General features: G+C 40.1%; 3 protein-coding genes across 15 annotated transcripts; 1 reads left to right on the top strand and 2 right to left on the bottom strand.

The window, feature by feature from the left end:
• Positions 1 to 28168: 28168 nt before the first annotated feature.
• Positions 28169 to 33408, bottom strand: LOC146517453 (uncharacterized). Of its 4 annotated transcripts, XM_085163559.1 has the most exons (7): positions 33295 to 33408; positions 32764 to 32985; positions 31920 to 32082; positions 30899 to 31076; positions 30575 to 30783; positions 29815 to 30025; positions 28169 to 28591 (listed from the first exon to the last, which is right to left on the bottom strand). In XM_085163559.1, exons 4-7 carry the CDS (start codon positions 31026 to 31028, stop codon positions 28473 to 28475), a joined length of 669 nt encoding a protein of 222 aa, XP_085019685.1. In that variant the 5' UTR covers positions 31029 to 31076; positions 31920 to 32082; positions 32764 to 32985; positions 33295 to 33408; the 3' UTR covers positions 28169 to 28472. The 4 variants fall into 4 exon arrangements, with proteins under 4 accessions (XP_085019685.1, XP_085019686.1, XP_085019687.1 ...); XM_085163560.1 differs by having other exon boundaries at positions 31920 to 32985; XM_085163561.1 differs by lacking the exon at positions 32764 to 32985 and having other exon boundaries at positions 33295 to 33391.
• A 228-nt stretch (positions 33409 to 33636) lies between these two features.
• Positions 33637 to 37614, top strand: LOC146517452 (uncharacterized). The gene is made up of 6 exons (XM_085163557.1): positions 33637 to 33752; positions 33839 to 33890; positions 34448 to 34498; positions 34776 to 34835; positions 35096 to 35158; positions 35316 to 37614. Exons 1-6 carry the CDS (start codon positions 33658 to 33660, stop codon positions 37539 to 37541), a joined length of 2547 nt encoding a protein of 848 aa, XP_085019683.1. The 5' UTR covers positions 33637 to 33657; the 3' UTR covers positions 37542 to 37614.
• An 11861-nt stretch (positions 37615 to 49475) lies between these two features.
• LOC146517451 (uncharacterized) lies at positions 49476 to 71259 on the bottom strand. Of its 10 annotated transcripts, XM_085162102.1 has the most exons (4): positions 68406 to 68663; positions 68121 to 68165; positions 67748 to 67880; positions 55987 to 59364 (listed from the first exon to the last, which is right to left on the bottom strand). In XM_085162102.1, the coding sequence occupies exon 4, from the start codon at positions 59151 to 59153 to the stop codon at positions 56475 to 56477; it is 2679 nt and encodes an 892-aa protein (XP_085018228.1). In that variant the 5' UTR covers positions 59154 to 59364; positions 67748 to 67880; positions 68121 to 68165; positions 68406 to 68663; the 3' UTR covers positions 55987 to 56474. The 10 variants fall into 10 exon arrangements, 8 of the variants coding, with proteins under 8 accessions (XP_085018228.1, XP_085018225.1, XP_085018226.1 ...); XR_014874456.1 differs by adding an exon at positions 49476 to 51890 and having other exon boundaries at positions 53247 to 59364; positions 67748 to 68663; XR_014874458.1 differs by lacking the exon at positions 55987 to 59364 and adding exons at positions 49476 to 51890; positions 53247 to 53346 and having other exon boundaries at positions 67748 to 68663.
• Positions 71260 to 72089: the final 830 nt, after the last annotated feature.

The raw sequence follows: 72089 nt of genomic DNA, 5'->3' as shown, positions 1-72089 counted from the left end.
TAGTAAACTGATCTATACAGGATGCAGGTGTACGATAAATGCAGCTAACTAATATGTTTTTCGATCTTTCAACCTGAATTTCAATGGTTAAACATTCCATCAAGTTATCAATCACAGCAGTCATATTGTTAACAACTTTACATTTAAGATATGAAAAAACAAACATAGCAACACCTCCTCCTCTTCTATTCTTCCTATTTTGCCAAAACATTTCATAGCCCTCTAGTCCATCTTGCAATTCTTTGTCGTCATTCAACCATGTTTCTGAAATTGCTACCACTGCAAACTTATTTTGGAATTGATCAAGATACGCTTTGATTTTAGAAAAATTACTGTAAAGACTCCGACTGTTAAAGTGGATTAATGAAAAACCTTTTAACTTGGGATCCAACTCTTCCCCATTATAATATTCACATGTCATATCAACATTCTGATAGAGGTGGATATCTGGATCAATACTATTGTCCAACTCATAAAATTTATAATCATAAGATCCAAAATATTCCATTTTTTGCCTTTTTTTTTTTTGTTCACACATTCACATGCATAGTTATTTTTCTCACACTTATCAAATATTGTTCATATCACAGTCAGCAGCACAATTCTTTTCTACACTGAACTCTATTTCTTTTGTTTAAATCTCTCAAGATCTGCAATGTCTCTGACAACAATTACTTTAGCTTGTTCTGGTGTCCCATTAAGTCTTATGAATACCTTACAGTTCCTGGTCCAGGTATCTTGGATGTGCCTTTCCTTCTTCAATAGTCTTGCCTGTCGTGCAATTTCAGCATTTCTCTTGGTGAGATGCTCATTCACATATACGCCGGTTCCCTTTAACTTCTTTCCCATCTTTAACAGTTCAACTTTATATTTCCTGTTCACAAATCGTAGTATGATAGTTGGCATCTTGGTATGTTTTTGTGGAATAGTATGACATGCAGCTATGTTTTTGCTATCCAAAAGAATGTCTTTGTCTTTGAAAAACTGAATAACTTGCTGCTCAAGCAAATCCTTTTCAGCTCTTGGTGCATCTTCCCCCTCCTTGTCACCTGCTGTACTCCGTGCATAGGTGTAGTGATTTGTCTTTAGTCCAGAAATAATCACATCTTCCATTCTTGTATACTGCTCCAAATCTTCAACTCTTTTTTCCAGCTCTTCAATCTTCTTGTCTTTTTCCTTAATCACAATCTTCAGTTGTCTTACTTCTTCAATTAAGTCCAGTAGTCCTGCTTGCTGTTTCACCACCTTACTCAATTCCTCTGACATGAAGTTAAGAGACTTCTTAACTTCTTCAATATCTTCTATTAGCCTCTTAGTTGTCATGTTTCTTGATCACCAATTTAAATTCTTAGAAGACAAAAATGAATTCCAGGCTCCAGGTAATCCAATAAGCCAGGTGTTACTTGTGGAGCACATGTGATGAAAAAAGGGACCCTAAACCTCAAAATTTGTGGAAATACTCACACAAAATGAAGCAGAACTTCTTTGTGAAGATACAAGTCTTAACCAATCTTTTAGATGGTTAAGACTTGTATCTTCAAGGTTCAAGGCAGATTTACAATATCTGTTAAAATATAAAACACACTCTTTCACATGACTTGATGTGGATGTGCTGTGATGTTTGTGAACACACAAAGAGCTTCATGTTTCAGTAGTAACCTTTTTTCAATGTAACAGCAAAATGTAAACTTCCCCTGATTGAAATTCCTCTTTTACATCCATATATTTTCTGCAGAATGTAAACTGAGAAATCCTGATACTTGGGTAGGGTCCAGTGGTTTTTTAAAAGCAACCAGCTGCTGTTTTTCAAACCTTCCCATGCAGCAGACTCAGTATAGAGCTGTCCACTATGAATAAAATGGATGTAACACTGCTGTGCTTCAATTCAGGGGTGGTTGAGGTCGCAGAGCAGTTTGTTTACCAATCAGAAGGTTAGGGTTCAGTCCTCTACTCCTCCTGTCCATGTGTCAAAGTATCATTGAGTAAGATACTCAACCCCCTGATGCATCCATCACAGTGTGTGTGAGAATTGTATAAAAAAAACACTATGTGAGAGTGCGTTATCTGGCGGCTGAGTGCTCAAATTGAGTAGAAAGGTGCAATCGAAGCACCAAACACTTCAGTTTAAAATTTGATGCCATGATAATTATTAGAGCAGGTTCGTTTATATAATTGTTACCAGAGTCATTATTAGAAGCCTTTTATTCCCAGATTAGAGACAAAGCTCAAGAAACCTCGAACCTTGACCAACTCAGGGGGTGTGGAGCCTTTTTAACCATCATAGTGTGAGAGGTGGGGCACACCCAGGATAGGTTGTTCATCTGTCGAAGGACAAATGCAGAGTTTGACACACCACAGACTCACACAGCGTGCGATTATATTGCAACAGTTTTATTTACACAGTGTGTTAAATGCTAGATGCTTTCCTCCAGGCAGCTCAGCCACAGAGTTTCCTGGTTGGCACCTTAATGACTTTGGACAGCTTTCCAGCTGTCCCTGCACACACTGGCCGTCTGGTTCACTATAAAAGAGGAGCATTCATTAATGAAATCCCTTCCACCTGGCCCTCAGCCCCCCTGGCACTGCCCCTCGAGCCCACTGCACCACCTCTCCACTTCAGCAGAGTCAGAGACCACACCTCTGCCACACAGCGCAACAGACAACCATTAATGCAGCCAAATTACAGTCACACATTAACTACACAAGCGTGTCCTTGAACTCTGCAAGCAAGCTGGAGTACACAGGGAGAACATTAATACTCCACACAAACCTAGCCAGTGGATTCAAACACAGGATCATGCTGCGAGGTGGTGGTAACTACTGTTCTATGGTTAGACTGATCATGATTTAAGTTAGTTACAGAAATAAAGTGTCAGTAATTGAAAAGTTGAGGACCTGAACGTAGACTCAGGCTTGCTCGTCTAGAACAGAAAGGCACCCATATTTGTACAGGAATAGGTTTATACCTGGAGAAATGTCCAAAACACAAAGTCCCTCGGGTGAATGTAATAAACAAAATGTCTCTTGAAGATCACAAGGATTTAAAAAACAAATAAAAACAAACCAAAAAACTCCAATGTGACAAGGAACAACGTAAACACCGAATTATAAATACCCTCATAAACACTGAGGGCCAATAAGAGGAATAGGACACAGGAGGACGACAAAACACAGGTGAGCAGAATCCAGGAAAATAACAGACAGGAAGCAAAACTAGAAACAAGAGACACAGGAGAAAATACAAAATAAAACAGGAAATGGTTAACTAAGTCACTGAATATGGGGAGCTTGGGATGAGCATGGACCCCAAGAACTAATAACTAAATGGAAGAAAACTGCAACTAAAACCTAATAGAAACTGCAAGGACGGAATACCAGTGACTAAAATAAATAAGTAAAACACCTGGAATTAAGAAATCGTACAGTATATCAATAAACAGACCCTGCACAGCAGACAAAGAAGCACTAAGATTTGGAAACCTGAATACCTAAGAGTAGGAAATGTAAACTTCAACACTCCAAAGCCCACAGAGAGGCACAACAAAACCCACGGACCACAACACAAAGTCTGTAACTTTTCAAATGTTTTTGAAATGAGTTTCATATTAATGTCCAGACTTAAGCTAGGCTTTTGTAATTTGTTACAACATAGAACAGAAGAACATGAACAACCAACCAGATAAAACACAAACTTCATATTTTGTGATATGCAACTGCCATGAATAAAACATCCTGACTAACTAAATTAAAGAAAGTTTTGAGCTGATTTCCAGTTCCACAGAAAAAGAGCATGAAAACTGCAGGTTTTACCTCACATTGTGGAAACAAACAAAGTAAGCCTGCAGTCTGAGAGCTGAAGTGCCTGTAGGCACAATACGACACTGTGAGGTCTTTAAGATGCAAATGGGCCTGATCATTTAGGACTTTAAGGAATATAAGAATATGAGATATGTGTGAAAATTTTCCCTTTAACTGCAGCAGGATTTCTTATTTTCAACATCTGACTTTAAAAAATCGAATAATTTACACCCAACCTTTGCATTTTGTGTTAATGGCGCTTCAGTTAGCACAGCCCATTATGTGCGGTGATAAAAAGTTATGCCCATGTGTGAAGTTCCAGCTGTTGCTGGGTCCCAGGTAAATGCAGAGAGCTGTTTACTTAAACTGAACCCACATCTGTTCCATCCTCCTTAAATGCTTCTCTTCCAAACGCCCACCCTGTTGTCCACATCGGTAGGAAGTTGGGTTGTCTGCATGGTTTAAACAATCTCTCATTTTACTTTTTTATTGTTTACCTATTGAGCATCTTCTGATCTTCTTCCTTCAAACTGCAGCATTCCTCAGATTCACTGACAGGAACATGTTGTACATGTAATCGGCTCAATTATTATTCGCTCACACGCTGCACTCTGCTTGTTCTGTGTTATTTGTCCCTCTCTGAGTTTCGGCTCTTCCTTTGCTGCATCTTTTCTCCTCTTCCCCTTCCCCTCAGGACCACGTGGCTGTGCTCTGTTCATGTTTGTCAGTTCTATTGCGAAGAACGAGCTGCAGAGGATATAGGGGTGGATGGGGAGTGGGGTGGGACCACTGCAGCGTTTGACCCGGTTTGCCCCCCCTGTCACCGGGTAGCCTTGGCGGAGCCCTCTGGGAGGTTCTGGATGTCTGACTGGGTCTTCGTGGCATAAGCTTGGCTAGACAGTAATTGCTTGGCTCTGAGCTCCAAGATGGAGCTCTCTCCTGACAGCTGGTGGGTGGATGCTGCACACCAATTAGAAAAACAGAGTGAAGGTGAGAGACAGAGAAAGAGACGGGCTGGGGCTACACCAGGTTTCTGTGATTATACGAGAAAATGAGAGCTGTTGAAACACTGAGGAGAAAAGAGATCACAGTTTGTACTTTTACCCTCCAGAATCCTTGTTGCCCTGATTGCCATGAGAAAGGAAGCGTCAACAAAATGCACACCCACACACACACACACACACACACACACACACACACACACACACACACACACACACACACACACACACACACACACACACACACACAGTACACGTTCCTCATTCTCTCCAGGGCTGTAACTGCAGCATTTCTTCTTACTAAGGACCTCGTCTTCAAAGCACACAAGCAGCTGAATTTTCTGCTGCTCACACAGTGAAAGTTAAAATGCTTTTTCTAGACAAGCAAGAATGCACAAATGCACAGCTTGTGCACAATAAAAAGAAACAGCTTGGACAAAGAAAGCACACATTCCCATAAGTTACACTAATTTGATTTAGATTGTGAAAATCAGTCATGAAAATCTGTGTGAATCTTTCTGCAAGAAATACTGCATTTTAAATCATTCCTAAGCAAATCAACTGTGTTAATGTTTATCAGTTATAATCATAAGGTTTTCAGGATTTATGTGTCGGGTCATGACCAGGAGCTATATAATTTTCAGAAGTATTCCTAAAGGTTAAAGGGACTGGTACTCTAGTGCCTACTACAAGCTACATAAACACAGCACTTTATTATATGCATTTCAGCATTTCCTAACTGTAATAAAAAATAAAAAAAACGATGGATCACCATTAAAAATATATAAATTAAAGCATAATGCAGTGATTTACAGATCTCTTGAACTCAGATTATATTAACAAAAGAACAAAGAAAACACATCAAATTTGTAAACTCAGGAAGTAGACCATTTTAAGAAAATTATTAGCTCACTTTGAATTTGATGGCAGCAACACGTCTCAAAAATGGCTCAGACAGGACTACGTCGCTGTGTAGCATCCCTCTTTCTTTTAACAAGTGTGTGTAAACTTCTGTGAACTGAGGAGACCAGCCGCTGGACTTTGAGGAGAGGAACGTTGTCTAATTCTTATCTGATTTAGGATTTTAATTGCTTAATGATCCTGTATCATCTTCATCATGCATTTCATTTCTGCCAAGGGTTTTTAATTAGTGAAAGGTCTGGACTGTAGACAGGACAGTTCAACACCTGGATTCTTCTACTGCAAAAACATGCTGTTGTAATAGTAAGCTGCCTAGCATTGTCCTGCTTAAATATGCAAGATTCACCCCAAAAAAACATTGTTTAGAGCATATGTTACTCTAAAATCTGTGTATACAGTGGTCCATCATTTATCACTGGAGTTACGTTCTAAAAATAACCCACGATAGGTGAAATCTGCGAAGTAGCTAGCTTTATGTTTTTACAATTATTATAGATGTTTTAAGGCTGTAAAACCCCTCACTACACACTTTATACAGTTTCCTCAGACAGGCATGAACATTTTAACACTTTTCTCTCTCTTGTTCAAACACTCTCAAAGTTCAAACCTTCGTAGAACAATAAGTCCAGTATTATAGAATGAAACCAAAGATCAAACCCTGTGTTCAGGTCCAGAACATGGGAATAGAGCAGCTGTGAGAGAATTCAACATTAATGAATCAATGGTACAAAAGTGGAGGAAGCAAGAAGAATGAGTTGAGCAAAGGTTTTACTTATCTGAATGTTTTATTTCGCTTAATGCGCCTCCGGTGTGCCTTATGGTCCGAAAAATACGGTAACTTCCACTTTCCTTTAACATGTCCAGAAGTCCAACTTTTTTCATGATGGTTAGCATCTTCCTCTGCCTTTTGGGTGCTTCTGCAGGTGCCTGTGATGGTGCAAAATGTTTCGTGGACATTGTTGTGTTTGTTGGGGAGAAAACTTACATACAGTACAGCACTTCAAGTCACACAGCTAGAGATCGAAGATTTATGTAAATGTGACAAGCTAAACGCATTCTGTACTGTACAGGAGACACGGCACGGAGGAGATTGATTGAATGGTCTACAGCCAATCAGGATGCAGTACACAATGTGCTGTACAAAAAAAAAAGTGTGCAAAATTGCACAAAAAAACCTGCGAAACAGCGAGGCCGCGAAATATAGCGAGGGACGACTGTATCTTTTGAATTACTGATGCCTTTCCAGATGTTCAAGCCACCAATTCTGTAGTCACTAATGCACCTCCATACCATCCACGTTTCAGGCTTTTGAACTGAGGACTGATAACAAGGCAGACAGAACATCTGTATTCTCCAAAAACCTTTTTAGTAAACATGATTTGTTCTGTTTCTCACTGAAAAAAGAGGCGTAGACACCGATGCTGTGGCTGCTCTCCTTCTCCGATAGCCTATCACCTGGTATTTCTACCCCACCCTTGAGACTCAGACACAGCAAATCCCCCTGCAACTTCATCATCTACCTTTATTATTTAACTGGACTACTTGCGCAACCCTCAACTGACTGCTTGTACCTTCTTATGGACACTACCAATATTCAAATTTAAAGAAATGAGTCACACTAGATTATTTGAGAGCAGTCGTCTTTGGGCACGTTTCCTTGAGGTAAAGTACTTCAGTGTTTCACCATGAAGGGAACACTATAAAAATATAAGCACAAGAAATTATAATTTAATGGACGGAGCAGCCTTGAAAATTAAATATATATATATTTATAAGTATTGACAGACTCCAGACACGCCTTTCCAGCTTTTTGTCTGGGACACAGAGACATTCCAGCAGAGAGACATAATCTCTTCCGCATGTCCTGGATTTACTCCCTCCCAGCTGGACCTGACTGAACCACCTCGACTGCTTTTCTCGGTCTAGGGCACATGGTGGGGATGGGAATGTTGCTGGAGCAGCAAATCAACAGCTTCACTTTCACAGTAAACTCACAACAGATCAGTACAGCATCTGTTGACACTGTGCCAATCAGTCTGTCAATCTCAAGTTCCTTCTGTCCCTCTAAGGGTCTTGTTCAGTGAACAAGATACCTAAACTCCTGCACTGGGATCAGCATCTCATTCCCAATCCGGATTAACTACTGTGTGCTTTTTTTTTTTTAATTCAGTCTGCATGCTGTAATAATTTTAAAGTCTTCTAGCGCTTGCACTTTTGAGCCTTAAGGCTGTTTTTGAAGCTGAGTTCAGAGATGACAGTTGTTGAAAAATCTTGATACAAACTGAACCACGGTGTCTACCTCTACACCTCTACAAGTCTGAAACATTAAATTTACTTCTATTAATAACTCTCTGAGGAGCTGAGCTGAATAACCTCTCGGTTTTAAACCAGAGAAAAGGAACGTGAGTGGCCAGTTTCATGCCCTGCTATGAGTAACTATCCTCTGAAAACTGATTCGATGGAATTCAATCCAGCACGTAGGTATGTCAAGAGTGATATGCAATAAGGAATGTATATCAAAGTCTAAGAAGAAATCCCATCAAACACATTTATATATTATCATTTTTATATGTGGGAGAATCAGGATGAATGAATGCGTGTATGGTCAAATGGTCAACAATCTGAGTTTATTCCCCAGATAACATGATAATTTGTCATGACCACAGTATGTGGTACTGGTGTTGTATGACTGAAACTTTGATATGAGTCTGGATGGTTAACTAAATGTAAAAAAAAAAAAAAGATAATCTTTTTAAAGACACATTCTTCAGAGTGACGGGTTAATAATAATAATGGATTGGATTTATATAGTGCTTTTCAAGGCACCCAAAGCGCTATACAATGCCACTATTCATTCACACACTGGTGGAGGCAAGCTACGGTTGTAGCCACAGCTGCCCTGGGGCAGGCTGACAGAAGCGAGGCTGCCATATCATGCCATCGGCCCCTCTGGTCAACACCAGTAGGCGGTAGGGTGAAGTGTCTTGCCCAAGGACACAACGACCAGGACAGAGAGCCCAGGGATCGAACTGGCGACCTTCCGGTTACAGATACGCTTCCCAACCCCCTGAGCCATGGTCACCCCTGTTAGTGTACTGTTAGTGACTATTTGTTGATTGAAAACTATTGTGCGATTGTATCAATAAACTATGATATGAGGAGTTGCTTAGTTGTTAAAATAGCAAAAGAGTTGTCACGGAAGAGTCCATCAATGTCCATTTTATAAACTCACATGACTGATTTATTTTTTGTAGAAACTGTTTCCTGGTTATTCCTGCCAAAGTCCGTTTCCTTCAGTTCATTTATAAGATATATCATCTTATGAAATCTAATTAAGATTATTCATCTCTGGCTCTCCTCCACAGTGTGTCTTTGGTCCTCTATCTCTCCCCTCACCCCAAGCTGTCACAGCAGATGCTCCTCCCTGAGCCTGGTTCTGATGGAGATTTCTTTCTATCAAAACTGAGTTTTTCCCTCCTACTGTCGCTAAGAGCTTGCTCATAGGGGGTCATCTGATTAACGGGGTTTCTCTGTATTATTGTAGGGTCTTTACTTTATATTATGAAGTGCCTTAAAGGTGACTGCTTGAAGGCTTTTAAGGATTTGGGGCTATTTAAATTGAACTAATTAAATTGAACTAATCTCCACTAACACTTATTTTAAAACTTCAGATTCATGGAAAAGAAGGTCTGAGCAAAAGATTAACACTTCTCAGGCCGAGATTATATTCAGTTACAAAATATTATCAGTGAAATATAATACATTATAACATACACGGAAAGCTGGAGAACTGACGGACAAGTAGTAATTCCTGTTATACATCCCTGAAGTCTGCTTGGACGAGTCTGCTTGGACGAGTCTGCTTGGACGAGTCTGCTTGGACGAGTCTGCTTGGACGAGTCTGCAGACTGCCGCACCCACTGTCTGATGATCAGGTTTGCGTCACAGGGTCCCAACAGACCCGAGCGTGGATGTAAAAGTATAAATTAACGTTTGCAACTGTGTGATGAATCATCTGGATTAAAAACTTAAAACACACTAACTGAACGTGACTATTTTATGTTTCTTTTAAGAAGTACAATCTTGATAGGCATATTTCATTTCTGACATAAAATCACACACACGCACACTCGTTTTCATATCTTAGTGAGGACCTTTCATTGACATAATGCTTTACCTAGCTCCTTACCCTAGCCCTAGCCATCAAAAAGTAATGCCTAATCCTAACCCTTAGACTAAACCTAACCAAAACCCAATTGTAGCCCTAACACTAAAACCACATTTTGAGTATCAAAAATCCCTTCAAACTCTTAGGGACGGGCATTTTGTCCCTATAAGTGACTGCTAGTCACCACAAGTATAGTAACATGCCAATTTTTCTGTCCACTAAGATGTCTAAACATGTACACACCCACACACACACACACCCACACACACACAGGTAAGGTCCTTTAGAACAGAGGTGTCACTGGTCACACTTTAAAGTGGAACAACACTTTTCCTGGTACAGAAACTCTCACGTTCTTCCCTGCAGACTCACAGTTTCCTGTCACAGAGGACCTGAACTGTATTCCAAAGCAGAGAAACACTTTACTTTTGTGTGCACTAGATTCACAGTTCAGATCACACACTATCATGCAGCAGCTATAACTGATTACGCAGTCCCTCTGCTCACTTATTTGTCCTCTCTAATGTGTACAAAGTGCAGGAGCAGAAGCTCCTCCCAAATCAATACGCTATTGATCCTATCGCTTAGGAGAGCGTCTGCCCACAACTTGTGGCCATATGAGCTGTGGACAGCTCGTATGGGTAAAGGTAGAAACATCTGCATAAACCGACCTACTGCAGATCTCTCCTTCTTTCATTACTCATGAACAACATTTTGAGATACTTAAGTTTCTTCTCTTGAGACACCGCCCAGATTTGGCACTCCACTCTTTTTTGGCTGAGGACCATGGCCTCCGACAGGTGCAGGTGTTATCACTGCCACCACATATCTGTCTGCACACTGCTCCAGTGCAAGCTGCAGGTCATTGCTAAGTGATGCCAGCAGACAGCATTACTTAAGTGCATGATTCTGAAACCACTGAACATAACAACCCCCATCTGCTGACAAATATGCATGGATCAATGGATCGTGTCAGTGGTGAACTGTTTCTCTGCAAGGTTTATTTTTCCACCGTAGAGAGGTTTGCAAGTGTACAACTACTAAATTTGGTCTATATTTAACTGATTATATTAATATATTAATAAAGAAAATTAGAAAATATAGTCCATGTCCAAATTTATGTTCAGACTTGTTTGGAAGTGTTGGAATCATTGGTGATTGACAAGATCCATAATTAAACTTTCACACAAGCAGGAGAGCAGGTGTCACAATCTTAAGATTTTTGGAGTACAAAAATCTGGCAGAGGAATAACTGACATGTACTTTTGGCAGGGACACCATATTATAAATAAACAAGGGAAGCATTTATATTTTTCAAATATGTCTTCCTTAGTGAATTTAAAGTAAGTGTTCATTTTAAAAGTATTTCTTTTGGGGAGATTTCAGATTGAGTCACAATAAACTCATTGAATCCTATTAGTGACTGAAGGCAGGACTTTAACTTTAACTTAAAAATGTGACTTTGAATTATTTCTTATGATTCCTACATCTAACTCTTTGTACTCTTCAGCACTTTAACCTCTACAAATGTGCAAAGGTTACTGACAAAGTAAATGTTAGACAAATGCTCAACATGAATGAACAAATAAATAACAAATAAACAGTTATTTTTTTAATGTGATAAAAAAAAGAAAGCTGGATAAATTTGTGACAGCAGCAAGCAAGTTTAAAAAAACGACCCCAAAAAGCACCAACTTACTCTGGGTTAAAATCATGCATGAAGCACTCAAGGTGATAATGACGGCATAAAAGGAATTTTCATATCCAGCCCGATAAAAAGGTCAGAGGGAAAAGCATTCAAACATGGTTGTCTGTTTTCAGACCTCTATGTAGTTTGAGTTAAATCAAAACCAGTTGCCTCATTTTCTTGCTTTTTACATGGGTGAAATTTTGCATTTAATTACTTTTTAATCTTTTCTGACACATGTCATAAACGTATCATTGGAAATGTTTGTATGCTGCTCTGATGTATGTGTGAAAGACACGGAAACCATTTAGCACATCTTTATGTCCTCACATATGGGTTCCAGTAACAGCCTTCACCTCAATCCTTGGCTTAACCCCAGTAGTCAGCTCCACAATGGATAGGTAACACATGAGGTAACACGTGAGGTAACACAGCTGTTGAATGTGTCATGATATTTAACAGTTAAGACATTGCTCTATAAGGATTATTCATATTTTCTGGAATTACCTTGACTTGAGCATTTTTCCCTCACATAAAGATATATTACATCTCAAGGTACTGCAATGCCACAATGCTTGCACTATTGTAAAACCAAAATGCTTTTTTGACCGCTGCCACATGCTGAATTTTGTCATTTTATGTTTGTCCATGTTTTTAAATCCAGGTCTACTGTACTTCAGTCTGGACTGGGGTGATCGTGGCTCAAGAGTTGGGAGTTCGCCTTGTAATTGGAAGGTTGCCGGTTCGAGCCCCGGCTTGGACAGTCTTGGTCGTTGTGTCCTTGGGCAAGACACTTCATCTGTTGCCTACTGGTGGTGGTCAGAGGGCCCGGTGGCGCCAGTGTCCGGCAGCCTCGCCTCTGTCAGTGCGCCCCAGGGTGGCTGTGGTTACATTGTAGCTTACCATCACCAGTGTGTGAATGTGTGCGTGGATGACTGGATATGTAAAGCGCTTTGGGGTCCTTAGGGACTAGTAAAGCGCTATATAAATACAGGCCATTTACCATTTACTTACGCAATAATCACTACACTGTGAATCTAAAGAAACAAAAAGTCATGCACAGATTTTTTTTCATGCATGACATTTCACGGATGTAATCAAACTGATGTGCACGCTCATGAATTTGCTCCATTTCCATATGTTAGTATCTCATTAAATCCTCGCTAACAAATTCTTAACACGTCAGGATTTATTTTTTACTACTCGTGCCTGAGTCAAGTACCAGCCATTGACTTAAATCAAGTTGACAGAGCATATTTCTGTAGTCACGAGTCATCATGACTCGATGACTTTGAACTTAGAAGCAGAAGAAGAGGAGAGTGCAGAGGTGGTTGACAACAGCACTCACACACTGTTAAGCTGCTTGAGATGAAAATGCAAGCAGTAAGGACAGCTCCTCCAGTAGTTTAATTGCAGAGCTTCTTTAAACCTCAGTGAGAAGCTCAAAGTAAACAGTTATTTATACAGTGTAAACTGTAAAAGCAGGTTTAACTAAAACCGAGGAGGCGAAATAAAATTGAGTGATGCGTAACAGTTAATTTCCTGCTATCAACAAGTTGTAGATGCACGTGAGCTTTATCTGAAACCCATACTGGCCTTAACAATATGCCATAAAAGCTGTTTTCAGTATACAGACAACATCATTTGTCTACTGTGTCTCTTCCCCCAGGGATTAATGGTATTCCATTGTTATATCAAATTATGGATCAGCAGGAACACTGGGGCCAACTCTTCAACGTGGCTTTACATTACATGAGCTCCAGGTTTGCTTTCTTCTACACTTGTTCTTCCCCCCCTCGTCTTTTTTTTCGCTCTGGCTTTACTAACCAATCACTCTCCCAAATTGCATTCTATGGTCCTATTATAAACGATGACAAGCCACCAAGAAGACCTGGCCCCAAGAACAGCTTCAATCATTGCTAATGCACAGAAGAATGCAGTACAACTCCTGACTTTTCATATAGGCTCTGAGCTGAAATTACGTTAGCCACCAATTAAAGTCCCAGTTCAGCACAGCATGCTGGCATGCAGCCAGGAAATATACTTGTAGGTCACTGTGACTGTGGCCATGCGGGTTTATGCTCTGGAGCTTTGTCGATTCATTTGTCTGCCACGCTATCCCTATCAGGCTGTAGTTTTCTTCTTTAATTTGACTGTTCGTCTAACCACAGCACAGTTTTCTTTGCTGTATAACACATGTCATCTAAGCTTTTTACCTTATAAGAGATATGCGCATTAATCTCATATGAATTAATCTCTGCACCTCATCCACTGGGGGCTGCATGGACGATAAGAGCAGGAGTGTTAGAGGTGCGGCTGAGCAGAACACTTCTGCTCCATCTACCCCCTGATGGAGATAGGAATGCTGTTCCATGTCGCTCTGACCCTCCCCATATCCAAGAGACATACCACATACTGGTAAGGTGACAATGGGGAATGCGCCAGGCTATGGTGGACTTGGACTGCACGCAGACCCTGGTCCACCAAACCCTGGTTCGCCCTGTGGTTCTGCTGGAGGCTGAGTGGGAGGAGGTTGGGTGTGCGTGGAGACATCCAGCTCCACTTCTGGTAGTACAGCTAAAACTGTAAGGGCTTTTAATAAAGCATGTTTACAAAAAATGGGACTCAGACCAAGCCCCACTCTGTATAAATGTGGAGTCAGTAGAGCGGTGGAGGTCCTTTAAATTCTTTTGACCTCCTATCAGAGGACCTCTCCTGGTTAGCCAACACTACTGCCACAGTGAAGAGGGCTCCACTCCACTTTCTGATGAGTGAAGACATCTTCAGGTACCGCTCTCACCCCGGTCACAATTTGTTTGAACTGTTACCCTCTGGAGGACAACAATGGCTAAATTACCTGCTCAACATGTCTTGAAGTTCTCCAGAGGCTGGTAATGAAGTAATTATTTGATTCAGGTGTGGTGACCCAGGGTGAGATCTAAAACCTGCAGGACACCGGCTCTCGAGGACTAACGTTCCCTACCCCTGCAATAAAGCTATTCAGTTTAGTTTATATATTTCACTGGTGTTCTGTACCTTCTGTTCATATATGTGCTGGTTGTGGTGTCTGTTTGTAGTTATGAAATTTATTTGCTCTGTCTGTGTGATTCTTCACCTCAATGTTTCCCTTTTTCAGTTATTTTTATTCACTTCCTGTTTTGTTTTCTCCTGTGCCTTGCAGTTTAGCGATTTTGTATTTTTCTCATCTCTGTTTCTTCATGTGACTCTTATTTTAAATGAAAGATTAGGTTTTTGTCTAAGCTGGCTGTGGAGTCCACTGTGATTAAAAATGTTAGATGACAGGAAAAAAATAACCTTTCCGTTTTTGTGTGGCTTTCATTTCTTACTAAATCCTTAGACTAAGACTTCAATTCAATTCCATTTGTTGTTATATTATATTATTGCAAAATAATTGCTAAAATAATACAGAAAAAATCCAACAACAATCAGATGACCACCTATGACCAAGAAGTTGACAACAGTGGGAAGGAAAAAAAACTCCCTTTTAACCTCTGGCAGAAACAGGCTCAGGAAGGGACGGTCATCTGGATGGGGATGAAGGTTAAAATAAAAAAACACACTTGTGCCAAAAGATTAAATATTAGACATTAAAAATAAATAATTAAAAATAAAATTGTGGATATACGCTGAGAGAGATTCACTCCATAAATGTTAGTTGGATAGTAAAAGTGAAATAAATTTTTTAAAAAGTGCATACCAAACAAATGATCAAGTATTAAAGAAAACAGTGCCAAACTACACCTTAATAACTGTTTTCTTAGTAGATTTCATAATTACCTAAACTACCTTTCATTTTAATTTTCAGCATCAGGAAAAAAAAACTGCATCTGTATAGCTCCAAAACAAGCTCATCTCCAATCAGCATGGGGAGAAATATTGATGCCAGAATGTAATATAATATTTTTGTGCCCAAGAAATGAGGCACCCCATAAGGCTGCCAATATGCTGCAGATCCAGCACACATGGTGATTACTCGTGGATTACATGAGCTCTGATTTTTTAACTTTTCATGTCTGATGCCACCTAGAAATTCATCCATATCAGGAAATGTGGCCTGATCTAAATTCCATCCTTCCATCCAGGAGCAACAGCAGACGGAAAAAAGCTCATCTGTGCTGATTCTGAGGTTTACTGGTGTTTGTGAATTCTGTCTTTTCCTATAACATATATAAGCAGATGTTGCATCAGCCCCTGGACAGTATAAATCTAGTACAAACAATAGTGTTAATAAAAACCATCATCAGATGCATTCAAACTGAATCCCATCACTTAGCAGCTGTACTAACATGCTTGATACTTACTTGGGCCTCTTTTCTGAAGCATTATCCAAATTAACTCATATTTTCATCATCAGTGCCACAGAAAAACTGCATGTACAGAAAATATAGTCAAATCTAAAAATCAGTAACAAGTTAATGAAATGTTATGTTCAGTGATGTCATCAGGACCTTCTTTCTGTTGACTGGAAATAGTTGCAAAGTGTTTTTTTTTTTTTAGTTTATATTTTGCAAAATAAAGTTTCCTATGTCACTTCTTAATGGTGTTTTCATTAGCAACACAATAATGTGCCGAGTTTGGCTAAATAACAAAAATGTGAGCACCACACTAAGTTAAGTTAACTCTCTTTCTCTGACAGAAGTACATCAGGTTTGTTACCCAAACCTGCTTCCCAAAGTAGGGCCACAGCTCTCATTTTTCCCTTAGGAAACAATCCTACAATACTGCTGGATACCACTGATTAAGATGAGCTCATCAGCATGAAGCGATATTAAAAATAATAACCTACAAAAAAAAGAAAGAAAATAAAGAAATGATGCCTTTAATGATGCATCAGGACATTCTAAAGTTTTAATAAAAGAGCTGCTCTATTCCAGTCCCCAGTTTCTGTCAAATAGCAATAGATGCATATTAAAGTGTTTTCTAATCTGTGTTATAAATAAAAGTAATTGAACCACTGCACCGAAGAAATATTTCAAATGTAAAACAATTCCCACCTGACCTTCTCAGAAACCGTCGATTATTTAGAAAAAGCTTTCAGAATCAAAAAAAAACGGGGAGAAGAGTGGCACTAAATTAAGGCAAACACTTAAGATTTGATTTTGTGATTGCATTTAAACATCAAGTGCACTTTTTATTATATTGTGTGCATGTACAGGCAGTAACTTTAACAATCTGCTGTATTCATTGTCTTTTATTCTTCCCAATTTCCTCTTTTTTCCTTCTTCCTTGTCTGTAAATACTATGTTTAAATTCATAAAATACTTGCTCATGTGAAAGATCACATTGGGAATCAGTGAGGTAGATAAAATAAAATAAAACAAAATAAAACATTGAACTTTAAATCTTAAAAAAAAAAAGGCTGAAGGCATGTTTTGCTTTTTTACTGCAAAAAGCACATACTATTAGAAGAGTAAGCTGCATTCAAGTGCTAGTGGAAACTTGGACATCTGTTCTTTCTAATAAAACAGATCTTTTTGTTCTTTTCTTATAAAAGGACAGTCATTCAGTGAGGGAATCTAATCAGCATTATCGCCTTAAATGTACATTAATGTCTCCTGCTAATCTTGCAACAGTACCTAGATGTGTAGTCCAACACGATGCATTGCTGTAAATGTTATGCCAGTACTCCAAACTAACCTGTAGCCTGCAAGTCATCAGTTGCCCACAGAAAACCCTCATGGGCCCCAATAGGACAAAACTGCTGCATGACCTGTACGGGCAAACCCACTCCCGGCCTAAGTGTGGGTTTGCCCGCTCCATACAGCTCCACAGTTCACGCACACAAACCTACTATGAGCCCACACATGTATGTATGCTGGGTACCTGCAAACATGAACCATCTGAAACACCGGAAACAGCCACAAAAATGTTTGCAACTAAATACTGTCTTTATCGTATCTCACGCTGTGATTGGCTCCAGAATGCACAAAACTGTTTAAAACAGGTACATCATTTCATAACAACAAGAGGAGATGTGTTTTCTTCTGTTACATAAATTTCATTTAATGCAAATTTGGTGCAGTCTTATCTGCTGATGTACGCGGCGAAGTCCAGGGGAACTATTTTCAGGTTATAGATAAAAATCTGTTTCCTTTAGTAAGATAGCAGAGAGGAAAAAAGGAAGTTTCATGCATTAGTGTAGAAGAGTTTGGTGCCAAAAGATTATATAAATCATGTATATTCAAAAACACAGAGAGCTCGAGCTCGCCCAATTACTTTGTTAGTAAGATGGATCCTGATTTAAAATTGATAGAAACTTCACGTTATCAGATCACTCCGCTAGCAAGGTGGCTTTTGTTTATCTCCTTTGGTTTGCTGTGGATTTTCAAATTAAATACATAGGTTTTTTTTCTTCATCTGTCACAAACACCGCCTTGATGGATGCTGATTAGGGACCAGCTTTCGTTCAAAGCCTGTCTCGACAAACAGCAGCTTTCCAATTAAAGTTAAAGCTTGGTATTTTCAGGCTCATTACTCTTACAAAGTTAGTGTCATAAGAGAGAGATGGAGCACTGAGAAAAGAGGGAGGAATCGCTTTGAAATTGCAAATCATCTCTTCCTCCGTCCCGGTCCCCACTTTCACGCTTCTGTCCCATCTCTAAACTACTGTTGTTGTTTTCCACCAACGTGATGTTCACAGCATTTTCAGAGACACTGTTGGAATTGAAAGCTGTTACAGAAGCAGCAGGTATATTTTATGTGTTAAAAATCAGTTGGAGTTGAGTCTCTCTTTATTTTCTCATTTCTTTTAACAAAGTAGTTCAATGATCATTAAATGTAATCATTTATCAAAAATATTCTAATCTGTACCGGTCTAAAAATTTATTGGACTCAAATAATAGAGGGCTTTGGTTTATGGGAAGTAAAATTCTTTGTTTTATATCTAAATGCCAAAATATCTGAAAAACATCCTGCTCATTTCTCACTGATTGACTGAATGGTAGTTTTGAGTTGTCATCAGCTGTCAGCTTTGTGGGAAACAACTTGATTTAACTCAGAGAAGCTTATTTGTTTGGGATTAGTCTGAACTGATGCACAGTATTGGAGTGGTTACTCAAAAAAGAAGTGCATTGCACAAGACCTGAAGTTAACCCTTTAAAACCGGTCAGAACAGCACTCTCAGTTTTGCATAACTATTTTTAAATCCCAGTAGTTCTGCAACCACGTAAGCTAGCGCAATATTTTTTTTTGCATATGAAACCGGGGGAGTTGTACTTACATCTTATGCCATCAGCTTGTCCTAGGTCACAGTTTCCTTCCACATATAGCTTTGCAAAAACTGCATAAAAAGCACTTGCAGCAACAAAAACATAATATTCCAGAAACACACTTTGCCGATCCGATCAGCTGTTCATAACACTTCTTATGTCCATCAGCACTAACAATCGCATGTCCGCCATGACCTGCCCAAAACCGGAAGTGACGTCATTTTCGCGGAAATGTAGTTTTTTACCATCAAGGCCTCATGAGCTTATACTGGTGTTTTTAAAAGTTATGTTTGACTTTATGACTTTCTGTGTTGTTTCTGGGATGCTTAGGACTCATATTGCACTGCTGGAAATAGTTTATTTTGATGCATATGCTGCTTTTTTTGCAAATTTGCATTATAATATTTATTTTCGTTTTTCCTGCAGTGTATAGAAATTGGTGTATTTCAAAAATAAAACTATGAAGACACTCAAAATAAATTTCCTGTTGTGGGAAACTATTTCGTGCAACTTTTTTGTATTTACAGTTTTGAGGGATAAGCCTCTTAAATTTCTCTAACTAGAAATATATGTTAAAAAACAAAAACGATTTTCAATTTTTTGGTAGTTTATTGCACTTTTTTGCAATTTATGTAATTACTATGCACTTAATGCGGACATATTATTAAAATCTGATCTGGGCTATAATGGTTGTATTGATGTATAGCAACTTGAAATGCTCCCAAAAATGGCACTACAGCATGTAAAAATATAATATAAGCTCTGGCGGACTTGGTTCTATGGTAGGTTTTAAAGGGTTAACAGATGGATTCATTGATTTTTCTTTCTCTCCACCTATGTGAAGATATAAAACTAATTGTAACAATAACTTCATTAGTGAACCTATCCCAGCTACCACTGGAGGAGAGGCAGGGTACACCTTGGACAAGTTGCCAATCAGACGTTATATTGATAACTTACACAAAAATGTAATGCAATTGTCACGGCTGCGCAGCCGGAGCGCTGACATGAGGACCCAAGCGCAGACAGGGAAGGAGACAGAACTGAGTCTTAAGCAAAAAAATGAGACATTTACTTGAACATGAGTACAAAAACAAGGCAAATCATACAGGTGGAGTAAACAAAAATTAGAACTGGGAAAAACTTAGACTGTGACGACTATGACTAAAGGTGACATGAACACAATTCTGAGCAGGTGCATGGGAGGAACTATGAACATGCCCCTGAACAGAATCATGAAAAAACCCTTGAGCTTGGCCTGACGTGGAGGGAGGTCAACAGATGACCTGACAAAGACTGAATGAAAACACACAGACTAAATACATACAGGAGGTGATCAGGGGAAGTGAAAACACATTGGGAAACAGCTGACTCAAATAACCATGATGCCAAAGGGAAAAGTAAAATTAAGCACAGTGAACATAGAAGTTTTTCAAAATAAAACAGGAAACATTGAGAGACATGAACTGGGACATGCAAGCTTGACACAAGAGACAGAGGGAGTGAGAGAGGGAGAGAGAGAGGGAGAGAGACACAAGGGGAACCTACACAGACGAGGAAGCATAGGGAAAAATATACACCAGACCAAACCAGAAAAATACTAGAAGTTAACGTTATCTCATAAGTAATACAAAATACAAAATAACTCAAGTCCACCCTTAACTTAATGATTTTTACATAATATTAACATAAGAAATCAACAATATAAAATAAGACAAAACGCTGGGTCATAGATCCACCCCTGACAGCGACTTTAGTTACACCCAGCTGGGCTTTCTTCATGCATCATCAGTCACCTCTGTCAACACTTTCTCGAGTCAAATGTAAAGTAGAAAATCATTTGGCTCGTGTCAGCCTCTTTCCACATGTCAGTATATTGGCATGACAAGTCTAAATACTTCCATAAACTCTTTCCCTGAAACTCTAATCAACATTCATGTTTGATTTAGCAAGTCAAAATTATTCTAATTGGTTACATTGATTACATTTGCCTGTAGATGAGCTAATCTGCCAAAGGACTCCCAGGAAATATTCCTGTTAAGTTAATCAAAAACTCATCCCATCAATACTGCTGCCGAATTCAGAGCAAGCACTTTGTAAACGAGAAGAGTCAAGCTTTTTTGGGGGGCCCCTTTAGGCTGGCGCAGTAAGCAGTCATTTTCATTTGAATTAGTAAATTGGTAGTTTTCTGACTGGATCTGTAGCGATAGACCTACAGTACACTACACAGACTTATTATCAGGAGTAGGAATGTGCCTAATGCGATGTTTCTGAAACTGAATCTTCAGTTTGGTCCATTCTTTCAATGTTTAGGAAGCAAACAGACTGGTTCTTACTTAAATTCAGTAACTTGTCAAAGGAGATTGAACAGGATTGAACTAGGGCTGGGTATCGTCACTGATTTCTAGAATCGATTCAATTCCGATTCACAAGGTCCCGAATCGATTCGATCCACGATTCGATTTAATTCGATTCATTCGATTCACTTCGATTCGAATCTGGGAAATTTTGACAGTCAGAAATATTATAATTCAGATCAGTACATTTACATATTTTTGTATCTATAAAAAGGAAGCTGACACACGCCAGACTTTATCAAAGGTGTGAGCATCACAGCAGAGGCCTTTGTGTCAAAGTAGCTGAGGATAAAACACAGAAAAACATGAAGGTGATTTTCCTGGGATTTTATAAAAATATTCTGCAGTACATCAAAAACGAAAGAAAACTATTAATCAACACATGAACATTACCTCTGAAGTTACAGCGGTTTTATTAGAGACACGGCTAAGCGTTTTGCATTTTGCATAATTTTAAAAAGTTTACATTTGTTCAGTATTGAACGGCAGAAATTAGGTTTTCTTTTTGGAAGTATATAAAACGGAAAAATAAACATTGGCCGACAGCGCTGTAAACAACGGTAGACTTGTGCGTAACAAGCAAGCGAATAATGAGGAAAACAGTACAGAGAGAGAGGGGGGGAGAGAGAGAGAGAGAGAGAGAGAGCTGTGCATCGTGGTCGAAGCAAAACAGTAAAAGTCAGAGTGAATTCATGACGATGTTTATGTGAAGCGTAGTTTGGATCTTTGGATTTGCATTTACTGTCTTAGCTGTTTGGTGGTTGTTGAGATTTCACCAGAGATTCTGGCATTTCGGGCAAAATAAATTTATATTAAAAAATCGATTCAGGATTTTAATGAATTGATTTTACGTTATCCAAGCCAGAATCGATTTTAATCGATAAATCGATTCTAAAAACCCACCCCTAGATTGAACCACCTATCTTCTACTTGCTTTACCGCTTGAGTTACAGCCACATATGCCCCATAATGTAAATGAAAGGTTATTTCCACAGGAGCCCTTTCAGGCACGGAGGCCGTTTGGCATCATTTGTTTTGCTTCTATGAAAGGCCCCATGGACAACCTGCAACAGCTGCTCTTTAAAAGTGCACAAGTTCAATGTGAGCACCTGTCTGGAGGATAATATAAAGAGGGCTTTCTGCGGAAGGGAAACTTTACAACTGAATGAGCATGGTTGCTGTAACATGTGTGTGCAGCTCTTGTCCTTGAAACCTTACACTCATCTATGTAAGTACATTGAATACTACGTGTACTATTTTTGCACAACGATAAACCTGATCTCATTATAACTGCTATACTTCATAATGACACACCTATATAGCTCATTAAAGCCAGAGAGAAACTTGATGCTGAGTTAACTCCAAAGCGGACTCACTGTAAGATTAAAATCTAACTGTACACTTGTAATCATCAGACTGCCTTGACTTCCTGCTAAAACACAGACATCTGACAATCTTTGAGGCCATTTTTTTAATTTGCAGAGTAGCGTTCTCATTAAAAGCAAAGTATGGTATTTTCAGCCTCATTAGGCCTTTGAAATTTGCGCGAAGACTGTTTAAGATGAGAGAACAAAGTGTTTGCATGTGTGTGTATGTAAAGAAAAATGTGATGAAATGCACACGTCTGCATCTTGTCACATCATTTCCCCTCAAATTTCTAAGCTCCATTTTCGCTGTTGTTGTTTATTTCTGGCTGTGGGGATGCATGCAGCTTTTATTTATTTATTTCTTTTCAGAGGAGGATTATAATTGAAAGTGCTTGTGCTCTCTGATAACAGCAGGCATGTCTTATTTTATCTAATTAATCATTTTGATTCGAGTTCTTGTTTTTAGAGCTAATTGTGAAACGTATGCAGTTTTGCGTTGAAAGCATTTGTTTCAAACAGAGTGAAGCCTGCTCAGGCTCTTAATGTGTGTTAAGGTCTTTATTGCCATGTTATGTACTCTACACACAATGCAAACTTATCAGAAGCTCACAATTATAGCTCTCCACCTCCTCCTGTAGGCTCGTATTTTCTCAGCCAGTGATGAGGTCAGAGACTAATTCAGCTAAGAGTGTTGTATATACATACTGTGCACCACATATCACACAACTTACGACATGAATACCTACCTACTATCCACTAACTAAACTGTAATTTTCACTGACAGGGGATTGGATAATACTTGAATGTTGATCGCTTTTGATTCTGATATTTTAAATAATATTTAAAATTAGTAAATGAATTAAATTGTTTTCTCAAGTGTTTCCTAACAGTACCATAAGCATGCTATACTGTGCACAGGGTTATATATGAGTAGATGGTGTGATGCAGTTAATAAACTAAAGTTTTCTGTTCAAGCCACTGTTGGCTCGGACGTTAGGATTTTGTTTTCGCTGGTGTCCAAATCAATTCTGGTTTAACTTTCAGATTTAAGTTTGGCATGAGGGCTACTGCATGTTTTCAAGCAGAAACAGTTTTTATCTAAAGGTAGGTATGTTTTAAAATGTAGCAATAATAGTTCCGGACATTTTATTGGTAAAATATTTTTTTTTAAAATCTAGTTAAAAACTCACTGAAGGGGCGATCGTTGCTCAAGAGTTGGCAGTTCGTCTTGTAATCGGAAGGTTGCCGGTTCGAGCCCCGGCTCGGACAGTCCTTGGGCAAGACACTTCACCTACTGCCTACTGGTGTTGGTCAGAGGGGCCGATGGTGCGATATGGCAGCCTCGCTTCTGTCAGTCTGCCCCAGGGCAGCTGTGGCTACAACTGTGGTTTGCCTCCGCCAGTGTGTGAATGTGAGAGTGAATGAATAGTGGAATTGTAAAGCGCTTTGAGAGTCTCGAAAAGCGCTATATAAATGCAATCCATTATTATTATTAAAAGAACAGCTTTTGATTCTATAGTTTTGCCTTTCTTCTTGTAAATAACACATACTGCTTTCCCTGTTTCCCCCCATAATAACAATTAGATGACAAATATTTAAAAGTTTGCTTAGTGTCAGAACTTTGCATAGATACTTTCGCCTGCAGTGACCTGGATAATTTAGTTTTTATTATCGCTCAATTAAACAATTTTATGCAGCATCAGCATCACCACCTGTTGGGTTTTTTTTTAAAGATAATTCATTTTAGTTCATCTTCAGATGATATTAAATCAGAAAGAATGGCATGTCACACCACACATGCTGCAGAAAAAAGAAAATAAGAGAGTGATTGCCCCCAAAATCCCAAATAGAGCTCATTGGTAGGACAGCTACAGCAGTGCCCTCAAAGAGCTGAACAAGCAGGTGAACCAGATAACACACAAGTCAGCAGTATTTTTGCACTGGTGCATCTGCACAGTTGAGGTCCATGAAAGTTTAAGCTGTGCAGTGACAGACACATCTGGTTGGTGTTGTAGGAAAGACATGGATCAGTTTTTGGTTTTCTTTTTTCGTACTCTATGATAGAGGTGAATCTGCACTGCTTTCACTCTGAGTTTTGATTGGATGAGCCACAGATGTTGTATTAAGCCATTAGTAAAGTCCTAATGTGTGAAGGGACAAAAACATCTTTTTAAATCTTGTTGGGGAAAGTCACCAAACCTTTGATGATCTGTAGCTTTTACATCCTGGTGCTCAGTGTAATCAAAGATACTATGCATGGTTTCCTCGCACAGTGCCCGAGGCTTGACTATCCAGCCTCTCCCGAGCATTACTGTTACTGAGAATGCACACTTTTTTCTCAGGATCTCACACGTGTGCTTTGAAGCACAACAAGGTAAATGATTTTATGCATTCAGTACTGCAGGACACACAGTCCACTCACATGTGTCTTAGATTTGTTATTTACTTTACAACAATATGATTTTCACAGAGGCAGTTCAATGCTCAGGCAGAGTTAGCAATCATATAAGATCTTTAAGTGATGACATGATGAATCCCAAACTAACCTGCGTTTAATAAGGCTTTTGTGTTTTTAACATGTTTTAATGCTTTGTATCTGGTTCTATTTATTCTCAAAAAACTTAAAGACCGGATTACTTGAGTGCAAAAGTTAAAGTAAACCACACCCATATCTAACTCTTTAAGCCAATCAGAAAACGGCTCACTTAACAGTGGCACACAGTGGTCACACTGTTTTTTTTTGTTTTTGGTTTTTTTTGCCTGTCCCGTTTGGCTCTTTTGCCATCAGAATTATTGTCTAAAGGCGAAGAAAGATGCCCAACAGATTTTCTTTACCAAATTGACCATCCCAGCTTTGCCGTAATGGTCCATTTGATTCACCTTTTATTCCTTATTTTATTTTCACTTGCTGAATACGGGACAGACTTGACTGGGGGAAAGAAAAGGGAGAAAGAAAGAGGGAAAGAAAAACAGAACGGGACGGGGGAGAAGGGCAAAAAACAAAAACCAACAGAATAAGCAGAAAAATGTTTTAAAAAAAAATACATATATCGATCACCTGGATCACCTGTTGAGAAAGAAAAAAGAAAACAAGCAGAAGAAAACGAGAGTAATACAATAAACCACATCACAATGATATATGGGAATATGACAGTAAATACTAAATATTAAACATTATTGTGCAGCACGTAAGATCGACAGCACAGTGTGCTTTGAGGTAGGAGCCAAAAAGGGTGTAGTTTGTGTGTGTGAGCACCCGTGTGTACACCTGTGAGCATGGACGTGCTTGTTTTCTTAAAAGGTTCCTTCATGTAATGATCTGCTAGAGGGTGTGGGGGGCCACTGCCCCGTCCTCCAGGGCATGAAGCAGGTATGGAGGAGATCAAAACTCCAGACATCCAGAGGCCCCCAGAACACAAGAGACCAAGGAAGACCAACAGAGGGGCAGCCGTGCCACTGTCCCAGAAAGAGCTGAGGAGAGTCCCAGATGAGGGGTCACTCAGCAGCCGCGGAGCAGAAGCCGGGGGGGGGCTGCAGTGACGTGCCCGTGAGCTCCGCCGGCAGCCAGCTGTGCCTGAGTGACCGAGCCCCAGGCCGAGAGGCCGGGGGCACCCCACCTCCGAAGTGGCCCAAGCGAGCCCCAGGCTCCAGGCCCCGATAAGCAGCCGCCAAGGAGTGAGCCGGTGTGTACCCGGACGCCCACCCCCGGACACAAAGAACCACCAACGCACCGATGTCTGAGGGAGTCCGCCCCCAGCAGGGGAAGTGGTGGGGGGAGATAGGCCTCCAAACCTTGGAGGGCCTGAGCTGTCCTCAGAGAGGTGGCGTCTGATACCCAACCTGACATATGGACACAGACATACAGGCACACACAGATACAAACATCCATTCCCACCCTCATATGCACTTACTCCACACTCAACCAACGTGGAGACAGACATAAAGAGACGCTGTACACACAATCACACTCCCCAAGCGTACTCTACGAACCGGGTCTAGGTACCCTTGCCCCTGGAGGGGGGAACTGCACCCAGACCCAGGTTGTGTTACCCTTTTCCCTGCGGTGGGGAGAAGCAGACCGCCCCGACTCCGCAGCAGCAGGGAGGCCCCACATTCCGGACTCCAGTTGGACGGCCAACTCCTCCTCCTAGCCCCCCTGCTCCAGCAGGCCGCAGAGAACGAGGGTGAGAGAAGACTCCTAACCTCCCTCCACCCGCTCATTGTAGTGTTGATGTATGTGTGTTCTAAGGTGTATTGAACACAGCCTTGCGTCCAGTTTCGACACAAGGCTGTCCCTGGTGGAGATTCTTCACCGGGAATTTAAATGCTTGCGAGAATCCCTGGAGTTCAGCCAGCAGCAAGTGGAAACGCTCGCTGCTGAAAATGCCATGCTAAGGGAGTCGGTGAAATCTCTCACAGAAAATGTTACCCAGCTCAATAGAGAAAATTTTAAAAAAAATTTAAATAAAAGAAACGGTTATTGATCTACAAGCTCGTAGCATGCGTGATAATCTAGTATTTTCTGGTATTCCAGAAGCTGCTGGAGAGGACGCGGAGACCACGGTAAAAAGCTTCATCAAAACCCACCTGAAGCTGCCGGAGGACACGGTGAAGAACATCGTCTTCGATAGGGTGCATCGCCTCGGCCCCATTCGGGCTACGGCCGGGAGACCACATCCTATCGTGGCCAAATTCGGCCACTAAAAGGAACGGACTTCAGCGTGAACGATCAGTTCCCCAAAGAGATGCTGGAACGACGCAGGGTCCTCTTCCCAATTTGACGCGGCTTCATCCAGAAAGGCTCCCGCGCTGTCATCGCTGTGGACCGGCTGTACGTGGACGGACAGCTCCACCGCGACCCCAACATCACTCCGTGGCTGCCCATATGGAAAAGAAATAGAAAAAACATATAAAACCCATATGTTAAAGAAATAGAAAAAACTTAGAAAAGATTTGCATCAGCTTTAGTTTGCTTCATATATATTGAATCATATAAGGCTTATATGATTTACTCTTGAAAGTGGCCACTTTCGCATTACTTTCATACATGATAATAAAGAGGATCACATAAGGATCATGTTAAAACTAAGTATGAGTTATTTAAGAAAAGTACATGTCAAAGTATGTTTTCCATAGCTGTTCCATATAATTTTTGCATTTTTTTAGTACATATTTGTCATAAAGACATATGCTTTACATATATGAACAAAATCTGTTAGATAAAGTTTTTTTTATATGTAAAGTAAATGTAGTTTGCAGGGCAATAATCTCTTTTTTAAATGCTTTTTATACATATATTCTAAGAATATGTTAGATTACATATGTTTTCTCTTTATGTTCAGGCAATACATTTTTATGGTAAACTATTTTTTTTTTTTACATTTTTCTTCTAAGAATTCTTAAATCTCAGCTCATAAAAAAACCTATAAACTTAATTATTAATTTTATACAAATTGACATTACTAGAAAAAAAATCTATTACATATGAAAAAGACAACAGTATCATTTGCCCCTGCTTGACCAACATCAGTTAAAAACCAGCAATGCAAAGACAAACTCATAAGCCAACATAACTTTCTTTGACATTGACTGGTCGGCAGTCAATGTATTTTAATACTGAAGAAAACAAAAACAAAAACATGAATACTGGGCAATCTTTAAATTCAATTAACTTTTATTTTCACTGAACTGATATAACAGTCACATACTGATATTTCACAGAAATATTTAACATGATCAAAGCTCTATTGTTTAAAGAGCATGCTAAGCTGCTTACCTTTTTGCTGCAAATTTGTGGAACTTTTACCTGCTAACATGAGTAAAACTTTGGAGGGCAAAAAACCTGCCCACTTAAAAAACAAACAAACAAACTATCTTAAATAGATAAAACATGAATTGGCATTATAATAACAAAAACATGCCAAATGAGACATTGAAAGTCAAGTTATGGGGATGCTGTGACAGAGACATTTTTATTTTTGGCCCGGAGTTCTGTGATCTTGGCATTGATTGTAGTACCAATGCTGGAAGGATGGGTCCCAGGCCACTTCTCAAGGGTTGCACCTATATATGTACAAAAATGCAAGGGGTGGGGGGGGTGGGGGGGGTGATGATGACAAGAACAGAATTAGTAGTGTAAAAGAACCCAATGATCTTAAACAATAGTGCAATGATCCTGCTTTAATCAGTCTTAATATCTAATGGTGCCAGCTTTGAAATTTGCAGACGATGCATGGAGAGGTTCACTACATTGACTACGTTTACATGCAGCCAATATTCAGGTTATGGTCGAGTTAGGCTCACTATTCAGGTTTCTGAAACATTCGGAATAACTCATTCACATGCATGAGACGAGAGAGTCACAGAGAGCCAGACGGCACATACACAAAGTTCCTCTACTCAAAAGACCAGGATTCCGTGGGAATAGAACATGTGCAAAACACAAATCCATTTTCATTTTGATGGCGATATGCCGATAGAGGTTTTACATGACCAAATATTTTGGTGAGAAAAGGGTAACTCCAAGACTTATATTCAGATTTTTGCCGGTATTTTAATGCCATGTGTGACCGGGTTATTGCTAATATTCCAGTTTTGAATGGGTTATCGGCTGCATGTAAATGGTAAATGGACTGGTTCTTATATAGCGCTTTTCTACTCTGTCTGAGCACTCAAAGCGCTTTATACAGCTAATTCATTCACCCAATCACACCCATTCACACAAGCACTTCTAACCTTAAGTGCGCAGTACCTAACATTCATACACATTCACACTCCGATGGATGCATCGGAGAGCAACATGGGGTTAGTATCTTGCCCAAGGATATTTGGCATGCAGACTGGAGCAACCTGGGATTGAACCACCGACCTTCCGGTTAGTGGCTGATCCGCTCTGCCACCTGAGCTACAGCCACCCCATGTAAATGCAGTCACTGAAATACATCAAATGCAAGAACATTCAGAATGTAAAATACTTATCTACCATCATTTGTTACTTTGAAGTTGGACAAACAAAATGCACCATAAAGGAAATGAAACACCAGAGAAATCTAAGGCCTACAATAGTACGTCATGAAAAGACCATTCATTGATCTGGATATAACTCAACAAAGATCAACTAGAGTCCTCTATTTGGTGGAGGCCTTTCTTCATCAACAATAATATATGCATAAATGTTAAGAAGATATTCTTCATATGTGTGACCCTTCTTTTTCATTGTTCCTTTGTTATCTTTAAATGCCAGAAGGACAACTGCGAAAACATGCCATAAAAAGCTGAAAACTTACTGTAGATGGCATCCAATTTATTTTTGTCGAGCGGTAAACGCGCATCTCCTCTGCCTCGTTTTCCCCCTCGAAGATTGCTCACTAGCAGTATTTCCACAGGGAAGACTGCTGTGAGCAGATGCCTCACAAAGGTTGTAGCTGAATTTGCATTAGTAGCATAGGCCCAGGCCAGTTTCTCTACCATGACTCCAGTCCCAGGATAAATCTCCACCTGTTCCAACAAAAAGACATTTTGATCAATGTAAGAGACTTAAAGAACAACTACATACCTTTCCAGACTTAAAACTCTGTTTCTCATCTAGTTTTGAAGGCAGTGACATTTATGTATATTCCCGGAGCCGTCGTTCACCTGCAATGTCCAGATGCTAAGCTACTGGATTTCAAAACTTTTTTCTGCATCACTTGTTACTCGCACAGGCATTCCCATGCAAAAGTGAAGCTTTTGTAGAAAAATTGTAGTTTGCCTCTGCTCCACCAGTGGCTGGCTCTAAAACAGAGTCAATCCCCATAGACTCCTTTGTTAAGAAGGGAAACTTCACAGCAGAAATACAGTCAATGAATTTAACACTTGAATTAGATCCATCATACTTCTAAGTAGAGTACCAATTTAAAAGTTTGGACATATTTTCCCATTAAATCTAATAAGAAAGTCTGTCCAAACTTTTACTGGTACTGTGTTCAAGGTTCGATCAACTGTAAGTAGAAAGACAGTAGATCCAATTTATGCACTTCATCCATTTATTCTTTAAAATTCCATTACCTTTGATGACTGGGATTCCTTTGTTGATAGAATGACAGACGCTGGTGTTGAGAAGGATGAAGTAGATTTGGGAGGGGGCAGCAGCGAACCATCTGATGATGAACCGGGCGTGGACTGCGGAGAAATCTGGGGAAGCTCCAAACTGGATCTCTTAAGAGGTTCAGCCAAATTAATCACCTTTTTCATCGTCTTCATGAGTTCTGGCACATCTATATATAGTAAATTAATGAAAAATGATTACCAGAATGGTTTATACATAGGCTAGAGTGACTTTTTCAAATATATTGGCTGTTTAATTGTTAAATTAGTGATAGGAAGTGATACCTTCGACAAGCAACTCCTTCAGTTTATCATTCTCTTTTTTCAGGTCTTGGATCTTCCGCTTTAGATCAACTACTGTCTTTTTTGGACTTTTTTCACCATAAGCATCTGAAGGTGGTGAATGACTGTACATTGCAAGGAATTCCTGTGCAGGGTCTTTCTTTGAAGGAGCCTTTGACTTCTGGACATGAAAAAAGATAGCGAGAGAGAAGAGGAATTTACATAAAATAGTCAAAGCTGCCATAAAAGTTATGAATCTAAAGTGTAAAGACAACAGATTCAATAGCTATGCCCCAACGTGTAGGGTGCATACTTCAAAGAGCTGATTTCTTAGCCACATACAGTACCAGTCAAAAGTTTGTACAATTTTACAATTAAATATAATGGGAAAGTGTGTCCAAACCTTTAACTGGTACTGAACATCACAGAACTGTAACTAGGCCTGTTCCAAAGATTGGGCTCATTTGAATACAGTTTAAAAAAAAGTTTACCATTCTTCAATTTAGGAGGCTACAAGTGATTTTTTCCTTTAACAAATCCTGACAATCATTGTATATAAATGACCTTTGTGTGCAGTAGAATAGGGGGACCACTGGTGGAGTTCCTTTTCTTAAATATAAATACATTTCAGTTTTAAAATTATATCTGATCTGAAAAAGGTAAAAATCAGTAAAATATATATCTTTTTAGGGAAAGAGAAGTACTACAGTCATTGCTTGGTGACAGAAATAGAAAGATGGTGAGGATGTTCAGACATAAACAAGAAAAGCTACTTGCAGGCTACACTGTCCCGTTTCATAAGGCTGTAGCCTGCATAGACTCCATCCAATGGTAGATGTACAACACAATAGTGTCAACTTTTTAAAGGAGCCATCACCTAAAATGTTTCATTTTCCACATGAAAACATGTATATAATGGTTTCCTAATGATTGACACTAGCCTAGAAGCCAATATTTAAAGATGGAGTGTTTAGATAACATGTAAAACACGGATACTACAAAACGGTTCCAAGTGAAATGTCACCTTGAGTTGCAATGGCTGCGACAGAATCTGAGTCTCATTTGATCGGAGTCATCAGAATCATCCTGATAGTTTTCAGGATGGACAGATACCCTCTTGGTCAGGTCCGCTGGTTCATTTTCCTTCAGCAGTGCATTAATTTTCCGAGCTGCCTCAAAACGAGTAGCTAGAGCACAAAGGAGGAAACAAAAAGACATTACAACAATCCGCTTATTACTCCACAGGTGTTTTTTTTTTTTTAATCACCGGACTATGTTGTGTTTTCAGGTAATTGCAGTAATGAATGTTTTTTTTACTCCTGACTAAAAATGCAACTGAACACTGGAATGGTTCTTCGACCTGTGTGAAAGAGAGAGCTAACAAAGAAAAGAGAACATTTGTATATGGGATAGAGAAAGAGAAGAAGAAGACTGCAGTAACAGTGCCTAGTTTTGTGTTGAGTTGTGATTCACATAGTGCAGTTAGCAAAAAAACAAACAATTCCTATTTCACAGAATTTCCATCCATGTGAAACATAAAATATACAACTATTCAACATCTAAAAGCAACCATCTCATTAGTCAGGGGTTAGGGTTAAAAGGAGTAGGAGCCACGTTTAGGAGATTTACTGTGTTAATATGTAAACCTTTACTTAGAGCAGAGTAAAGACGAGTGATAAAATACAAAACTGTTGCGACTTTTTAAGATTAACAAAGCATCATGTATATTAAGTAAACATGTAGTACAGTCTTCAGCTCCCTGGCCAAATGAAGTAAGCACATGACTTGAAAGCGTGAATTCAGTTTTTCTTTAGAGAACTACTTTCAAGTAGAGAAGGACATTTCAAATCATATTAACAATTACTTACCAGAGACAAAAACAACAGTGCCCCTGTAGTGTGGCCACCCTCCTCGCTGTTTCTTCCCATGGCGCCATTCAATAACTGCCGAGTAAGTGGATATGGGATTCCCATGCTGGTCCATCTTGGAGTCATCATACCCCCGTATGTTAACAGTTTTTACTTCACTAAGCTTTCCATAGTCCTCCCCTTCACTCCACTGCACCACTGCAAACTTCCTCTCCTTGTGTTCTGTAGTAAATGAAGGGGGGGAGGAAAAAAAGAATTGCTATTTGCTAGCTAGAATGCTACGGGCTATATGCTAATAAAGGCTTTTTCTTATAAAAAAATATTCTATTTGACATGGTTTCTATAGGCATACTTTTCCCGTTTGAACCATTTTAATGCCACCAAGTGCTATGTCGCATGCATAAGTCTCTGAAGAGAGCATTTCCACGTTGGTCACTTGTTTCTATGTGACCCGTAAAACATCAAACCACTTTTAGCAAGCTATTAGCTTAAGCTAAATCATTCAAATTCAAAAACATTTAGGCGACTTACCTCTGATATTAGTTTTATTCGTCTCCGTAGTCTCCATCTTTGCAAGACACACTTTATTAGACCGATTTCCCGCTTGTTGTTAAATTACGTAACGAAGCCGTTACCTGATGAGGACCGTGTGAGGTCTCGCGGTGAAAGCTGGCCACCTGTACGCTGCAGCATGGACCGCCCTACTTTGCCTTTGATTGGTGTATCCTCATATTTGACCTTACACTTAACCAATCATGGCAGTCACAGCTGAAAACAAAGTTTTGAGTTCATGCTCTACGTCAGTATTTTCTCTATTTGGCGGTAGAATATGTTTTTCACAGATTATAGACTATACTGACATTCCAACCGAGTTTTGTAACTTAAGAGACAGCGATGCCGAAAAGAAAACATTATAGATCTGACACAAGTGAAATAGACTGGATGCGGAAAAACGTTCCTTCACGTACTTTGACCAGATGGAAAAAACGGTATATGCACCTTTGCCAATAAGTTAATACAGTTGTCAGTTTCTGTCATTGTTATGAAAGCTACAAGAATTTATTTATTTTTTTAGAAAAATCGACAGAGCTTTGACTGACATCGGACAGCACAACACACAACAACAAGTAAGTGAATGTATATCGTTAATGTCTTATCAGCTACCATAGTAGCACTTGATACAAAGTGTTTGGGTTTTAATAGTTTGGTTAAGTGGAACGTTTCAGTTCTAATTTGACACCCATAACGTGGCTTATATTTTTGTGTTGTGTGTACTAAGCAGGTTAACAAACGAATAATTCCATACACTTACATAGATATTTATTTTAAATAAGTTATGCAACATAATTTATTGTGTTTGCCAAATGACTGATGAATTCTGTTTAGGTTAGTTATGATAAGAAAATGCAAAGTATTTGAGAATCTAGACTATATTCATAATGTTTCTGCATTGAAAGGAATCTGAAGTGCTACTTAAGTAATTGTGAGATGATAAATATAATAAAAAAATGTAGTTTTTTACTTAGAAGCCAACCTCTTTCATTGTGTTTATTTAAAGGTCAATAAAAACATTAAGAATAATAACAATGATAATAATAACAACATGGAAATTTCATCCCGACGGTTTTCAGAGGAGCTGTGAAAAATGTATCTTAAACAAGTTGTTCATTTGTATCATTTCAAGGACAATGGTGAAGATGACAGCCAGAGAGAAGGAACTTTCACAGTTCCAATGGTAAATAAAAATACATTATTATAGTCTCTCTCTCTCTCTCTCTTTCTCTCTCCTTTTAAAAGCAACATACAGAAAAAAGGCCACAATAAAGCATTACTTTCATTCTTATGTCTCTTCTACGCTACTCCATCACATTGTAAAAGTGAAAAGTACAGCTCACCATTAAGCTGTTTAAATATGTCAGTGACAGACTCACTACTTGTTTTTGAATATATCATTTGGATATTTAATTCATTTATAAATTCAATATTCAATACTTGGGTTGTATTCCTCACAGGAAAGTGAAGATGCTACCCAAAGAGATGAGCAGATACCAGAACCACAAACGGTTTCACTGGTAAGAAACAAATGCAAGATGTGTTCCCCTTCCAGTGACAGACTCACTACTTGTTTTGGAATATATCATTCGGATATTTAATTCATTTATATATTCAATACTTGGGTTGTATTCCTCACAGGAAAGTGAAGATGCTACCCAAAGAGAAGAGCAGATACCAGAACCACAAACGGTTTCACTGGTAAGAAACAAATGCAAGATGTGTTCCCCTTCTATGGCTCTCTTTTCTTTAAAGAGTAGTTAATTTGAATACTTCTCAGGGAAACAATGAAGATGCCACCCAAAGACAGGAGGAAAGAATAGAAATGGTCACAATGGTACAGGTAAGACTTGCGGTTAATTGCATTTTTAACTATGACAAACGTCGCTATGACTGCTGTTTATGTTGTAAATGCAGTTTTGAAAAAAAAAAAACAAGGCTACATATGAAAACAAGTGAAACCTGCTCAAATATAACACAATTCTTTTTCAACCATTCAGGAGAACGCCCCTGAAGCAGGAGTTGATGTGAACTGCTCCAGTGGACTAACAGAAAATCAAAGCATCATCTCAATCCTCTCCTTTGCTTTGAGACACAACACTACAGGTGTATTAATGGAGGACTTGCTGAAACTGCTCAAGTTACATTCTGCTGGGACTACTGTAGTTCCATCAAGCAGGTATTTTCTGGAGAAACCCTTCACTGATATTACAAACCAGTTTAAACGACATCATTACTGTAGAGTTTGTACTAAGTACATGGGGTCTTCACAATCTTTGGAAGAAACACTTAATTGTGTGTCATGTTCTTCATTCACAACAGTGAAAGCCAGTTTAGAGGAAGGTAACTTTTTTATTAGTATACCATTAAAAGATCAGCTAAAAGACATTCTTGAGAACCACAATGTGCATGATCTATGTTTCAGAGGTGATCCCAGTGGTAGCCGTGTAATAAAGGACATATGTGATGGCAGCTTGTATCAGACCTTAAAGTCTACCAGTAAAGATGATTTTCTGTCCCTCACTTTTAATTGTGATGGTGTACCAGTTTTTCAGTCTTCCAAATTTAGTATTTGGCCAATATTGTGTTGCATTAATGAGATACCACCGGAGAGTAGAGACAAACATGTACTTCTATGTGCTTTATGGTTTGGATCCAAAAAGCCAGACATGTCCTGCTTCTTTAAACCATTTGTCGAGGAGTGTGCAAATCTTTCTCAAGTTGGTTTTGAGTGGCAAGATCCTAACAATCAGGCACAGAGACACATGAAAGTACACACATTGTGCTGTGTGTGTGATGCTGTAGCAAGACCATTGTTACAGAATTTCAAGCAATTTAATGGTGAATATGGCTGTGGAGTTTGCCTTCATCCTGGGATGCAAACAAGGAAAGGGAATGGAAACACAAGGGTTTACGCATGTCCTGATGAAAAGCCAAGTGACAGAAATCATAAAACCACAGTAGAAATAGGACAAATAGCTGAAAGACAAGGGAAGACTATATTGGGGATAAAGGGCTCATCTCCTCTTGCAGATTTGCCATTGTTTGATCTTATCAATGGAATGGTCCCTGACTACATGCACTGTGTACTGCTTGGTGTGTGCAGATACATGGCATCTTTATGGATGGATTCTAAAAACACTTCTGAGCCATGGTACATTGGTGTACAAACAGCAAGCATAGACAAACACCTCTTGTCTATTAAACCTCCAGGTATCGTCGCTCGAGTTCCAAGATCTTTAATTGAACGCAAATTCTGGAAAGCTCACGAGTGGCAACATTGGCTTTTGTACTATAGCTTGCCAGTTCTGAAAGGCATACTTCCACAGAAGTATCACTGTCATTGGGCATTACTGGTAGAAGGGATAAGCATTCTCTTGGGGTCCGAATTAAATACTGAACTGATAAACCACGCACACGACTCATTAGTGTACTTTGTTGGAGGTGTACAATCTCTGTATGGAAAACAGCACATGACATTCAATGTTCATTCATTGTTGCATTTGAGTAAAAGTGTTGTGCAATGGGGTCCTTTATGGGCTCACTCAGCCTTTATGTTTGAAAGTTTCAATGGGTACCTCTTGAAACAAATAAAAAGTAGTCAAGCTGTACCACAACAAATATGCAAACGAGTGGCAGTCTCCCGTGCCTTTCCTCGTTTAGCTAAGCAGTTCTTAACAAATGCAGCTGCAGAAGTTAAGCAGTTCTGCAATGAAATGAGACAAGAAACCCAGCATGTCAAGAGGCATGAAAAGTTTACTCAGGTGACTGCCCTTGGTTCACCAAATGTAAGACAAATATCTCTGAGAGATCAAGCTGCTCTCCACCCAGTTAGAGAGGTTCCCACAAACTCTGTGGTGAGTTACTACAAGAGAATTTCTGTGAATGGAAACATTGTTCACGGTTACACGTACAGCAAAACAAAACAAAGAAACAATTATGTGGTGCTTCTAAAAAATGGAAGTATTTTTGCTGTCTCACACTTTGTTGAAATGGATAGTCATTGTTTATATGCTATAGGAAAATATGGTAATTGCACAGTGCAAAAGTTAGCCAGAGGTTCTCTTATCAGAACTCAGCTGAGCTATATGTCAACTGTTCACTTTCCCACAGGCTTTTACAAAGCCATAAATGCTACTCAGATAGTTAGGCCATGTATGTACATACAGTGTCCAGACTCTACCTCAATTGTATGTCAGCTACTGAATACATACTATTGTAAATGATTTAATCTTAAATCTTATTGTAAATGATTCAATCTAAATGTGAAGGTGGAGCTACTGATTATGGGGTTGATTATGGGAGAGAGGCTTTCAATTGTGTCAAATGTCATTCTAATTAAGAGTGAAATGTGCAGCTAACAAGGTCTAAAGCCATAGCAGTTCAGAAAGGTGGCGCATTCACGCTGTCATTTCTGAACAGCGTCTTTATTGAAACATGGGTTTCTGACCTGAGTGGAATATATTTCTGTTAAAACATTTTGCAATGCATGTTCACAACATTTATGTATTTCAATGTAATTCCATTAAACTAGTGGTGTGGTGTTTAAATGGTCCTTAAAGCACTGTCATAATGAATCTGGGTCATGTAAAAAGACAAAAATATATTATATATAAAAATTATATATAAAATGTATTTTATCTACATCTTTGTGTAATCTGCTGATTCTGTGCAAAATTAAAAATATTTCTACAATATGAATATTGTATAATATCTTTTCCATCTTTTCTGTCTATATAGAATACATTCAAGATGGATTTTGAATATTTACTGCGTTGATTTAATCATTTGTCAAACTTATTGGAAAAGTTTGTTCTTTAAATGTCAATGCAATAATGGGAAAAAACATTATTTGAAAGTCAGGAATAGGATGCCTAGTTTTGCAAAAATGCTAAACAAAGAAATAAATAAACTTTACACAAATGAATGAAAAGCATTTTTATCAATCCCAGAGGGAAATTCTAATGTAGTAGGGTTTTATTTAATCACATGTTCAGAGCAAACTTCTCGTAAATTTGTGGCTTTCCCCTTCTTATTGTCATTCAATGTTAATTGTTAGTTGTTTCCTGTTTGTGATAACACAAGTAAATCTTTTGTTCTCTATAAAAAACTTACAATAGTTTAGTTTCACTCATGATTGTCTAACTCATATAAGTATGATATTACATTTTTCTTCTTAGGATAATATATGTTGGGTTAATGTCATATAATTTTTTAAGAAGTATCCAAAACATGCAAGTTTCATTTATATAATTTTTCAAGGGATCTTATATGTATTTTCACTCTTGTATATTTTTCATACAAGTTTCACACAAGACAGATAAAAACCTTATAAGATTTATATATATCTTTTCCATATGGGTGTATTAACTTCAGACCAGATAAGAATCCGCTACACCCTTTCCCTATCCACTCACACTAACTTGCATTAACATCTGTTTAACTTACCAGTATCAAATCGCATCTTAAGTGTGATTTCATAGCAGTATTAACACCGTCACTCTCCGTCAGTGATTTAATTGGAATGTTTACGTTTTCTTTTCTCTCTTCTCGTTTTTTTTTTTTTCTCTCTTTCCCCCTCTTGTTTTTATGCTGCTCACCCTCGTCCTTGGTTTCTTTCTTTATTTCTTTCACTGCTTCGATCACCTGCTTCCACACTCATCCACAAACAACATCATTTATTTCGACACTTACTCACTGCACGATCACGCACAGTCATGCGCTCAACGGCAGCACATTTACATCAGTCAGACAGCGCACACAGACCTACAGGATACACACACTTAAGCCAAGCATACTCATATTAGTAAATATGCAAACACATAGTCAGACTCAGGGAGCATCTCGCCACACATTTTCTCTCTCTCTCCCTCTCCTTATTTATGAACAAGTGATGTATTCTCTCCACCTGTCTAAGCGACACACACAGAGTACACCCCTAGTTATGTACAGACATCTATGGGTGCACTAAGATTCGTTACATGGAATGTAAATGGAGCTGGCTCCAGAGAAAAGAGGTTAAAAATATTTAACCAACTCAAAAAACTACAGGCAGATGTTGTCCTTTTACAAGAGACCCACAGACCTCTTAGAGGTTCGAATGAACTTAAAACACCTGAGTTTCCTAATGTGTTCTCAGCTTGTTATAATTCTAGACAAAGGGGAGTAGCAATTTTAATACATAAAAAAATTAATTTCACAGTACTCGATACAGTTATAGATCCAGAGGGCAGATTCTTAATCATTAAACTATCTATACTTGATAAAAAGCTATGTATTGTAAGTGTATATGGTCCAAATGTTGATGATCCCTCATTCTTTCACGTTTTTTTCAAAGCACTCTCTGAACACTTAGATGGCACACTTGTGCTTGGAGGCGACCTCAACCTCGGACTGAATGAAGAAATGGATAGGCTCAATACAGCAGGAACTCAGCGTAATTGGCAGTCCACAAATATAATCAAACAGTATATGAGCGACTTTGGTCTTTGCGATGCATGGCGCTCCCTTCACCCCACCAGTAAGGAATATACTTTTTTTTCACATGTTTATCACTCCTACTCTCGTCTGGATTGTTTTTTGGTCAGCAGCTCACTGCTGAGTGACGTTTCAGACACTGAGATTCACCCTATAGCTGTCAGCGATCATGCTCCTGTATCTTTAACACTAATGCACAAGAATAATACTATGCCAAGTAAAAACTGGAGATTTAATACATCACTGCTTAAAGATGAAGACTTTATTAAATATTTTAAAAAAGAGTGGACTTCATATTTAGACTTTAATGACACTCCCGGAACATCAGCTTCTGTTTTATGGGAAGCAGGGAAAGCTGTGATGAGAGGTAAAATAATTTATTTCTCATCACATAAAAAGAAAAAAGAAAACAAAAATATTCAGGAATTAGAAAAAAACATCAAATCACTAGAAGAAGCCTATGCGTCCCACCAAGATCAGGAAACATTGAACAAAATACGCAAAACAAAACTAGAATTAAATGAGATAATTGATAAAAAAAAACAAAATTCTTAGTACAAAGACTACGCTTACAAAATTATGAACATAGTAATAAATCCGGTCAATTTCTAGCAAACCAGCTAAAAATAAATAAAGAAAAAACAACTATATGTGCTGTTCAAGATTCATCTGGGAACACAATATATGAACCGAAACAAATAAACAACATTTTCAGGGATTTCTATAAAACGTTGTATTCACCACAAATAAACCCATCTAAAAAGGAAATTGATCGATTTTTAGACAACATAACTCTCCCAAAATTATTAGACTCTCAAGCAATGGCACTGGATTCGCCACTGACATCAGGTGAACTCCAGGAAGCCCTGATAAGTATGTCCAATAATAAGGCTCCAGGTCCAGACGGCTTTCCTGCAGAATTCTACAAAGAATTCTGGACGATTCTAGCACCAGTTTTTTACAGAACGTTGTTAGAAATCAAAGAAAAGGGCAGACTTCCATCAAATATGAATTCTGCAAACATTAATCTCCTGCTAAAACCAGGCAAAGACCCTGTATATCCCTCAAGCTATCGTCCAATATCCCTTATTAATGTAGACCTCAAAATAATCTGCAAAGCTCTCTCGAAGAGACTAGAGAAAATAACCCCCCCTCTTAATTCATCCTGACCAAACTGGTTTCATAAAAGGTAGGCACTCATCAACAAATACACGTAGATTACTTAATTTGATAGACTACTCATACAGTAAAAACCTTGAAACTACAATATTTTCCTTAGATGCAGAAAAAGCGTTTGGAAACTGGAAACTGGAAATTTCTATTTGCAACTTTACACAAATTTGGTTTTGGATCTTCTTTCATCAACTGGTTAAAATATTATATAATTCCCCAACAGCTTGTGTCAGAACAAATGACCAGACATCCTCCAGCTTATGTCTCCTGAGGGGCACCAGGCAGGGATGCCCACTCTCCCCTTCACTGTTTGCAATTTTTATCGAACCACTAGCAGCAGCAATTAGACAGAATTCAGCAATTAAGGGCATAAAATGCAAGAACGTGGAACATAAAATCAGCCTTTATGCTGATGATGTGTTACTCTTTCTCCAAAATTCACAAACCAATATCTCTGGGGTGATTGAATTGATAAACTCTTTTGCAAGAATATCAGATTACTCAATTAACTGGTCAAAATCAGTCCTTCCTATTAATTGCTGCTTCCATAATTCCTCTTCTACTCCACTGCAATCGGGAAATATAAAATATTTAGGTATTAATATTTCTCCCAAGCTTGCAGATCTAACTAAATTAAACCATACCCCACTTTTAAAGAAAGTAGAAGGTGATCTGGCTAGATGGAAATGTCTACCCATATCACTCATGGGAAGGGTTGCTGCTATGAAAAATGATGGTATTACCAAAAATAAATTATTTATTCTCAATGATCCCAACTAAACCGCCGCAAGATTGGTTCAGATCTCTAGATTCATATATGTCCAAATTCCTTTGGAAAAATAAGCCCCCACGTATAAGCTTAAAAACACTACAAAAGACCAAGGATAAAGGAGGATTAGAACTACCTAACTTTCAGCACTACTTCTTAGCCAACAGGCTTCAGTTTATCTCAGGATGGCTAAAACATACCCTCTTAGATGAACCTTGGCTAGATGTAGAACAAGCACTTTGCAATAATCTAGAGATTTCAGATCTACCATTTATCAGCTCAAACATCCAACGACATGAATGCTTCAAAAGCATCAACATCAGCTCTTCTCTGACAGCATGGTGGGAGTTTCTGAAGTTGACAGAGTCTTCATTAATCCCATGCAAACGTACACCTATCTGGAACAACCCTGACATATTACAAAACAATAATATGATAAACTTTTCAGATTGGAATGGTAAAGGAATCAAATATGTAGAACATATACTAGAAGGAACAGAATTTATTTCATTTGACAGACTAGTTACACAATATGGAATCAACAAGAAAAGATTTTTAGAATATCAACAAATCAAATCCATAATAAAAAAGAAATTTAAACCGGGTCAAGTTGAACTACAAACACCACCAAGTGTGGTTCAATTTCTTACTCTTAAAACCCCCAAATTACTATCCAAAATATACAGAATGCTTTCTAAAACAGATGAATCAATATCACTTCCTATTGCAAAATGGGAAGCGGATTTATCAGTTAACTTAGACCAAAACTTCTGGTCTCAGATTTGCTTAAAAACCTTTCATCTAATCAGAAATCCCAGTCTTCAATTAATTCAATACAAAATACTACAGAGTGCACTATACAGGTCATCGGATGTTCAAGATGGGCTTTGCATCTACCAACAACTGCTCACACTGTCAAACCAATTCACCGGACAATTATATCCACGCTCTTTGGTTCTGTCCACCAGTTCAGAAGTTTTGGCGCGAGATATGTGAAGACTTATCAAAGTGTCTGAAATGTAACATTCCAACTTCCCCCTTAGTGTGTTTGTTGGGCAGCTTAGATAATGTCACTTCAGAAAAGAATATAGCCCATATGGCTGCCCTATGCATAGCCAAGAAAACAGTCCTCATGAACTGGAAAAATAAAAACAATCTTAATTCTAACCAATATAGAAATTATCTATTAGATTACATTAGTCTTGATACAGCCTCTGCCACCACATCAGATCAATCGCTCTGGGCTCCTCTGATCAGCTCCATCACCTAGTGGGGGTGGGGGGTCATATTTTGGTCTCGCCTTCACTGTTGTGATTGGTGTGGGGGTAGGGTCAGGCTTAGGGCGTCAGGGGGCGTCAGGTTCTGGGGGCCTGGGTCCTGGTTGGTGTGTTGCCGGGGTTGTGGGCGGGTGGGTGTATGGGGGCCCACCCCTGGCGCAGGGTGCTGCCGGTGCGTCGAGCCACCTGGGGGGCTCTTCAACTGGTGGTGGCGGGGGGGGGTTGTCACATCTTGCAGGAGCTTTCCTCTCTCAGGAACTCTCTCTGCAAGAGGGGGAGATACAGGAGAGGTGGAGGAAGATCTCAACCTGGGCGTCTATTGTCTTATGTAGTCTGGAAGATGAGTAGATGATGGGGTGGGTGCAGTTTTCTCTGTGGTGGGGTTGGGTGGACTGCCCCGGGCTCTGTGGGGCCAGGCGGCGCCGCTGCACTGGGCCCCGGTTCGGATGGGCCTGGGCCCCCCTTCCCTGGCGGGTCGCGGAGTATGGGGGTGCCTACTGGGGTCAGCGGGGGAGCTGGCCCCAGGGAGGGGTCACTTGCCCCTCCCTTCCTTCCCTCCCCATCTCCACCCACACATGCAGGGCCTTGGAGTAGGGGTGTGTCACCAGGGTGCAGAGGAGGTAACCCCCCCCCCCCCCCCCCCCCCCCCCGTCCCCTTCTGGCTGCCTCTGCCTCAATTTTATCCCATAACTTAGACATTCACATTACTCACACTCTCATTACACATACATATAGGATCTTGGGGGTGGGCACGCTACACGGAATCCCAATTACCATCAGGGTGTACACCTCACCCCTGGCGTCGTTGCCCACCTCTCAATTTTAAATACACATAGACATTGAGGGCTAGCAGGAGGGACTATGCGCTTACCTGCTGCTCTCTGGCAGGTAGCTCCATGCCCTCGTGGGTTTTAAATGCACCTTAGAACACACTGGTTGAATGGACTGGACTCTGGGGGGCAAGCACTCTTCAGCACAGTATGAATAACATAGTTATATATATATATATATATATATATATATATATATATATATATATATATATATATATATATACAACCTAAAGTACTGGCTCTTACCCTCCATCAGTATCAAAAAAACTGGCTGACTGACTCGAATTTAGCCATGTTGTAAAACTGTCTTCCAGAAGGACTTGTATCATGTTTACACACCACATCAAATCAGAGCGACATCTGCCAAACTTTAAACCTCAATTGTTGTAATTCCCACAATAGGAGATGTCATAAGTGTCATATTTTGTCCCGATGACACACAAAAACACACTTATAAACACACACACACAAGCTGAAAACAATACACTGTCACAGCTGGTAAATAAAACCTCGCTACACCTGATCCACTGCAGAGCTATGTGGCAGCAGGTGTGACATGCTGAGAAAATCTGGATGGCTCAATAATACACATACTCTCCTCTGTCTGCAGCCACAGATGAAATGCCTTTGAGCAAAGCACTTAGGAATGATACCTACCCGTTTCTGACTCAAAAAGGTTTGTGTCCTCGCCTCAACAACAACAAGAAAACATGATTTAAAAGGAAAACAACTTCCATGGACAAGAACAGCAAGTTCTTATTAATTGTTAATATCACCAGGTTTTGTGTCTGACTAGAGAGTTCGGTCTTATAGCACAAAAGCAGCAGTAGACTGTAATTACTGTTCAGCGCTGCCTCAATCTAAGGAGCTGGAATTACAGTAAAAAGCAGTGATACTAAAAAGGCACTCAGATGCTCACCAAATCACTACAACAAGGGAAGCAAACTAATGAACAAACAAAAAAACTCCTGTTCAGATGAGTAGAGATAAAAACAAGTCAGCAAAATATTCAGAAACAGTACAGTCTACTCGTGGGGATGGATGATAAACTACAGTGTTTACGGTGTTTCATCACATGATCAACCATAGGCAATAATGGGAAATGGCAAATGATGATAGTTAAAAGCCCAATGGCTTAATATTTTTATTTGATGTAATTGTACCGTCTGATGCTCAAAAAATGTTTTGTTTTTTTCTTTGTAAACAAACCAACAAAAACACCAGACTGGAAGTGTTTGTGTGCTTTAAATCATTCATCAGAAAGAGCCTTACATAATGTGGCTCGGATAAGTAGCTGACTTGCAGTTATACTTACTGCGTGTTTTAACTTGAACTCCAGCTACTAAATAACATCAGAGGGGGTGTGGCTCCATATTTCAAACTCTTACTTTTCCAAGAGCTTAAAATCAGACACTTAACTGCTCTGACAGTTTAAACCTCTCTTTCTCCATCAGTTTGGAGTCAGTGTGCTTAGAACAGAGTTGACTCAGATGGACATTATTTGAAGAATTCTCTGTATGCTAAAGTGTTTCTCATGCCAGTGCCCCTTATCTCAGCTATCAAGCATCTAAAAACACCCAGCTCTACCTGGACTACCATGGTTGATTGTGGCCTCCACTACCTGAGGCCAGTCAATTTTGCCCTTATCACAAATTACTAAAAGTCTTACTGTTAGTAATTTGCTTTCTTATCCTGAATTTGTTCAGTGCTGCCTCTTGCAGCTGTAGCTGCAGCTCCTGCTCTGCACTTCTCATGCTCCGTCCAGAGGAATTCTGCAATACTCACCAGACCCGTTCTTCCAGCTTTCCAGCCGGAATCTTCACCCAACCAATCACCACCTTCCCCATTTCATTAAATTCACCTTTATCCGCAACCTGTCTCCCCTGGTTTGTGCCTGCTTTTGGGTTTCTTTTTAATAAAAAGCTCATTTTCCCTGGCTTTTGCGCAGTAGTTTAGTTAGCTGATCATATCAAGAAGCCCCACTGAGAGACTTAAAAGAACAATGCATAGAGTGAGTGCATTGCAGAGAGTGAAATGAGTGGTGAAAGCTAATGAAAACCCTTTTCTATAAGGGAAACATTTTTGAAGTGAGGCTCGACTGCTGAAATTAATACTTCAGTCTAACCACAGATGATTCATTCATTAAATATCATGTTCATACTCAATTCAAAACATATTTTTGTCACATTAGGTCTTATGTGGAACTAGAAGGACATTAATGCTGCTTATCACTGAACCCACCGATTTTATGTGTGAAAAAAAATCTGTGTGTGTGTGTGTGTGTGCGTGGCTTTGTCTTGAAACCCTTTTATATTTTTTTAAACCCATTTTTTAAACCTTATTTATATTTTGCATTTTTTTTCTTTGCGTTTTATAAAAAGACATGACGTCTCTGTCTTGCTTCCAGGTATTACACAACTCGGTTATTGAAAATGAGAGTGACGTCACGTGACATGGTTCTTAGGAAGATAAAATCACACAGGTACAACTAGCAATACAGCATGAAACACCGTATATTTTTGGATACAGACTGTGTCAATGCAGTTTTACAGTTGTACTAATGTTTACCTTCATTGTCACAATCTTAGATCATTAACTTGCGTTGCTGGTGCTTCTCCAACTTTCTAAATAGGAAATCCAAGGGATGTTCTAGATTCACTGGGAACTTGGAAAATCCAATTTTCTACTTATTCATTGTTTATTGCTCCCCATGAACATTGCCAACCGCTGACCCTGTCACTGGTTCACCACTGTTCCGATAGATATGTCCACTCCACACTGGGAACACCCCACAAGAGCTGCATGGACAAAGATTAATTACATGTCTTTGGACTGTTGGAGGAAGACAGAAAACCGAGAGTGAACCCACACTGACACAGGGAGAACTCCACACAGAAAGGTCTGGCCAGATGGTGGAGTCTTACTCAGGACCTTCTTGCTGTGAGCTAACCACCATGCTGCCCTAAACGGTAGACATATATGCTAATTAGGGCTAAGTAACAGACAGATAAAATCCAGAAACTTCACCAAAACTGAAACAGACTTCTTGGATGGGCTGTACCACACATCAAGTATTAGATATTTCACAAATAATTCTAGAAAATGTTCCAAAATGTTCTTTATAACATGGTAAACATGCTTTTAAATCCTGTAAAACGGAACATTTTAAGATAGGACTCGATGTGGACCGGTGCCAGCATCAGTTGGACACTAACTGTAGTTGTTGTTGTCTCCGGAGATTAGCACTTTCCCTTCACGCTTTCTACAAAATCCAGGTTCATCAAAGTGTTGCCCAGACGAGTGACAGCCCTTAGTAACATTTCGTGTTGTCCACAAGTGCAAAAAGGAAAGAATAAGCTTCTGTATTTTCAGACACAATTTATTTCATACTACAATAAAGAGCACAGACCAAGACCGAGGAAGCATTTCTGCCCAATTTCAGCTCTTCTGTTGTCTTCTGTAGATTTCACAGCAGATTAAACCAGAGACAAAGAATCCTGAATAAAACTGTATGAGAAAATTATTTAATGGTAAAGTTGCTGTCCCCCAAAAGAGCCAATCAAAACTTGGAACAGGAAACATGAGTCAGTCAGGTTGTTGCACTTACACATGAAAACCATTGAAACTGTGTTACTGTTCTGCTTGTTGGCTTCAGATGTCTGAAGACGCTGATTGTGTCAGCACCTTGATTGTACCTGGCATTGTTTCATTGCCCATGTAATGTAAGTATGCTTTCTAAACCTTATTTCTAGCAAAGTGACCTAATTTTGAAGCTGTTTTCATCATATTATTATAGAATACATACAGAGTCTTTATCTTCTTGATGTTCTGTTGATATACAAAGGAATTCCAAGCAGTGGCTCCATTGTGAAGTGGTTAACATTTTTGCTCACAAGCAAAATATCTACCATTTTCAGAAAAAGCAACTGAATGACAAAGAGTACTGCAGTATTTTGGAATTAGACTTGCATTTGGTAGCTGTTCACAGGAACTGTCAGTAAAGCACAGCTTGACTGTTTGATTTGTTGCTTTTAAACCACTGTGGGGAATGCACAGAGGTATAATTACAGAAATTGTCCATATACCTTTGAACCTAGAAAAATCTGGTAGAAGGACATTGGGCCAATACAGCATTTGCCAAGAAATGCCACCTTTAAATTATAAACCAGTAAGAAAAAGGATGAATGCCAAACATTAACCAGCATTCTCTGCAGCGACACTTTACAAACACTAAATGAATGTCCTGGACGCTTGCATATTTCTCGCACAGCCTGGGCAAATAAATGAGCACTCAGTCGTCAACGAGAACTGCCGAACTACGGAGCAATTTTAACCCAATCACTGCTTCTAATTGCTTAAATAGAGACTAGTGCGTCGCAATTTGGTACTGTGCGCCGCGGTTACTGGAGAAGATGAAAACTGGGTAAGGAAGAGAGATAAGTAACTAGAGAAGAGTCGAAGGGAAGAGGACAAAATTAGAGAGGAGCAGACAATAGTGGTGACAGCTGTGAGAAAATGAGGAGGGAGAGGTGTAAAGAGAAAAGGAGAAAAAAGATGAAATTATATGGGGAGCGGGAGGAGAGCAATAAAAGATCTGCTTATTATACCATTTAGAAAGAGAGCGACAAGAGGAATATGGCGAGACATTCAATACAGGAAAATGAGGAAAGTGAAGATGTCAGGGCACGGAAAGAAAGGAGAAATTAGAACGCAAAGTACGCAGAGGAGAGTCTCCAGTTGCAGCCAGCAAGGCCCCCTTCCTTTGCAGTTTTCTCACCGGGTCTTATTATAGAGCTGAATGTAATGCATGTATCATGTGTAATGCAGACCTCATTATATGCTCCCTCTCTCATGTGTGTCACTATGTTCTGCATTGCTATCTAAGGTGGTTGATAACGTCGCCACGCACGTGACACTGATGACAAACTTACTGAAGGTTTGTTGTGCTTGGTGAGGGGTGAAGGAATATTCAATTCCCTGGCTCAGTGGAGCGCCCTGATGGATCAACACACAAGGAAGCATTCTGTGCTATATGCTTCTGATGTTGTAGGTTTACGTGTGACATGCAGTCCTCTGACTTCCTCTCTAATTCTTCCCTGATAAAAAAAGAGAGAGAGAGAGAGAAAAAAAAGTGGAGGAAGAGTTTGATCTTTGATAAAGTAATCTCAAAAACTTCCCAACCTCAGGATGAGTGTGACGCCCTCACTAATTTTGGAGATAAAACGCAGAGCAGGGAGGATGAGGAGGATGTCTTGCATGGCTGATGTAATATGATGCCATTTTGCTGAGTATCCAAAATGAGAGGGGATAGTCAGACACTCAGGGTTTAAAAGCTCCGATGCAAATTGTTTTCATCCATGCAGACATTAGCATCATCAAAAGGCTAATTCAGCTCTGGAACCGGAATATCAGCACACAGAAGGTAAAATAAACAGCATAATTAGAAAAATGTGTCTATAATTACATTTTAAGTGGATAAGTAAGAAAAAAAAATACACAAAGAAAATCTCTCTAATCTCTTTCGCAGGAGGTGGAAATGATACGACATAATTAGAGTCCATATCAGGAGAGAAGAAATTCCTTAAGGTGAGCTTAAATTCACGAGTCATTATATCAAATTACAACTCATACTTAAATAAGGATGAAAGCTATTAATGTAAAGAACTGCCCTGAAAAAACCCCACTCGTGTGCCTCACAGTCACAGGTTAAATCTATAATACCGTGTAATCAGCTGTGGAACACATTAAATGGATTTTCTCAGCTGAGAATATGCCCTCTAAGGTGGGGTCTCATTCACACACGGCTTATTAGCTCTGGACACCCATCCATAGCTTTAATTAAAATGCACATTTATTTAAAAAAAAGAAAATAAACAAAATACTGCTTAGTTGAGCTATTTAGGGATATGGTCATTAGAGCAAAGGCACTGTAGTTAATGAGGGATTAATGGAGCCAGGTTTTAATGTTTAGAAAGTTTGTTCAGAAGTGAAAGAAGTTCACTGGTTGCAGCTACAATGCTTCATATCATGACACTAAATACTGTAAAAAAAACACCTCATTTGGGTCAAAAATTACCTTCATTTGAAAAGTGCAGAAAATATTCACTATATGATCATAATTGCTACTCAAACTTGGCGTGCGAGAGCGCTCTCAGCAGGGCCTCTTTGCACCACATCATGTATCTATTTAATTAGGACCACAGAGGTTTCTCATCAATGTAAGAATCAAAGGTTTTCTTCAGGTCCTGAGGGCCAGATGTGTAGAAAAAGGCGAAAAGAAGTTTATTAGCTCCTTTATTCCTCTCTTCAACCACGATATTAAAACCACAGATAATCATTTCGCTATGATGCAATGTTCTACTTGATTCCTGGCATTGATCCCTGATGTAACTTTGACAACAACACCAGCAGTTTTAACTGAGGGCAGCGACTGCCCGCTGCTGCTCCCCTGCAGCAAGACAAAAATTGCTTAAGGAACACAACAAAGACCCAGGCCCATAACTCCTATGTTAATGCCTCAGGTTTAATAAGTTCAAACAAAGTGACTGACTCAGTTGTATATTTCTATCATATGACAAAACTAGAGGTGGCGAAATAAGATTCCACTTTGTTACTCAAGTAAAAGTGAAAAAGTAAAGGTTATGAAAACTAACAACGTGTATATGTGCCACCTCTGGATACAACCTATGCAGACTTTCAAAACAACATGAGGTGTGTTCACTGTTTTCCACATTTAACTGGGTCTAGGCAATGAACTTCTTTGAGCTTATGATTTAGGTTTAAAGACGTCTTTGCATAACAAACATGTTGGAAAGTTTCCAGGGTTCCAAGGTTCATATGGAGTTTATATTGTAGCAAAATAATTGGAAAGCTTTCAGTTAAATCGAACTTTGAAATTGGGTTAGCAGAAAATCCTCCTCTTGACTCCATTTGTCCTTTCTGGTACCTTTATTTTGTTATGTAGCACTAATGTGCAGGTATTCTACACACACTACACACAAAGCTGCCAGACTTACTTTACTTTAAAACTACAATTATCCATTAGAGATGACATGGTAGTTTTCTGGTGGAAGATAGTGTTGGTTGTGGAATATGTGTTTATAATGGAGTAAATAGACGAATGAAAGACAGAATTTTTATTTCAGTGTGTAACACTGTCAGCTAAGTCATACACAATGATTTTTCTTTTAGCCAATTTTTACATCAATGACATTAATAACAGCTTGTTTTATTCATCGTAGAAACAGTTCACACTTGCAGAAATTAATTGATTTTTATACCACATTATAAATCCTATTAATTAGAAAGCTATCAAACCACCAGGTTAATGAGTGTTTCCGTGAAAATCAGCTTAAACCATCCACATGGAGCCATGCATACGCTTACATACAGTATGCACATGTTCTTCTTCAGGTGATTGCCTTCATTTCTAACCCGTGCGAATGAACTTGACTGATTAGAGAGAATTAATCAAAGTAACAAGCTGTTGGAAGTCCTGGGTGGAGGGGCAGGCAGACACATCCTTCATCTGGAGGACTTACTTCAGTGAATTCCAAGGAGACACAGGGTCCCACAAAGATTAGCATTTTTATTCTGCTTGTTTAGACAGTGTTGTGATTTTGTTGGAGAGACTAGGGAAATATTAAAAACAGCTTCAACCTAGATAAAAAAATTTAAAAAAAAAACTACTCAGGCTGTACAATAATATCATTTCCTCATTATAATAACACCCGGATACTGAGGCAATGACAGGTATTGTTTGTAAATACTTGATGATTTCAGTATAATTTTACTGAGACTTCACTCAGAAGTGGATTTTCCAAATACTGAAAGATTCTAATAACATCTGTGATTCTATAATATACAGTGAATGATGGCAGTCACTGCAGCCCGCTGTGGCTTCTGCTCCATGGCTGCTGGGTGACCCCACGTCTGGAGCTCTCCTCAGCTCTTTCCAGGAGGGTGGCGCGGCTGCCCACCGGTAGCCCTCCTGGGGATCTCGCACTCTGGGGGGCGCCTCTGGATAGGGCCTGGATCTCCTTCACCCTAGCAGCTTGTTACATGGAGAAACCTTTTGAATAGAAGCACATTGACACACACTTGGCTGCTGCATCAAAGCATACCATGCCCTGCTGGTTTTGCATGCTGCTCAGTAACATTCAGTATTTACTATTTAGTCCTAGTTATTTGTTTCTTGTTCCTGAGGTTTTTTTATGTTTGTACTCTTGAGTCTCATTTAACAGCAAATGCCTCCTTTGTTTCACTCCCTTTGTTTCTGGATCCTTCAATTGGGTCCTAACTCTGCCTGCCACACAGCCATGTGTCACAGATTAGTTCAGTGGTGTTTCTTGTCAACTATTAAATGTTATACAGGGAAAAATGTCCTCAGCACATAGTTTGCTTGTGATGTATACATACTTCCAGTGCTCAGTGCAGACATCTTCAATAACACTCTTTGTTCATCTGTTCATCAATGCATTATTATTTTACCTCTTCGTCCTTCAACTTGTTCGTCACCCCTCCTTCATCAATGTCTCTGTATCCACTTGCTTCAAGCAAAATGAGATCATTATTGCTCATGCAGTATTTTCCCAGCTGTCACTTGATGCCTGCTGGGGAGTTTTACGTTCCTCCCCTATTCAGTCACAACAAGCTCAATGAACCAGTCCACACTGGTCTGGTCAAATGACCACACCTCAACGAAACGAGCGCTAACACAGGCAGACACAGACACAACTTGTTCTATAGCAAAACCTTTGACCATGCACGGGTGTTTTGACTAGCGGCAACGTGTAAAAGCATGGGTTGATTTATAAATACATATATTAAAGTAATGTTCTGTAATCTTTCAGAGAAAATAACAATAACCAACACAGAAATCTGTTATAAAACTGATTAATGTGAAAAAATCAGACAAACAATTCACATTTATCTATTAATTATATTATCTTGTTTTGCACACAGTCTGCTGTAACTTGTAAGACCGACACCAACCGAAACCACATTAGTCACTGCTGAATACTGATAATGTCATTAGTTACGTGCTGCCCTGTTTTGCACCGGTGCACAATTGAATCCATTAAATTGAATGACTGGTGAATGTGGCATGGAAAATTTACTGGGGTTTTTCTTTTTTGTTCATCAAAGTGGCTCTGGTTCTGAAGAACATAAACACTTTCAGAACATCCTTTAGCTGTTTGAAACCTGTTTCCTTTCCCCAGCTCGACTCACAGAAGCTCAGAGTGTATTTCCAGTTTTTCAAGTGTAACCTAAGCTTTACACTTTTGTCAAAGCAGTTAAAGAAATTTCCTTGTTAGTCCAACATTTCTTGTGACTACTAATTTGAAGTACTTTAATCTTTTCTGGTCATCAAAATATTTGGCACAAAAAACTATTTCTCACCACTGGTGACTTCAGGTGCATCCTCATTTCCAGAGCCAATGTTTTGAAAAATTCCTCACAATGCACAGAGTCTCCACCCAAAGTCCAGCATCCTGGGGTTCTATGAGCAATGAAAAGAAGGAGGGCAAACATAAGTGAGTGTCAGAGCCACAATCAGGATGAAACATGGAGACATACATCAGGAGGATAGAGCTGAAGCTGACAGCTGAAGACAGACAGTTATGAGGATCAGGAAGAAGAGCTGTCATGGACCAGCAGGCACCTGCATGGAGTGCACCATCAAAAAACAGAGGAAGTGGCTGATGTCAAGAAATCCTACACTGTAAACAGGTTACTGGATGCCAGTAAATTAGTGTAAAAAGTGTTTACAATAACTATAAATAACTATAAAAAAAATAAAATTGGGTTAGTAACTGTAACAGGGCGGCCCTTAGTGGCTGGAAACACAGTGAGATGGACCAAGGCAAGTGTAGCGGAACAAAAGTATTTATTTGCTATACAGCTCTCCTTACAACAATCATCGAGCTTCTTATCGAGCTTCTTTACAGCACAAAATCCACACTCTAATGACAACTGGCAGCCTTAAATATGTTCAGCTGTCACAGACTTAACCATTATTCCACTCTCAGGTAAATTCTTAAATCCCAACCTTCCACCACAGTATACAATATATCAATTAGAATAAATAAATACATAAATACATTTAACAGTTTCATATTAATAAATATTTCACACTTTAATGTTACACCAAACCCAATACTATAAAAACCCAGAAACCCAAGCACAAAAAGATTCACCACACTCTCTTTACCAATGGTCTCTCCCGGAACCTTTAAATGGTGTCTGGACCCCCAGGGAAACATTTGCCCAAACACCTTGAAGAGGACACAGGCAAGAAAGGTGAGTAATCATTATCTTACACTTATTTGCACTAGTGATGGTGAGATGAAGCCTCATGATGAACTGATGCTTTCCACCCAATTGGTCGACTCATGGTTCGAAGCATTGTGATGATTCATTTGCTCTACTGCGCCATCAAGTGGACAATTCAAGTGAAGCGGGCTCTGTGATTATAATGATGTGTAAACCTCTAAACTGAATAAATAAATTGTTTTCTTGGTTATTTATCCCGAATATTGTCTCAGTATGTGTGATACTACAGATCACACATACTCCTGTGAAGTTAGTTCCACAATCCGATCTCAATTGCTTTGCAGGTCCTCTGACTGAAAAGAACCTGCGGAGAGCGTTAATGAAGCTAGACGTGTCCATCCCCTCTATGATCTCTAGGTGAACTGCCCTTGTGCTCATGCAGGTGAACATCACTGCCCATCGTTTGCTGCTGGCAAGTCCGCTCCGAGTACGACGAGAGGCAACCGACCATGGCCCAAACACATCTATGCCTATGTAAGAGAATGGAGGCTCAGCACTAAGACGTTCTGCAGGAAGATCTGACATTTTTTGGAACTGTGTTACTCCCCTTAGCTTGCGACAAACTACGCATGAATAAATGAGGCTGCTGATCTGGCGTTTATCTCCTAAGACCCAGTAACCTGCGGATCTTAAAGCACCCTCTGTAAGATGACGCCCCTGGTGCCTGACCCTTTCATGGTAATAGCGGACAAAGAGGTTAGTTACATGGTGTTTGTGCGGCATAATCAAGGGGTGTTTTTCTGCAGACTCAAGGTCAGAATGAAGAAGGCGTCCGCCAAGCCTCAGGAGGCCTGATTTGTCAAGGTAGGGAGAAAGCTTTAAGAGAGGGCTTTTCTTTGGGATGTCCTTCCCTGACTGTATTTGTTTGAGCTCCTCTGGGAAGCTTTCTTGTTGGACTACTTTTATAACAGTCTCTCTTGCTTGCTCAAAATCTGAGGTAGTGAGTTCATGACATATATGCCATCCCTTACACTGTCCGCCTGATTGCTTTACCTTAAAGGTGCGTGCAATGTGCGCTAAACGTGCAACTGCCCTGGTAAGGGACTGCCAGCTGGAGAAAGATTCTAAGTTTGCAGTCTTTAAACAGAGGCATGATGTTTGAATGGTGGCAGTGATCAAGGAACGAACTTCAATGTCTGAGTCGGGGTTTTGAAGTTGGAATGTATCTGATGAGTTGCTCTCTAAGGGCTTTAAGGGAAACTCCGGCCCTTTCAACCATGTGCTGGACAACAGTTTTTCGGCAGGTAGAGATCTGGAGCCGTGATCGGCCGGGTTGTGCACCGAGGGTACATAGCCCCACTGAGTTGGTACTGTTGCTCGTCTGATGCGTTGCACCCGGTTGTTCATGAAAACATGAAATCTTCTTGCCTCATTGTAGATATAGCCAAGAACGACTTTGCTGTCGGAGAAGAAACGCATGTTACTAATCTGAATGTCCATTTCATCTCTGATTAGCTCCCCAACTTCCACCGCTAACACCGATGCACACAGCTCGAGCCTGGGAATGGTAAGATCAGGCTTGGGGGCAAGTTTGGCTTTCCCGAATATGAACGCAAACTCTGTGTTGAAATCTATGTCCTTGAGCCCGCTTGCCAAGTCTACAGTAGAGAATGCTTTCATGACATTTGGGCTGTTTGAAGCTATTTTGTGGAGCCTCAGGTTGGACGCAGCGAGCAGCTCCTGTGTGTCTTTGAGGAGCTTAATTGCCTCTGACTCAGTAGGGAGGGATTTGAGTCCATCGTCAACATAGAAATGTCTTTGAACAAACTGTTTGGCCTCAGAATAGTGCTGTGTCGAATGGGTGTGCTGCCTTTCTCAGACCGAAAATTGCCACCGCTGGGGAAGGGCTGTTGCCGAACACGTGCACTTTCATTCTGTACTCAACAACTGGCTCTCTTGGGTCATTGTTGCGGTACCAAAGGAACCGGAGGAAGTTCCTGTGGTCTTCTCGCACCTGAAAGCAGTGGAACATTTGTTGTATGTCCGCTGTGACAGCCACCGTTTCTTCTCTGAAATGGATGAGCACCCCAATCAGACTGTTATTCATATTTGGCCCTTTGAGCAGCACATCATTTAAGGACACTCCCTGAAATTTAGCACTCGAGTCAAACACCACCCTGATGTTTCCGGGCTTCTGCGGGTGATAAACGCCAAAGAAGGGCAGATACCAGCATTCTTCTCCTTCTTCGAGAGCTGGTGCTGGTTCGGCGTGATCCCTGTCAAACAACCCCTGCATAAAATCCATAAAATGTCTCTCCATCTCAGGGCATTTATTTAATGTGCGGCGCAACGACTCTAAGTGGCTGAGTCTTGGTTTCTGTTGTTTGGGAGGTGGGTTCTCGGTGTACGGAAAGGAAGTGGAGCTGTCCAGCTATTTGCATCGTCTTGGTAAAAGTCTCTTTCCATAATTTCCAGAAAGGCTTGGTCCTCAAGGGAAGGTGCTAGCTCTTCGTCCTTTTCACTTTGCTGGAATATGTGTTTCCCTATTTGACATGAACTGTGAGTGTCCCAGGATTTGTTGTGTGACTGCTCTTTGACATGAAAGCTGTTTTGACAGGGTGTTAGGAGACTTGGACGCCTGTTCTCTAGAACACTCGTTCTGTATGTGCCTATGATGGCTGGCTTATGGGCTCCTCCTAGGCATACATCACCTACAATAACCCACCCAAGTGCAAGTCTCTGGGCAAATGGAGCATTGACTGGTCCATTCACTCGTTCATACACTTTGTGCACTTGTATTATGTCTCGGCCTAACAGCAACATAATCTCGGCCTCAGGGTCTAGGGGCTGCATATGATCTGCTAGGTGTTTGAGGTGTTGATGGGCTAGAGCAATCTCTTGCGTTGGGATTTCATTGTTGTTGTCTGGGAGTGAGTCACACTCGAGCAAAGAAGGCAGAGGAGAGCTGAACTGGCCATCAACGGACTGTATAAAGAGGTTCTCAGCTAAGCGGCCATTTGTAGTGGAAACCCCTGTACATGTCTTAAGTGTGTATGGCGCTAGGTTGCTCATTGGGATGCCAAAGGTGTCGAAAAGATCTGACTTTGCTAATGACCTAATGCTCTGGTCATCTATGATAGCGTAAACCTTGACTTTTTTGTCTGGATGCCCCTTTGGATAAATGTAGGCTTGACATATTTTGGAGCAGGAACGCCCCCCACCTAAGTCCCCACAAACTTGAGTGCATGCTGAGCTAGTCTCCAAGTCTAGGCTACTCTCCCCGCCATGCTCCTCCCTGTCCTGGTCTGGGGCAATGTTTTGAGCCTTTGTGTTTTGTGTCCATGGAGCTGGACCTGCATGCAGCGCTGCAACGTGTTTGTTGCTGTTGCAGTCTAGGCAAGTAATCTCTTCCTTACAGTCTTTAGCTTGGTGAGCTGAGGAATCGCAGCACCTAAAACAGATGTTGTGTTCTCTGAGGTATGGCTTACGCTCATCTAGTGTCTTTTCCCTGAAACCTCTACACTTCTTTAACGGGTGCGGTTTCTTGTGGATGGGACACAGTTTGTTTGTGAACTCACTCGTGCTGCCTAAGCTTGGTTTGTGAGTTTTGTTTACCTCTGTTTTGTGGACGGCAACAGGCGGTCTTGACTTGACAAATCTTGTATAGTGGTTGTCGTGAGTTGTTGGATAGGATGTGGGACTTGATACAGTAGACTTAAAACTGGGGTCATTTCTCATTTTCGCTTCATCTTGTATGAAGCGACAGAAGAATGAGAATGGAGGGAAATATACATCGTGTCTCTGCTTGTATTTAGTCCCCTCTGACATCCACCTGTCTTGAAGATTTGTTGGCAACTTGTCAACTATCGGGGCAATGCCACGTGATGTGTCCAAATACACTAGTCCAGGTAAAGAGCCGTCTGATTTGGCTGCATCGATTTCAGAAAGCAGGTCGCCAAGTTCTCTGAGATTCTGGGGGTCTTTGTTTGACACTCTAGGAAAGCGTTCAAGTCTGTCAAGGAGCGACTTCTCAATAGCCTCTGGGGTGCCATAACATTCTTGTAGCTGTGTCCAAACTCGACGTAGGCCGTCTGCTGGATTGTTGAGATGGACAGAGCGTATACGTTTGGCATGCTTAGACGACTCTTCTCCAAGCCACCGGGTGAGCAAATCTAACTGTTCGCTAGGCTTTAAGCTTAACCCTTCAATAGCGTTACAGAAAGAAGCTCTCCATGCCCAGTAGTCCTCTGCTCTGTCTGTAAACTTTGTCAGACCATCTGCCACCAATTCTCTTTTTGCCAGAAACTTAGCAAGATTAGCAAAGTCACTGTTCCCGTTGTTGAATTGCGTTGGCTGGAAAGGTGGAGTGTAAGGGGAAAAGCTCATAGGTTGAGGTGTGGTACTTACATACCTTTGGCCACATTTTTCTTGGGTATCAGCAGCTGGTGTCAGATGGCTGCCAATCTCATATTTGATGTCCTGTTGATTTACCTGTGGGACATACTGAGGTGAAGTGGCTGGATCGGGGATTGGACTGATGTCACATTGTTTTATCGGTGTAAAGTGTTTAGGGTCCAGCAAGTCTTCTCTGCGATGCTCTGGTGAAGAATATCCAAGATAACTCTGTAGTCTGTATGACTGGGTTGAAGCTGGAAGCTGGAGTAGAGCGTGAGAGTTCAGCGCTGTTTGTGAGTTCTCTTGACCCTGTCGTGATTCCCCATATTGTTTTTCTGACACACGAGATGACCAAATTTCCCCGCTTACCTCCTCTGAAATTGCTGCTTCAAATACATTGGCTTCAGCGAGCGCAGCTTCTGCTTCCTTTTCTTCTTTTAGTTCTTCTAATGTAGCACTTAACTCTGCTTGCCTCATTTTCACCTCGATCTCCCGTCGTGTAAACTCTGCTCTGGCGCGTGCTGCTTCGGCCTTTGCCCGTGCTTCGACTGCTGCTTTGGCGAGTGAGCTGCGGGATCTGGATGTTGATCCAGAGCAGGTGGACCGTACCTCCAGTTGCTCCTCCTCTGCTGACAGCATAGTCGCGTCTGGGTCAGATGTCTGGGAGACTGCCTCCTGAAGTAGCCATTTCGCCAGTCTTTTTACTATTCTGCCCTCGCACTTAACTAGGCAGACAGACAACCATCATCCCATGTAGAAAAACCACACCGTTGTTCCTTTCTGGTGGATTTATTTGATTGGACGCATAGCATGGCTTTGTTGAAAATACATCAATGGATGAATGGTAAAACTGTAAACAAACACAAAATATCCCGTATGAGCTGACATAAGCAAACATTCTTACAATTGGAAGACGCTATGACTTGTTACTATGCAAAGCAAAGCAGAACGAAACAAGCTAACGAGCTAACGTTAGCGGTTAGCTAGCGCTAATTAGCGTCTAGGCTAATGACTAATAAAGCAAATCATTGAGTGAATTTACTTTCTCAAAATATCACAAACAACACACGGCAGTTAGTGCTAAACATTCACTGGTAAAACACAACATTACTGCCAACTTACAGACTGTGCTGGCTTAAGAGGCAGCATAGGTAAGCACAGGAGTAGCAAACTGTCCTTCTCCCGTTAGACAGGAAGTAATGAGAAGTAGAACTTCCGGTAGAATGTCAAACTAAAATGAACAGTGTGCCAGAAACGAATAAAGATTGCATGTACTTATATAAGACTACATAACGTGAGTGGTGACTCTTAAGAAACCAGAACAGCCATTAAACCTTCAAAACGTCATCAGTAAAGTGTCATCCTTCATTCGGGGGGGTTCGCTACAACATCTTTCATGTCAGAGATGTCAAGATTTCATATTAATATCATATTTTATCAACAGGCATGAGGCTAAATATTGCGTTTCAAGTCAGTATAAATAACTCAGAAAGGCATTAGATTACTACGGAAGGAAGAAAAGGTACAAATGTGGGTCCCACACATAAGGCAGAACTGGTTCAACATCACCACCATCTCAGCTGCACCTGAGAATACTGCTGATGCTCTGGTGGCAATTCAGGGTCCCTTTTATCACACAGCTTAATGGAAAGATTCAATGACTCGGGTGTATTTGTAAGTGTGTGTCAGAAGTGAATGTGATGAACAAGTGAGGATAAAAGGGAAGGAAACACTCCAGATTCACCTCAACAAATCCAGAGGTAGATTGACCCACAGTGTAGGGGGAAGTGGAAACTTACATGACACTGTAACAGTCAGTTTACATTTCCCCAGTACAACTTCAACTTCTTCATTGGTTCATATGTTAGAAGTAAACCTGATCAACCACAACAGGATCAGTGCTAAGGTCACATGATGCTACATGAAACACCTTTAAACAGGCTTTAGTAGGTCAGCTGTTTCCTGGGTTAGCGTTCCACATATTTAATACTTTTGTACTCATACTCAAACTGATTCATTCAGTACTCAACAACATTTATCCGACTTCTTAATTTACAAGCATGTGTAAGCTTTACAGGTTTTTCTACTGCTTTTAGTTTGATATAGAATTATTTTTTTTGCACATGTGATTAATATACATGATTAATGGGACTGTAGACTGAACTACCCAACAGCACAGACGCAGAGTTGTTAAAGCACCTACAGCTATAAAATGCTACTTGTGCTAAAAGTAAAAACAGGTGAGGCTGTTTTAATGTAACAATAACTGAAATATGAAGACAGCCCATCATTTTTATGTTTTCATGCTTTCTGTTGTTATACCGTAAAGTTAAAATACTTTTGTCATTTAAAAAAAACAGGATCCGGGAAGAGATGTGTGACGGTGTAATGTGGTTTAGTTTACTACAGTAAAATTGTAAATCATTTTTGTAACATAATTTTTAAACAACTCAGCTCAAGTTTTTTTCCTTCAATCTGATTGTCTCCAATTTTCAGACAACTAAAGAAGACATTAAAAAGATGCTGAGAAAGAATGCCATTCTTTCTCGAATTAAAAATATTTTCAAACCTGTTTCAGACCAACAGAAACAAATCTGTGACCAGATTTTCAATTGTCACTCAGAATCCAGGTGCAGTGGACTGATCAGAACCTGACAGCCTTTATGGAAACACCCAGGGACAGCCTGCATCGACTTAATGAACGGGAATTCAGTCCAGCATCTTCACTGAGCTCTGATGGAAGTTCAATAACACCTCGAGAGAGTCACACTCCCGAGGAGCTCAGGGCTATCCTAATCAGTAGCCTAAAGCCCAATATGTTAGCTACTAATAATGTCTTTGTATTGTTTTTGTTCAGACCGATGTTCACAGGCTTGCTCCTGTTTGTTGTTGTGGAAAAATAATTTAAGCATCGAAATGAAAACAATTTCCTAAAATTTAATGAAAGAAAATTCAAACCTTTGCAAAGGGATCAACAGGGTTTGTACCAGCATTGATAAAAATGCTCAATTATAGCAGCTCTTGTATATCCGTCACGTGGATACAGTCTTATCTCATCAGTAGTTTGGAGTGAAATTCTCACCATCATGTAGGCACCAGTTTGGTAATGAAGTGTGTCATGGCCTTGAGCAAAGCTTACAGTTAGAGTTTATGAAGACTGAAAAACAACTACCACTTTGTACAAGAAAGTTACAAATACATATCAATAGTACACAGAGGTTAGAGGAGGTGAAACACACATTTTCCATCACATTTGTCATTCCCCTTCATCAAGACCAGATATTTAAGGAGCTCCTGTGGCAGCAGTTCTCTTCCTGATCATTGTCTCCTCTACAGCATTAATTCATGCACACATCCCTGTGGTGATGATCACTTTGTGAGTCTGAGGCAGAAAGCAAATAAGTTATTTTGTCCTGAGTTAATGCCCCTTAAAACTGACCTATTTCAGACTTACAATTCAATACTATACAATATAGCAAATCTCCAACTGGATAGTGTTAAATAAAATTATTTCCTTTTTAACTTGAAGCTTTGAGCATATTTCTTTTTGCATTGGGACAGAAATTAATATAAAAAAGGCTCTTTTCAAATTTGTTTGGGTGAATGGAAAATATTTTTTGTGGTATTGTAAAAAAATATTTGTTATATAAATATATTGGTATGCATAACATTTATTATTCATAGATAAAGATACATAGATACAAGCTCATGTTATTAATCTGAAGAAACAGACAGATAGAATGAGTGTGATAAAGGACATAGTGTGTTGTTACACTGGTAATGCCAGGAGAGGCAGTATCGGTTCTGTAAGAAAGTGGAAGAAGAGAGCGTCCTGCAGGAGGCAGTGAACAGACACTGATGTTATGAATGTGTGGCTAAGAGAAGGTTCAGTAAACAAGTAGCAGCAATATTCCTGTGTGAGGCTCAGTCATTTCATTTTTATTTTTTGAAGATGCAACATCCTAAAGGTGTATATAGAAAACATGTTGATCCTGAACCATTTATTGAAGCTTCTGAGCTATTTGTGTAATCTTCTCCTGAAGTTCTCGGGTACATTTGGCTTTTCGATTGGGAATTTAACATCTCGTACAAAGTTAAAGACTTTTATTTACGTTTGGTAGAATTCTATTTCAAAGAAAAACAAGACTCTCTGCTAAGTTGATGACATCACATTTTGCATTCTAAGTGGATGACATCACACTCCATTTGCACTCCCTGACATCACACTCCAGATCAAAGGGAAATTGAGCAATAACATTCTATCAAAAGTCCTTAAGTAGAACACCAGCGTGCTCTCAGTATGTCTCAGAACTGTGCAACTGTATAGGAACACACCACGAGCCAACCTTTAGACAAAGATTTGACACGTTAAGTGTATGCAACAAACCCAAACCCCGGTCAAATAGAAAAAATATCATTCGACACTGTAAGACAAAAGACAAGAAAAATGCAACATATGCAGCAAAACCTTGATCCCCAGGAAGGGACCTCATTGGCCGCTGTTAGCCCTAAGCAGCAAAACCCAAACCCAAGAGGGAAAAACAAGACACCAAATGAGGGGACTCCAGCTGATGCTGCCAAACCAAAGGGTGCAAACAAGAAGATGCAGAAAAACCCAAAGCCCCAGAGCCAGAAACCCTGGACCCAATCGAGGGCCTGTGCCCAATGCCCATTTTAAACCCAATAATGGGCCAGGGCAATACTGGCAAAATCCACGGTTTTTGCCAAAACAAGGGCCTGTGCCACATCAGCACAATGCCCACTTTAAACCCAATAATGGGCCAGGGCAACACTGGCAAAATCCACAGTTTTTGCCAAAACAAGGGCCTGTGCAATATCAGCCCAATGCTCACTTTAAACCCAATAATGGGCCTGGGCAACACTGGCAAAATCCATGGTTTTTGCCAAAACGAGGGCCTGTGCCACATCAGCCCCATCCTGACCATAACACCAAAGATGGGCCACCTCAGCCACAGCCTCACTTAACACCAAATGATGGCAGTCATCCATACAATAAGACTGATGAACTGGGTGCACTGAGATTCCACCTGCAGGAGGCTCAGCACATGTGCAAAACCAATCTTTATAAAATGACAGCTGCAAACCACAAAGCTGCTGCAGCTAAAACTCAGAATGATTGGGTTCGTCTGCAGCTACAGTGCTGCAGACAAAACGCTCAAAAAACCATCCTTGAGCTCCAAAAACAGCTGGAAGAGGCTCGTAGAGAGACACCCGAGGAGAACTTCACCCCTGAGGTAAGTGAGGCTCCTGTTCAAGACAGCAACACAGCTGTCACAGCTGCAGAGCTGAGTGTGGACGCTTCAACACAAACTGCAGAAGCGCCACACACAGACTCTACAGACGTAAAAACTGTTCGAGAAGCTGAGTTGGAGGTCCAGTGCAAAAAACAGCAAGAAGAGATCGAACAACTCCGTGAGCAGCTCCTCAAAACTCAAAAGAATCTTGAAGAGGAAGTTGCAAAGCGCAAAGATCAGGAACAAGGAGCCAACTGTGAGCTTGCTGAGCTGAAAGACAAACTCAGCACCAGTGAGGCTCTTTGTGAAAAAAATGATTTGAAGGCGCAAAATTTAAAAGAAGAGCTGGAGAAAACCAAAGCTTCCCACCAGGAAATTGTGGAGCAAAACCTGGAGAACACAACAATCTACAACCAACTCGGGCAAACAGAGGAAGAAAAGATCACACTTCAGGAGTTTTTGCTGTCTCTGCAAGAGACAATAAAAAAGCAAGAAGACCAGTCCAACGTTGCCAATCCTGAAAATTCTCCAGCCCAAAACGAGACACTCCAGGAGAATCAGGCAGAAAAAGAGGAGGCCAGCGCTACCAAACCAGAAAGTCCAGTGGCCCAAGATGACCAAGTGCCAAAAGAAAAACCAAAAAAGAAAAAGGAGCGCAACTGGTTTTGGAGAATATTCACTTAAGTGACTTCCACTCTGTCTCCTATAAAATCACAGTAATATACAACTAAATATTATCAGTCACTTCCAGTGCCAAAACACCCATTTTAAAGCATATTTGCTTTAATATTTAGTTGTGTATAACTTTGTCATCGGCTCCACTCCCCCCAACCGGTCGCGGCAGATGGCCGCCCCTCCTGAGCCTGGTTCTGCCGGAGGTTTCTACCTTTTGAAAGGTAGTTTTTCCTCCCCACTGTCGCCAATTGCTTGCTCATAGGGGATTGTTGGGTTTTTTCTTTAGTTCAGTTCAATTCAATTCATTTGTATGTAAATACTGTTGGATTAAATTGAACTGAATTAAAGAAGATTTTTAGGAGACGGAGTAGTCACTGAGTGAACCAGGGTATTATAACATCTTACCCATGAAAAACTACGATCAACCAATCAAATAAACAATTGAATTTAACAAAACATTTGAAGTGTGAACATTTTGTCTCATTTAAAACATGTGAAAATGTCCAATTATAACAACCTAACAGCAGAAATAAACATGTTTACATCCTGGTTGAAAACATTGTTCTGTGAATGATATCCACTGTGTCTGTGCTGTTGATGCCTTTTGAAAAAAAAAGCCTAAAGTATTGTAGTTGAGTACAGCTCCAGGTTTTGTACAGATTACTTTCCATTTGCTGTAACTTTACTCTGCTATCTCATCTATAATGAATTTGATCATCATCTGTTCCCTGAATGCAATTGACACCCTCTTCTCAACGAGAAGCCTGGGCTCGGGTGGGCCCGAGTGTCCTGGAGGTACTTTCCCTGCCGGATACACGGGTGGCCAGGTCGTGTGCCTGGCGGGACTGTCGAAAAGTTAATAGCTATATTTGCAAAGCCCTTTATTAAAATATGCTTTCATTGGGTATTGATAAGATTTTCACGATTCCGATTCCATTTTCGATTCTGTTTAACGATTCGATTCTTTATCGATTCTCTTATCGATTCTTTTTAAAAAAGGAGAACACTAAGGTCAAATAGCTTAGAACTTTGTTTTATATCTTCTCTTTGAACAAGATAGAAATTTAGGAGTAACATGGCCTTACAAACCCAACAGTGAGATCTTAAGAGATCCACAGCCTACGGCTCTTCAATGGGGTGTCACAGGGTCCCCAGGAAAAAAAATTGTAAATGTAAAATAATAAAATAAATATTCTTCTGTAGCAATAACAAAGTATAACATCAATTATTCTGTAGCAATTACACAAGAATATCCAGTAATGTCCCTGCCTACAATTAAACACATTCACTTACCGAAAATCATCTGCTGTGGCAAATGGGTGCAAACCTTTGACCACAAACTTAGTCACTGCTAGACATTCTAGTGATGGGTCGTTCGCGAACGAAATGGCTCTTAGAGCCGGCTCTTTGAAGTGAACGACGCGAGCCGGCTCCTTATTGGGAGCCGTGAGGTTTTTTTTTTTTTTTTTTCTCTTTCTCTCATCCTCTCTCTCGCCCTTTTTTCCGCTAAACTCCGCACGCGCGGCCTGTACCTTGCGCTGGGCAGAGGGGGGAGGGGCGTTAGTTACACTCGCAGTAGCACAGGAACAGAGCCATAGAGAAAGAGAGCGAGGGACAACAACATCACATTAGAAAGGTATAGTAATCATCCACTATTTTCAGTTGCAGATGATAAAGGATTCAGAAATCATGCAGGCCCATATGACAGAGAATGTGCATCTTCTTTTTGTTTTAATATTTTATTATATATATTAAATTGTGTTGTGGTTTGCAGTGTTTTGTGTTGTTTCACGTTAAATTTGTTTAAAAGGAAAAAGCTGAAAATTTAAATAGTTAAAAGTTTAAAATGTAAATAGTTGTTCTTTGTATTATATGATTTATTTATTACATTTTATGTGGAGTGAATAAATAAAGTATATTTATGGTGGCCCTTAGAGACAAAGCACGTAGAAACTCCAAAACACGTAAAAACTCAGAAGCACGTACAAACTCCAAAACACGTAAAAACTAAGAAGCACGTACAAACTCAGAATCACGTACAAAAGACAACAGAAGTGCTCCAGGATGCTAGGGTGCAGTGTTGAGCTTTTGTTACCTAGTGGCTACACAAGCCAGGAAGTATCAACAACCGGATTTGGTGTGTGGTAATAACAGGTAAATGAATTTTATTTTTAAATTATTTGAATAAATATGAGTGCTTGTCTATAAATACACAAACAATACGCACATGCTTTCAATTGTGTAATTTAAGTGATCTGGGTAGCTCTGTTTTGGAAGTTCAGTAAACGCTATAAATGTGTTTTGGAGTTTGTACGTGCTTTTTGGAGTTTGTATATGCTTTAGAGTTTGTACGTGCTTTGTCTCTAGGGGCCATATATAAACATATATAAATAAAACCACTTTTTTTAACTTTAGTAATTCCTTTTCTGCATAATTTTATACTATTGTTAATGATTAAATAATTAAAGCAACAAAACAACCTGAAGAGCCGGTTCGGAGCCGAAAGAGCCGGCTCTTTTTAGTGAGCCGAGCCGAAAGAGCCGGATCTCTAAAAAGAGCCGGAAATCCCATCACTAAGACATTCGTCTATCCTGGCCTGAAAGGAGACGCTACCGGTAGACTGCAGTGAGAACTGCCAGCATCTGAGCCAGACTCTGTCTGTCTTTCTCATCATGGTCATCTAAATGCACAGTAATGGCAGGTTTTGTAATAAGGCAGATCGCGCTAACATAATATGCACTGTTAGTTGATTATTTACCTGCCGTATTAACGGGAGAGGACGTGCAAACGTTACCGCTGCTGCTGGGTTGAGATTCACGAGTCCGGAGCGGAATTAAAAACACGACATTCATTTAAGGTTATCGTGTGTTTTGTGAGCAAATGCTTTTGTATATTTCTAGTGTTTCCTCCCTTAAATGAAATATCTACTTTGCAAGTATTGCAAGTTGCCCTGTTGTCATCCATTCTCGTAAAGCAAAACCAAACTTTTGAGCGTTTGAGCTGCTTAGGCGCCGTGTTTCCTGCCAGGTAAATGACGCTCCGCAACGTGGTGACGTCATTCGGGGCGACTGGAATCGATAAGGGAATCGTTTGCAAAAATGGCAAACAATTCCAAGGAATTGAAACACTGGGAACTGGTTCTCAACAAGAACCGGTTTTCGATACCCATCCCTATTCATGACATTATTGTTTGTTGGACGGTGGTCGGAGCTATCAGTGGCTGATGGGTGGGATATGAAATGTCACCTCTCGCGACACTGGGGAGGGAGCCTGAGTTAGTGTCTTGGATTGAGAGATACTGACCTCAATAAACAGCTTGAGGATCTGCAGTTGTATGGTCTGGACACTCAGGTGAGGAGAGGAGCTGAGCTGGAGACATCTGACAGAGGCCCTGGTTCAGAAGATATTAAACTCCCAGTTTGAAGTGAAGACAGAGCTGAGTGTAAAAGCAAAGATCTCAATTTACTCTCTGAGCTACGTCCTTATCTTCACCTATGGTCATAAGCTTGATTTAAAGATTGAAAGAACGAGATCACGGATACAAGCAGCAGAAATAAACTTTCCCTGTCAATCTTTTCTGTTCTGCGAGAGCAAATATAACTGTGCTTTAAAGAATATGATTGTTTCCTTGCATGACACATGGAGATGAGTTCTCCGTCACAAATGGTGTGGTCACCTGCAGGTTGAAGGTCATTGCAACTCCAACCCACATCCACTGCTACTGTACTTAAAAGAAGTTAGGACATCATTAAAGACTTTGTTCAGGTAATTGCATTTGGATCACCTAAATCATGCCTGGACTGACAAACAAATCCTCCTTATAGATGTTACAACATGCCAAGCTTCTGTTGTTGAATGCAGCAACGACACTGGACTGTCATTCCTACCGGAGAATTGTAGTCTGATTGCATTACCAGAAAGTAACCATTTCAAACATTGAGGGCAGCTATAGTACTAGTACCTTGGAATCACACAGGCAAATGGCAACCATGAAGAGGCCGCTTGGCAAGCTGCAACCACCAAACACCTGCAGAGAGTAAGGCGACTTCTGAGGAGTCAGCCAAATGGGGTGGACAAGATCCAGGGCAACATCTACACCCTGCTGTTCGTCAGATACCCTGCTGGGACAAGAAGTTGGCCAAAGGAAGCAATAAAGCCACTGACCTTATCATGCATAGAGGGTTTCAAAGCAATAAACAGCCAAGTTTATAAGGGTGCAGGCTGAGATTAACTGAAACAACAACAAAGCAGTTCGGTCAATATTAAGATATTTTATTCCCATACCATTTATACTTCAGGATTAAGCCAAATACAAAAAAATAAAAATACAAAATAATTTGTTCCTCCTGTCCGTGTTGTGCACATAGCAGCAGGGCAGGTCTGTTCCTTTATCTTTCACAGAGATGATTCATTCAAATACATCTGTAAATAACCCTGAATGCCTTTCCTTGCACCTTATTTTGGCACTCATTGCTGTTTTCTACTACCAACTTCCTGTTTGGGTGTAGAAGCTTTTATTTTGATGGGACGATTTCCTGTAAAACTGTTTTTGGCGCAGATTTCAGCGGCAGTAGCGGGAGTTTTGAAATGTGATGGCTTAACGGAGCCTATGGAGATTTCTTTTGTCATTAGCAGCCCCCTTGATAGAGGCACAAGGTATGGTCATGATATAAATGAGGACACGTTTAGATGTTTTTGTGACAGTCGCTACATTTGTTAAATGTTACGTTGAAACAAACTTCATGTTATAAGGTTTACAATTGTAAGAGTGTGGATTATTTTTGCTTACACGCTGTTTCTATGTATACATCCCCAGCTCTTACGGTGAGATTGATGGTTTACTGCCATTATTCTGCCCTCGCACTTAACTAGACAGACAGACAACCATCGTCCCATGTAGAAAAACCACACCGTTGTTCCTTTCTGGTGGATTTATTTGATTGGACGCATAGCATGGCTTTGTTGAAAATACATCAATGGATGAATGGTAAAACTGTAAACAAACACAAAATATCCCGTATGAGCTGACATAAGCAAACATTCTTACAATTGGAAGACGCTATGACTTGTTACTATGCAAAGCAAAGCAGAACGAAACAAGCTAACGAGCTAACGTTAGCGGTTTGCTAGCGCTAATTAGCATCTAGGCTAATAACTAATAAACAGTGTTGGGACTAACGCGTTATTAAGTAACGCGTTACAGTAACTACGTTATTATTGTGGTAACGAGCACGGTAACTAGTTATTATGCCAAAATCAGGAACGCGTTAGTCATTACTGGGATTTAGATACGGTCGTTACTCGTTACTTTGTGTGGTGGCTATCGCGGAGCTTCCACAGATTCTGTAACATTAGCAAGTGGTGGAGGCAGCAGGTGGATGAGGGAAAGGGGACGCAGAAGGAAAAGAGACCTGAGGCGGCCGCCGGTCCAAGTGTGAACTGAACTTCAGGTAAGAAGTTATGACCTGCAGTCTATCTGGGTCAGATATAAACCAAGTTTAGGTGGAGTTTATTTTCGTTATTCTGACTTTTTCCGTACTGCGTACTAGCTAGCATGACGGAGTTTCTATACAGCTGGGTGGGTGCTATGAAGTTAATGATGTTGAACTTTATTTTGTTCATAAGTTATTAGAGTTGCCAACCGTCCCGTCTGGTATTCAGAGAAAATATTACGCGTTTCTTATTGAGGTGAAAAGGAACAATTTGTCCCGTAATTCAGCTACAATGAAAAAGGCACAAAGTGGCAAGTAAGCAAGCTAGAAGACTGGCAAAGTTATGGAAGCAACACATTAACAAGAGAATTCTGAGTAAAACCAAAGTTACTTTCCCTAGTAACTAGTTACTTTGAAAGTAACGAGTAACTTGAAGTAACTGAGTTACTTTTGATAGAAGTAACTAGTAATGTAACTAAGTTACTATTTTAAAGTAAGTTACCCAACACTGCTAATAAAGCACATCATTGAGTGAATTTACTTTCTCAAAATATCACAAACAACACACGGCAGTTAGTGCTAAACATTCACTGGTAAAACACAACATTACTGCCAACTTACAGACTGTGCTGGCTTAAGAGGCACCATAGGTAGGCACAGGAGTAGCAAACTGTCCTTCTCCCATTAGACAGGAAGTAATGAGAAGTAGCACTTCCGGTAGAATGTCAAAATAAAATGAACAGTGTTCCAGAAACGAATAAAGATTGCATGAACTTATATAAGACTACATAACGTGAGTGGTGACTCTTAAGGAGCCAGAACACTCCCCGCCTGACATCCGTGAGATGTCACACTTGGACCCAAACTAAACTTGTTGCACAGCAGCTGATACAAGAAGAACAACGTCTGTGACGGGCCTAAAGTAAACTTTGGCCTTACCATCTTTCACCACCTTGACTTCTACCTTCCTGACAAGTCTGTCACTTCTTGGATGAACCTTTGCAATCACCCCCATAGGCCACTGATTTCTCTTCACGAGAGGATCTTTCAGGAGGACCACATCCCCCTGCTGCAGGTTTGGTCTGATGGAATGCCACTTGTGGCGGCATTGCAGTGTTGATAAGTAGTAATGGTGAGATGAAGCCTCATGATGAACTGAAGCTTTCCACCCAATTGGTCGACTCATGGTTCGAAGCATTGTGATGATTCATTTGCTCTACTGCGCCATCAAGTGGACAATTCAAGTGAAGCGGGCTCTGTGATTATAATGATGTGTAAACCTCTAAACTGAATAAATAAATTGTTTTCTTGGTTATTTATCCCGAATATTGTCTCAGTATGTGTGATACAAAAGAGAAAGTAGAAACTATCAGGACAGAGTTTTGGTATGATTGTGTAACTGTTAGCCTCAGACAGTCAGTCAATAGTAGAGCTGGGCGATATATCGAGTTTTTAAAAAAATATCGATATATTTTTATACGAGATATAAGATGTGACAATATCCTTTATATCGATATAGTCTATGTTGAGTTATAACTATACTTGTGGAGCCGCAAGTTTGCCTCTCTTTCGTCCACTTTTGTCTTTACGCAACATTACTCGGCCACGCCCCTCCTTCACTGAACACAAATCCCCCTCCTCCCCCATCGCTTCACCTGCAGGAAGCGACAAGATGGACACGGCAAATCTCCGTTAACGAGTTACTGCGCATCGCCCCGTGCGTGGGGCTGGACGCCGTCAACGTGTTAGCTAGCTAACCATGCTAACGAGCTAACCACGCTAACGCCATGCAGCCCAGAGGCGCTGCACAGCCTAAAATCCTTTCATTTTCTCAAAAGTTGACAGCGCGCCTTATGTATGAATTCTGGTTGTGCTTGATGGCCGCGAACCGATTTTATGTGGTACACAGCGCTCAGCAATCTGTCAAAAAATGTTTTAATACGACTTTGGTAAGCTACGGTGCTGCACCGGTTGATGGATTGTCAGAGCATTACGGCGACCGAGGAGCCTCGCGGAGTGATACGTACTGTGCTTCAACGTAATATTACCCTACTGTGTATAAGGACCATAAATGGCACCTGTTAAGAGACATGGTTACGAAGAGGATTTCAAACTCAATGCTGTCAGTCACACAGTAGAAGTTGGGAACAGAGCAGCTGTGAAATCTGTCTTTGTTACTATGCTCTGCGTCTTTTAGTTTACATTTTGACTGC

The sequence above is a fragment of the Neolamprologus multifasciatus genome, chromosome 6 (genome assembly GCF_963576455.1).
Source record: "Neolamprologus multifasciatus chromosome 6, fNeoMul1.2, whole genome shotgun sequence".
Lineage (NCBI taxonomy): Eukaryota > Metazoa > Chordata > Actinopteri > Cichliformes > Cichlidae > Neolamprologus > Neolamprologus multifasciatus.
This window is presented reverse-complemented; position numbering and strand designations above follow the sequence as displayed.

Excerpts from the sequence above, each read along its gene's own strand:
- LOC146517452 (XM_085163557.1), top strand. The coding sequence starts at position 33,658 with ATGCCGAAAAGAAAACATTATAGATCTGACACAAGTGAAATAGACTGG. Across the intron at positions 33,753-33,838 it reads TTGACCAGATGGAAAAAACG|AAAAATCGACAGAGCTTTGA; the intron begins GTATATGCACCT and ends TTATTTTTTTAG. Across the intron at positions 35,159-35,315 it reads AAATGGTCACAATGGTACAG|GAGAACGCCCCTGAAGCAGG; the intron begins GTAAGACTTGCG and ends TCAACCATTCAG.
- LOC146517453 (XM_085163558.1), bottom strand. The coding sequence starts at position 31,139 with ATGGCAGCTTTGACTATTTTATGTAAATTCCTCTTCTCTCTCGCTATC. Across the intron at positions 30,784-30,898 it reads GAAGGAGTTGCTTGTCGAAG|ATGTGCCAGAACTCATGAAG; the intron begins GTATCACTTCCT and ends TACTATATATAG. Across the intron at positions 30,026-30,574 it reads AGGAATCCCAGTCATCAAAG|GTGGAGATTTATCCTGGGAC; the intron begins GTAATGGAATTT and ends TTGTTGGAACAG.
- LOC146517451 (XM_085162099.1), bottom strand. The coding sequence starts at position 59,153 with ATGCTGTCAGCAGAGGAGGAGCAACTGGAGGTACGGTCCACCTGCTCT.